The sequence below is a fragment of the Polypterus senegalus genome, chromosome 7 (assembly GCF_016835505.1).
Source record: "Polypterus senegalus isolate Bchr_013 chromosome 7, ASM1683550v1, whole genome shotgun sequence".
Classification (NCBI taxonomy): domain Eukaryota; kingdom Metazoa; phylum Chordata; class Cladistia; order Polypteriformes; family Polypteridae; genus Polypterus; species Polypterus senegalus.
The window spans coordinates 112,026,269-112,087,798 of record NC_053160.1 but is presented as its reverse complement, the minus strand read 5'-3'; the positions used below and the strand labels follow the sequence as shown (position 1 = coordinate 112,087,798).

The 61,530-nt window shown below is 38.4% G+C and overlaps 2 protein-coding genes across 2 annotated transcripts; one reads left to right on the top strand and one right to left on the bottom strand.

The window, feature by feature from the left end:
- Nucleotides 1-15,039: 15,039 nt before the first annotated feature.
- On the top strand, nucleotides 15,040-16,245 carry LOC120532179. The gene is made up of 2 exons (XM_039758050.1): nucleotides 15,040-15,102; nucleotides 15,435-16,245. Exons 1-2 carry the CDS (start codon nucleotides 15,089-15,091, stop codon nucleotides 16,186-16,188), a joined length of 768 nt encoding a protein of 255 aa, XP_039613984.1. The 5' UTR covers nucleotides 15,040-15,088; the 3' UTR covers nucleotides 16,189-16,245.
- Nucleotides 16,246-17,762: 1,517 nt separating this feature from the next.
- Nucleotides 17,763-20,872, bottom strand: LOC120532058. The gene is made up of 7 exons (XM_039757967.1): nucleotides 20,818-20,872; nucleotides 20,492-20,575; nucleotides 20,174-20,248; nucleotides 19,087-19,149; nucleotides 18,866-18,952; nucleotides 18,658-18,709; nucleotides 17,763-18,226 (listed from the first exon to the last, which is right to left on the bottom strand). Exons 2-7 carry the CDS (start codon nucleotides 20,573-20,575, stop codon nucleotides 17,763-17,765), a joined length of 825 nt encoding a protein of 274 aa, XP_039613901.1. The 5' UTR covers nucleotides 20,818-20,872.
- Between the last annotated feature and the right edge of the window lie 40,658 nt (nucleotides 20,873-61,530).

Genomic DNA, 61,530 nt, shown 5'->3' with positions numbered 1-61,530 from the left:
GATATTAATCTGGTCAGTTAAGTAGCAGAGGGGGTTGTTAATCAGTTTCAGCTGCTGTGGTGTTAATGAAATTAACAACAGATGCACTAGAGGGGCAACAATGAGATGACCCCCAAAACAGGAATGGTTTAACAGGTATATACATATATATATACATATACATATACACATACATATACACATACACATACATATACACATACATACATATATATATATATATATATATACATATATATATACACATATATATATATATATACATACATACAATTTGTGTATATACACACATACACACATACATATACTTGTGTGTATAGCTTTTATATATGTGTGTGTATAGCTTTGGTCACTGAGTGCAAGGGAGAAATAATAAAATATAGTCTATAAGTTATTAAACAGTAAAACATTAACGTTTTAAGAAGTGCAGGTACATTGAGCACTACTGGAGTGGTTATGGTAAACTACATTTTAAAGACTGTGTAACACAACAGGTAAGTAACTAACAGCAGCTAAAATGTATATGGATCATCTCTCGGTAGTAGATCCCTTTTGAAAGGCGCTACACGACGGCTGTGGTATAGAAATTACATTTTCTAAGTGAACGTTCAAATTTGTGCCTCTGGTAATGTGCCTTACCGGCATTTAAAGAAAATTTGTTTTGTGTCCTCTGCAGTGTTAAGCGAGAAAGGCTTTGGTTTGGGATCAAAGGAAAAAAGGTGTAAAGAAAGGAAAGTTGCCTTTTTCTTTTATATAGTATAGAGAGATGTGTTCGCTGACGTTATGATCGGCTTTTGGGGACAGTCGCGGTGGGTCTTGTGTAGACTGGTGAGACGTCCCTGCCATTAATCGGCTGTGATGGCACGTGCAAAAGAAAGTGTGAATTGCCTTAATATTAATTTGCCGTGGTGTAGAAAAGGGGTCCCGTGTTTGCACTTGTCTGGGCTATAGCGCAGGGGGAGGATGAAAAAAATTAAAAGTGCTTACTTTGACTTCAGGCAGAAGCGCAGTCAGCGCCTCAAAGGCGGCACACCTATGCGCGCGCTGGCTGCTCGACTTTTGCTGGGCAGGAGACCACAGTTTTTGCAGACTCGTTCATGATATCAAAAGTCTCAGCGATCTTTGGAGGTCATTCATATATTATATGATATATATATATATATATATATATATATATATAAAAATACCGCCACGCAGCGGAGAAGTAGTGTGTTAAAGAAGTAATGAAAAAGAAAAGGAAACATTTTAATAATAACGTACCATGATTGACATTGTCATGAGTGTTGCTTTCATATATATGCCTGCCTAAATAAGTCACCCTCGCTTTGCTCTTACTTTTTTACCGCTCATTTAATCATGGCTAGTGGCGGAAAAATTATAAAATGGAAGGAGGATGGCTTTACCAAAACAATTATTGATGGCTTAATCGATTATTTATAAAGCTTGAATTGGTGATCTGTTTTTCTGTGTTAACCTCATATTTTTTCATACTTCTTCTCAAACTAAGGTGGTGCGAGGGTAAAATGAATTGGGATGCGCTGATCAATGTAATCTGCTTGTAATGCAAAGTGTGATTAAATGCATTATTTTTTAACGTGTTATGGAGCACATGCATCAAAGCTTCTCAGCTGTGCTTGTGCTAAGAAAAGGAAAGTTTTTAAAAATAACGTAACACGATTGTCAATGTGACCTTTTGTAAGTAGTGCCTGGAGGATTCAGTGTGTAGAAACTCTAGAGACAGCGTGTGTATTAACTTGTGGATTTTTCTGTGAGTATTTGGTGGCAGTCTGACAAAGTTGCTTCGGAAGACGGCGTTAGCCACCGAGCTCAGCTCAGAGCGAAATTAGATGAAAGGGAGGGGATATGATGACGTGACTCCCCCACCCGCCTTAACTGTCAATCCCCCACAAACACAGTCTCTCGGAATTTGCATTAGCACACCCCTTCAACTACAATTTTAACTTAGTTACAAAGTGATCAAAACTCTCGTTTATATCCTGCGTCCTCTCATTAAACTTGTATCCCGCATTACCTGTGGGCATGTGAAACGCCAGCGGTAGCCTGTCTATGAACTTAATTTAAAGTTTAGGTTTACACCTTGCTTTTTTCGAGGTAGTATCACTCATGTATATGGTAGTATATGTCACTGCCGCTTCTTATTGTTTGCTGCCTTCTCAATTATATAATGCATGTTTTCTTAAGCGCTTTTGGAGGTCTTCCTGGTTTTCACGCACGCGCTGACAGTCAGTTCACGGATTACGTGGGAGGCGTGATGATGTCACATGAAACTCCGCCCCCCCAAATCATTCCAGCTCAACTCCATTACAGATAATGGAGAAAAATACCTTCCAATTATGACCATTAGGCGTAGAATTTCGAAATGAAACCTGTCCAACTTTTGAAGTTGGAGAATTAGTGATGAGTGAGTGAGTGAGTGAGGGCTTTGCCTTTTATTAGTATAGATGTGTGTGTGTGTATCTATACTAATAAAAGGCAAAGCCCTCACTCACTCACTCACTCATCACTAATTCTCCAAGTTCCCGTGTGGGTGGAAGGCTGAAATTTGGCAGGTTCATTCCTTACAGCTTCCTTACAAAAGTTGGGCAGGTTTTATATCGAAATTCTACGCGTAATGGTCATAACTGGAAGCAGTTTTCTCCATTTACTGTAATGGAGATGAGCTTCAACGCCGTGGGGCGGAGTTTCGTGTGACATCATCACGCCTCCCACGTAATCAAGCAGTACATAGAAAACCAGGAAGACCTCAAAAAAGCACTGAAGAAAACATGCATTATATAATTGAGAAGGCAGCGAAACAATAAGAAGCGAAGCGAAAGTGACATATACAACCATATTCATGAGTTCTGCTACTGAAACAAAGCACGATGTAAACCTACACTTTAAATTAAGTTCATAGACAGGCTACCGCTGGCGTTTGTAATTTAGTGCCTGCCCATATAAGGCCGTCCGTCAGCGGCAATCCAATAGCAAACTGCCACGGGTAAATATTCACGGGTGAAGGACTGTGCTTATGGAGAGGAAGATGAGATGGTCAGGGTGGTGTTTGACACAAACTCAGCTGAAACTGCGAGAGAAAGTTTTAAGTGCCAGGACTAAGGTAACATTAAATACAGCCATGGACATAGCACGAGATGGCACCAGCACAGCTGGGAACCTTCGATGCATGTACACCGAGTGGCTCACGTGAACTGACGCAGTGCACAGATAAAAGGCAACAGTTCCAAAGAGCTGAACAAAACCGAATTACACAATTGAAAAGGCAGCAAAAATATGAAGCGCCTCATACATACAAGCATATTCATAAATCCAACTACTGCGGAAACAAAGCACACGTTGGAAAAAGTCAATGTCCCGCTAAAGGAAGACAGTGTAAAAAAACCCGTGCATGCAGTGTGTCAGGTCTCAGATAAAGAAGAAGACAAGCTGTTTATTGATGCAGTAAGAAACGAATCGATGAATGAAACCTCTTATCTTTACAACGATTGACAAACACGGAATGTAACTTGAACACAACACATCCTACAAATACGAACCTGATTGAAAGAAATAATGATAATCAAATCCTTGATGACAGCAACACTCACAAAACAAATACTGTATATTGACAGTCATGTTACGTTATTTTTAAAATGTTCCCTTTTCTTTTTCTAGCTTTTTAACACACTACTTCTCTGCTGCGACGCAGGTATATATATATGTATATATATATATAACCCGATCTACATACTCGAATAATGGATACTTTATTCGCCATCAGTGATTGTTTTGGTAAAGCCATACTCAGTGTATTCATTAGATGAACGGTAAAAATGTAAGGGCAAGGGAGGATGACTTATTGAGGCATGCAGGCTGTAGTGCGCCAACTCTATCTGAATTGCGCGATCACATTTGAAAAATATATCTTTTCAAGTTCTATTTAGTCCATATGTGTCAAACTCAAGGGCCACGGGCCACATCCGCCCGGCGTAATTATATCCGCCCGAGATCATTTTATATACTGTATTATTGTTATTAAAGCCCGGGTATATGAAGCGCTGGTAACACAATAAACTACAGATCCCATAATGCAGCGCTTCAGCTGCCTTGCCAAACAGTTACCGCGTTAATCAAGTCTACCTTAAGATGCTGCAAGTTATTGCGAAGCTAGCTCACACGATGCTGAAGAGAAAAGTTGATTCTGAAAATAGAGCCTTTAAAAACCGATGGGAGGCTGAGTATATGTTTACTGAACCCGTGTGTCTCATTTGTGGAGCTAATGTGGCTGTAATTACAGAATTTAATCTAAGACGGCACTATAAAACAAAACATCAGGGTAACCTGAAAGACCTGAATGCAATGCAGAAGATACAGAAAGCAGAAGAATTAAATAAGAATCTGACACTTCAGCGGACGTTTTTACCCGTGCACAATCACAAAGTGATTTCAATTGAGGCTTTTATGGGAGACACAACCACTTGCCCCACTTTCCCTATTACCAAGTAATGTTAAACCAAGTCGTCACTACGGTGTTCCCAAATACGCACTTTGCTGATAAACTGAGCGCACTGAGTTTGCACGGCGCTTTGGTGACTTTGAAGAACAAAAAAAGTCCGTCTACATGCGGCTCGAACCTTGTGCATGTTTGGTAGCACATATCTGTGTGAGAAGCTCTTCTCAGTGATAAAGACTAACAAAACAGCACACAGGAGTCGCCTCACTGATGAGCACCTGCAATCCATCCTGAGAATCTCCACAACACAGAACCTCACACCAAACAGAAACAAACTTGTTGCCAAAAAAAGATGCCAGGCGTCCAGCTCTAAAATGACATAAGAGCAAAGACAACTGAATGATTTGATTTGTTATTGCTGAAAGGAACACATTTTATTTATATTTCTAGGTTTTGTTATGCAGCATGTTCATATTTGAATTTGTATAATTTTGACAGGATATATTTTTATGGAGAGCAAAATCTTTTGGGATATTTAAAATCTAAGTTTATTTTTTACAAAATATAAAATTACATAAGAGTAAAGAAATTTGAATGTTTGTTCTTTTGACGTTTACTTTATTTCTAACTTGTATAATTTAGACAGGATATATTTTTATGGAGAGCAAAATATTATAAGTTGTTTAAGGTTTGAGTTGATTTATTCAGGAATAATATTCCTGTCTGTTTTACCATTCCTACCAAAGATATTTCTGTCGACTAAATAAAAATTCCTTCTATTTAAAATTTAAATAGAACTTGAACAAATACGATAGTTCATAATATCCACGCAGACTTGCACGTAAGAGCTGGTGTCATCCGTTTTAACAAACAGCGTATTGCACTGATACGAAATAGCTGTGTGTGTATATATGTAGATATGTATGTATGTAGATATATATATATATATATATATATATATGACAACAACACTCATCACTCACAACAGTGACAAAACAATAACATTGACAATCATGTTACGTTATTTTCAAAATGTTTCCTTTTCTTTTCATTGCTTCTTTAACACACTACTTCTCGCCAAGGCTGGTATTTTGCTAGTATATATATATATATATATATCCCGATCTACATACTCGAATAATGGATACTTTATTCGCCATCAATGATTGTTTTGGTAAAGCCATACTCGGTGTATTCATTAGATGAACGGTAAAAAAGTAAGAGCGAGGGGAGGATGACTTATTGAGCATGCAGGCTGTAGTGCGCTCAACTCTATTTGAATTGCGCGATCACATTTGAAAAATATATCTTTTAAGTTCTATTTAGTCCATATGTGTCAAACTCAAGGGCGGGCCACATCCGCCCGTGTGTAATTATATCCGCCCGAGATCATTTTATATACTGTATTATTGTTATTAAAGCCCGGGTATATGAAGCGCTGGTAACACAATAAACTACAGATCCCATAATGCAGCGCTTCAGCTGCCTTGCCGAACACTTACCGCGTTAATCAAGTCTACCTTATGATGCTGCAAGTTATTGCGAAGCTAGCTCACACGATGCTGAAGAGAAAAGTTGATTCTGAAAATAGAGCCTTTAAAAACCGATGGGAGGCTGAGTATATGTTTACTGAACCCGTGTGTCTCATTTGTGGAGCTAATGTGGCTGTAATTACAGAATTTAATCTAAGACGACACTATGAGACAAAACATCAGGGTAACCTGAATGCAATGCAGAAGATACTGAAAGCAGCATAATTAAATAAGAATCTGACACTTCAGCGGACGTTTTAACCCGTGCACAATCACAAAGTGATTTCAAGTGAAGCTGCTTTTATGGGAGACACAAATGCACCAAGTGCACCTTGCCCCACTTTCCCTGTTGCCAAGTAATGTTAAACCAAGTCGTCACTACGGTGTTCCCAAATACGCACTTTGCTGATAAACTGAGCGCACTGCGCACTGAGTTTGCACGGCGCTTTGGTGACTTTGAAGAACAAAAAAAAGTCAGTCTACATGCGGCTCGAACCTTGTACATGTTTGGTAGCACATATCTGTGTGAGAAGCTCTTCTCAGTGATATAGACTAACAAAACAGCACACAGGAGTCGCCTCACTGATGAGCACCTTCAATCCATCCTGAGAATCTCCACAACACAGAACCTCACACCAAACAGAAACAAACCTGTGGCCAAAAAAAGATGCCAGGCGTCCAGCTCTAAAATGACATATGAGCAAAGACAACTGAATGATTTGATTTGTTATTGCTGAAAGGAACATATTTTATTTATATTTCTAGGTTTTGTTTTGCAGCATGTTCATATTTGAATTTGTATAATTTTGACAGGATATATTTTTATGGAGAGCAAAATCTTTTGGGATATTTAAAATCTAAGTTTATTTTTTATATAAAATTACATAAGAGTAAAGAAATTTGAATGTTTGTTCTTTTAACGTTTACTTTATTTCTAACTTGTATAATTTAGACAGGATATATTTTTATGGAGAGCAAAATATTATAAGTTGTTTAAGGTTTGAGTTGATTTATTCAGGAATAATATTCCTGTCTGTTTTTACCATTCCTACCAAAGATATTTCTGTCGACTAAATAAAAATTCCTTCTATTTAAAATTTAAATAGAACTTGAACAAATCTGATAGTTCATAATATCCACGAGACTTGCACGTAAGAGCGGGTGTCATCTGTTTTAACAAACAGCGTATTGCACTGATACGAAATAGCTGTGTGTGTATATATATATATATACATTTGTGTGTATGTATGTATGTGTGTGTGTATGTATGTGTATATATGTAGATATATGTGTGTGTGTGTGTGTATGTGTATATATGTAGATATATGTGTGTGTGTGATATATATATATATATATATATATATATATATATATATATATATATATATATATATATATATATGACAGCAACACTCATCACTCACAACAGTGACAAAACAATTACATTGACAATCATGTTACGTTATTTTCAAAATGTTTCCTTTTTTTTAGCACTACAAGGACAACAATGAGACAACCCCCAAAACAGGAATGGTTTAACAGGTGTAGGCCACTGACATTTTTCCCTCCTCATCTTTTCTTAGTATATTTTCACTATTTTTGGATTTGGCTACAGTCAGTGTCACTACTGGTAGCATGAGGCGATACCTGGACCATACAGAGGTTGCACAGGTAGTCCAACTTCTCCAGGATGGCACATCAATATGTGCCATTGCCAGAAGGTTTGCTGTGTCTTCCAGTACAGTCTCAAGGGCATGAAGGTGATTCCAGGAGACAGGCAGTTATTCTAGGAGAGCTGGACAGGGCCGTATAAAGTCCTTAACCCTTCAGCAGGACTGGTATCTGTTCCTTTGAGCAAGGAGGAACAGGATGAGCACTGCCAGAGCCCTACAAAATAACCTCCAGCAGGCCACTGGTGTGAAAGTTTCTGACCAAACAATCAGAAACAGACTTCATGAGGGTGGCCTGAGGGCCCGACGTCCTCTAGTGGACCCTGTGCTCACTGCCCGGCACCATGGAGCTCGATTGGCATTTGCCATAGAATACCAGAATTGGCAGGTCCTCCACTGGCGCCCTGTACTTTTCACAGATGAGCTCAGATTCACCCTGATCACATGTGACAGACATGAAAGGGTCTGGAGAAGCTGTGGATAATGTTATGCTGCCTGTAACATCATTCAGCATGATTGGTTTGGTGGTGGGTCAATGATGGTTTGGGGAGGCATATACATGGAGAGATGCACTGACCTCTGCATGCTAGACAATGGCACCTTGACTGCCATTAGGTATTGAGATTAAATCCTTGGACCCATTGTCAGACCCTATACTGGTGCAGTGGGTCCTGGGCTCCCCCTGGTGCACGACAATGCTGGCAGTTCCTGGAGGATGAAGGAATTGATACCATTGACTGGCCCCCATGCTCTCCTGACCTAAATCCAATAGAACACCTCTGGGACATTATGTTTCAGTCCATCCAACACCGCCAGGTTGCACCTCAAACTATCCAGGAGCAGTGATGCTCTGGTCCAGATCTGGGAGGAGATCCCCCAGGACACCATCCATCACCTTATTAGGAGCATGCCCTGACATTGTCAGGCATGTATACTTGCACGTGGGGGCCATAAAAACTACTGAGTACGATTTTGAGCTGCTGCAATGAAATTTTAGCAAATTGGACTAGCCTGCCAGATCATTTTTTCAGTTTGATTTTTGGGGTGTCTTTGAATTCAACCCTCTGTAGGTTGATATATTTCATTTCCATCAAACGATATGGCATCCTTTCATTCCTAACACATATCAGTATAGATATCCAGCATGATTTTTCCCATTGAGATCTAATGTGTTTTTCAAGTGTTCCTTTAATTTTATTGAACAGTTTATTTAGAGATATCTCAAAATGAATTTTGGATATCTTAAAATGTAATTTACTTTTTAAGATATCTGAAACTCGCTTTGAGATATCTTAAAATAATTTCCTTTACATTTTAAGATATCTGCAATACATTTTGAGATATCTCAAATGTATTTCAAGATATCTCAAATACAGTTTCAGATATCTCAAAATAATTGTGTCTGCATTTCAAGATATCTAAAATGAATTTTCAGATATCTTAAATTGACCTTTCATGCATTTTAAGATATCTTAAATGCATTTCAAGATATCTCAAAATCATTTCCTGTAAAATTGCCTATTATTTCAATGGGACTACTTGTTTATTATAAGATATCTTAAAATGTATTTGAGATATCTTGAAATGTGCAGGAAGTCATTTTAAGATATCTTGAAATGTATTTGAGATATCTGAAAATGGACAGGAAGCTGTTTTAAGATATCTGGAAATGTATTTGAGATATCTTAAATTGTATTGTAGATATCTTAAAATGCTATTGAGATATCTTGAAATAATTGAGTGTCCTTTTAAAGATATCTTAAAATGCATTTTAGATATCTTGAAATACAATTTGAGATATCTTGAAATACATTGTTAGATATCTGAAATGGAGCAGAGACCCATTTTAAGATATCATGAAATTAATTTTAGATATCTAAAAATGTATTTCAGATATCTGAAAAAAAATGAATTTCAAGATATCTTAAATGCTTTTTAAGATATCTAAATTATATTTCGAGATATCTCAAAATAACTTCCTTCTCATTTTAAGATATCCCAAATTCATTTTGAGATATCTGAAATGCATTTTCAGATATCTTAAAATGACTTCCTGCACATTTCAAGATATCTCAAATACATTTCAAGATATCTTAAAATAACTTCCTGCACATTTCAAGATATCTCAAATACATTTTCAAAAACTTCCTGTTAAGGTTCACTGCCTGTTCAGATTCCCATGGCGCAGGCAGAGACTTCTGAAGTTCTTAGGACTATTAGAACTGTGTTCACTGCAATAGAAAGAAATATTCTGGAAGGGTCTGTGATTGATTCTGATACTAAGAATTTATTGCAAAATGCAAAACACAACTTTGATAGAATTTCATCGGCATTACCAGAAAATATTAGAGTACAATTGAGAGACTGTTTTGAGGATTTGATACCACGAATTGAAAGATATGATGCCAGAAACTCTCCACCAGTTATCAACAACTTTCTTGCTACGCGCATTAAAGAAGGTAAGCATCGCAAAAGTATGAATGCCATTTTAAATTAATGTTAAATAAGAAAGTAAACTGATCAATAGGGCAAACATGTTTTGTGCAGTTGAATAATATTTATGTTGCTTTATTGGTATAGTTTAGAGAAACTGAACTTTGACAAGGAATGTCAAAACGTATTGATGAAATTTTTTAATCATAATTTATTAAAACAATTCTCCTTGTGGATAATGCACGCATAGACTTTCTTTCTGATAAATCATTTAACGATATGCACATATAACTGCATTCAATTGTATTTTCTTTTGAACTGAATCACCTAGGGTTGACTTAAATTTAACACTGCGTCTTGTGACATTTTTAAAAATGTTATTTTCATATTAATAACATAATGAAGACGATTTAAAATGCAGTATATTACAGTGGCGTTATTCTTCCTAAATTCAGTAGTTTCATTAAACTCCTATGTTACATTATGTTGGGCCAGTTAGTTCTTGATACTTGACTCCTGAGGTAATTGTTTAATCTAAGCTGGAATCTAAAATAAATGTGAATATGCACTGCATGCCGCACCCCATCCACAGACGCTTTCTTGTCCGTTACCCATACTGTTTTCGTTATAATAGTAGCCCCATGCTGGAAAGATCATGTTCATAAACTGCATTAATGAGTCGGATGTATTGAAGAAAAATGCAATTAGTTCAACTTTAAGGGGTGTTACATTTTATTTTTTTTTATTTCGATACCAACAATAAAACAGCAATTTAACCTGTGCGATTTTGAAAGTGTTGTCACTTTAAATAAATACATTCACGACACTTTGCTACACTTCTTAAAATATCGTAAAAGCAAAAATGCTTAAAAGATGCTCAACAATTTCTAACAGAGATTTTTCTCCACCACAGCAATGAATTAAACTTAAATAGTATTTTAACGCCTATGGTTAATTGACTGAGATATATGGACTATGATTTCCTAGTTGTTTTCTTATAATAAGTTGCATTAAATACATATGTAAATAAATACATTTAGAGAATATTCTTAGACCAATTTTATAGTTGTGAGAGTTCTAGCCTGTCTCGACAGCACCAGGCGAGTGTAGGAGAATTCTGAATGAGGCATAACTGATCACATGATGGAATCACCTACTGTGCACCCACACTGCAAAGGCCATAATAAAATGATCCATTTTTTTTGCATCAGCATCTCTTGCAAGTGGCAGAATGCAAGAATACCTACAGGAACTCTCACATATATCACTGTTTATCTGCAATATTTCAGAGAGCTGCATCTTTTGTGTAACCGTTTTTAATTCGTTCTGCAGTTAGGAGTAAATTAATTTTTATTACAACACATACTCATTGTAATTATTGCGCACACTGAATTTCTGGCTATTTAACTAGAATATGCCACTTTTTTCAATTGTCCTGTCTTTCAATTTTTGTTCAGCAGTACTGGGCACAAAATATGAATGGAACAGCATGCAGTTTTGGTTCTCATTCAAACCCTGCTGTATGACAACTCTACCAGTTAAGACTGACCAGGTGACTTAATACCATGTTCATGACATTGAAAGGAACCACAGTTCTAGGGAAAAAAAAGAAATGTGGGGACAACATGCTACTCCACTGTAAAAGCACCTCAACTTGTTATCATCCTTAAGCCCAAGTCCAACGGGCTTGTTCAACAACACTATGTCATCAGTTTAAATTAATCTTAATTTCATACATTTATTTTCAATGAATACAGTATTTCAAAGCGCTTCACTTATGCAGAATATTACGATATTGGAGGACAGTGTGGTGACAGGAGAGAATAGAAGTTTGTGCATCTGCCTAACAGATCTAGCATCCAGAATTCCAATCATACTCCTGGACGATGTCCATGTTTTCATGTTGCTCGTTCTCTTCAGTTCCACTCCCAGAAATCCAAAAGCATGCACTTAGCTAGACTGGCTGTCCCAAATTCTCCTTCTGTTAGAGTCAGTGTGTGTGTGTCCATGCATGCAGCAGTTTCTTGTGCCCAACTCTTCTGGAATCAGTCCCAGCCTCACCTAACCTGAATTTCATTAAGCAGCCTTCACAATGGTATGTTGTACTGCAGTGCTGACTTGAACAGGAAGATACAGTGAGAAGTTTGGAATTTAAACCTGTTAGGATTTGTTATTAGATTTACACCAAATATTTCCTTATAATTTTTATATTCATTTTTCTTTTTGCAGTTTTCTTTTATCCAGTAATTTAATGTATATGTCAAGCTTTCTTGTTTAGTCCATCTTAAGTCATTCATACACAATCCATCAGTAAACACTAAAAAATGTTTATTATAGCTGAAGTTAACACATCATGACACAAATAACTAATAAACACAAACACAGCAGCAGAAAAGTATTTTCAACCTGGTTTTATACATAATGAAAATTAACTTTTTCCCTGGTATATAAATTATTAGTAAATGCTGGTATTGCTGCATAACCATTTAACATTTTCAAAATGAATTCTTATTCTTTGAAATTAGACTGTTTTAGTAAATTGTTCATAAATAATGTTAGTACACATTTATTGTTAATTGACATAAAGTAGGATGTTTTATTATTATTCTTTTAAATTGTTTCATAATAGGTCAGTTTGGTATGCCAAAAGTTGAAATCTCAAAAGAACAACTGAAGCTTTTAATTTCACAAGGATACACTGGGAAAAGAATTGCAGAACACATAGGATGTTCTGCATCTTATATTTATAAACGCCTGAAAACTGAGGGTCTGTCACCAAGACAGAAATTCAGCAGTATAACAGATAATGAACTGGATGAAGAATGCAAAAGACTACAAGCAAGTTGTCCAAATGCCGGTTCTGAGGTATACTAATTTGTTTTGTATTTTATGCACTCCATGGTTACACTCTGATGTGAAACAAAAATATATTATTAAATTGGAACACAAAATATTAAAATATCTGTTGGTAAATATTTCTGCAAGATGCTTCAGTACAGCATATAAAACATACAATTTTTAAAGTCAGTTCTACCACATGCAGTTTGCATGTTCTCCCTATGTCTGCATGGATTTCATCTGGTTGTGGCTCCAGTTCTCTCTCCCACTGCCCAAAGACATGCAGGTTTGGTGAACTGGCAACACTAAATTAGCCCTGATGTGTGTTTATGGGTCGCCCTGAGATGGACTGGCACCCAGTCCAGGGTTTGTTCCTGCCTTGTGCCAATTGCTTGCCCCCCTGTGACCCAGGTCTGGATTGAGCAGGTTAGAAAATGACACTATGTAAAGTGGAAGAAAAGGAACTTTAAATGCAGAATTGATATCCACACAAAACTTCTATAACAATTTAACATAATGATAATGGTAATAATATACAGTATGAATAGAACAGTAAAAAAAAAGTGTACTTTTGATCTTTTCAAAATCAATGCAATAAACTCTGCATATAGCTATGAGTGGATTTACACAGGAAAGCAAAGGGCACACAAATTTTTTAAAACAAAAATAACTTTCAATTAAAATGTATTATGATCAATCCATCGTTCATTCACTTATTGAGTATTACTTTTTTGCCCATTCATTCACTTTCTGACCTTCTTACTCCAATTTAGAATAATCTAGGACCAAAGAATTCCCTTGTAGCATTGTCAGCAAGGCAAGAACCTCTACCCCATTCTGGAGGACATGTTAATCACAAATTCTGCTTGTGTTCACACTCATCAATTTAGAGTGTATTTTTATCCTAACCTGTATATCTACTTGGATATGGAAGAAAACCTATATAGACAGAGATGGAATTTGCAAAATCCACAGACAGTGAGCAAGTTCACAAAACATAAGTAATTGTTAAGCTGTGAAACAACACTATTATTTATTTCTACACTACCCAGTAGAAATGAAAAAAAAAAAAACACATAAAAATCTAATATGTTAAAGCAGTTAAAAAACTAGGGGACATAGTTTTATTTAAGATATGTAGAAGTACTAAACAGCTCTTTTTTATCATCTTAAGTAACAGCCCTGTGATAGACTGGCTCCTTGTCTCGGGTTGTTAATGCCCACAGCTGTCAGGGCCAGCTTGGATTAAGTAAGATTGGGAATGACTGACTGACTGACTGACCTTAAATCATTTGTTGTGTCTCTTGACATAGAATATCATATATGAAATTGAAAAAAATCTTTTCTCACAACAAATCAGTCAGCTTTCAAGAATAATTGTGAACTATATTCTAAGTTTTGCAGTATTTCACATAATGTCATAGCACCAACAACTGCTGTGACACAATGCTGTCCATCCCAATCCATCTATTCATTTTGTAAATCCACTTCATCCTAAGGGTCACAGGGTAACTGGAGCCTATTCCAGTAAGCATCAGGTGCAAGGCAGGAACAATCCATGGATGGGCCATCAGTCCATCACAGGGTGATCATACACATACACATACATATCTGAGGCCGATTTAACATCACCATTTACACTAACCTGCACATCTTTTGACTGTGGGAGGAAATCCAGATGGCCACAGGGAGAACATTCAAACTTTACACGGAGAGGACTGGGATGTGAACAAAGCAGCACTACCACTGTACCACCATGTCACACTCCCTTCCATTTCATTAATTCTTATTGAATATATCACTTATCAACAATCTTTTTAAAATAAAATATGTTCCTTGCCAAGACCTTACAAGTTTATGTAGCTGTAATGATCACAAAACAAAGATTTAATTTTCTTACAAGATAGTTACCTATAATTACAAACCCTGTACAATCAGCTTTAATGTTTTAAAATTATCAGTTAATTTAAAATGTTCAAATTATGTTTTTAACAGATGATGTCAGGAATGCTAAGGGCAAGGGGAATACATGTACAAAGGGACAGACTTGACGCACATTGGCTAGACTTGACCCAATTGGCACTGCTCAGAGATGGTCACAAACTGTTCAAAGAAGGTCATACCATGCCGTCTCACCTAACAGTATATGGCACATTGACAGTCACATGAAGCTTATAAGGTAAAAGACTTGTAGGATTTATTTCTTAATTTAATGAATATCACTTTCAGCTTCATTATTGTCTTAAGTAGACCAAATTAATATGTGACACTTCTTTGTTTATACAGCTATATGTTTTGCATAAAATAAGTGATATTATTTTTTCAAGTAATAGAAAATAGAATAGGTAATTATGTGTAATTCTAAACATTTTCATTATCCAGAAAACAGTTTCCATATCTGTATGCATAAACATGTGCATTATTTGTGTTTTCCTTCTGGAACCTAATCTATAATTAAATTTTTTTCACTAAACTGCACATGTGCTTAACATTTTTTCTTTTGATGGATAGGTGGGGCTTTGTTGTACATGGTGCTATCGATGGCTTCTCCCGTCTAATACCTTATTTAAGTTGTGCTACAAACAATTCTTCATCCACGGTGCTACAGACTTTCTGCAGGGGTGCTCTACAGTATGGATTACCATTAAGAGTGAGGTCTGACCAAGGCACAGAAAATGTTCAGGTAGCACTGCTTATGAATGCCATCAGAGGATTACACCGTGGCAGCCATATAACTGGACTTTCTGTCCATAACCAGAGAATTGAAAGGCTGTGGAGAGATGTATTTCAACAGGTTCTCTTCCCCATCTACAAAGAATTTTATGAAATGGAAGATAATGGTATACTTGAAGAAGGCAATAGTTTACACAAAGGGTGTCTACAATATGTTTACTACTCAACAATTAATCAAAGATTGGAAATGTTCAGAGAAGGCTGGAATAAGCATAGAATTAGAACTGAACATAACAGAACACCGGAACAAATATGGTTCGATAGCTTGTCCACTACATCTCACCAAACAAGTCTATCTGACATGAATACACAACAGTTTAGAGAAAGTTTAATAGAAAATTTACAAAGAATAGGTGTATCATTTTCAGATGATGCATATATGGAGCCTCAGGAGACATTCAACCCACTTGAAATGTCTGTCCAGAATCTACAGATACTACAAGATGCTATTCAGCTTGAAACAAATTTAAAAGATAAATATGCATGTTGTGTTCAAAAGGCCAATGACTTATTAACAGATACCCAAACATAATGTCCACTCCATTTTGCATGTAGTATTAAAAAATTGTTCATGAGTACATTGGCAAGGTCCAGCATCAACAGTAATGCATACTACATGGTAAATAGCTTGCTATAACCAACCTAAATTCATTTTTACTTTTTTGTAAAATGGTCTTAACAGTTATGTATGGTAATGATTGTTGTGTGCAGAACTGAATTCTGTAAACTTTGACAATAAAAAGACATGATTAAGCATTAAGTTGTACATTTATTTTACAGTGTTATTCATTTAACAAATGCCAAACATTTTGTTTTAATAATTTTTAAAAGAAAAATAAACTCTCTCTTTTTACTGTTTCCTTCACAATTATACCAAATTGCCTTGACATGTGACACATAATCCACCAACTCAAAACATATGAAGAAAATGATATTTTTTTAATGAAGTTGAATAAACACAGATGTACAATTTGTTTATACATAAACTACACCACATTTGAATTAATTTAACAACTTATTTTAAATCAACAACTTGTACTGAAAACAATATACATTCACATATTATCATTAACAGCGAGTATTTTAAATTACAATATCAGAAACATTTAAATGGTGAAAGTAAACAGGTTTCCAAATATAAACTGAGAAAACATTTATGTGCCACCTTTTGGATGCTATCAAAAAGTACATTTTTAGCATAATACTGTTGTAGTTGGTGCTATTATTTGTTCAGTTTTAATTTTGAAGCATTTGTTTAAATGCAGATTATAATGTTACACCTGTAAGTATCTGTAAACAAATATACGAGCTCTGGATAAACCTTAAAGGAAAATTAAACTTCTGAAAAAAGTATGTACTGAATATATGAAATTTGCATGAAAATATCAGCTATACCCAAATGAATTAGCTCTCACTCAAAAAGACATATTATCTATTGTGTCAACCTGAATTTCAGTTACTCAGTAAAAAGATATCTAAAGTTTCATTCAAAGACATTTCAAGTGTTATTTTTGTTTTGCAATTTCATAATATGGTCATTCCAAATGCATACTCAGAATTAAGTATAATTTTAAATTCTCTTTTAAATTCTTGAACTGATGTATAGCCAACTGGAATTTCCAAAGTGTTACTGCAAGTATGTGCAATGGGTCGCGCAAGCTACCGCATAACCGATTGAATGTAATATTGATTTCAGCAGGCTGTAAAGGTGAACCTGTGACAAAATGCAAAAATTTGGACAGTTCCTCAGGATCTATTGACTTAATGAAATCACACAAATAATAATATGCAACTTCTTCCTCTGGCCTGAGATCTGTTTCTGTTTTAAAGCATGTCAAAACGCGTTCTGTAGTTGGCATTTCTTGCCAGTATAGGTAGGAAATTGAGTCAATATCTAACTGTGACCAAAAAACTGTGAAATGGGCATCTGGAATTGACTCTCTTATAAAATTATTGAGGAACCCTGGTTTAATTATTAGTTCATTCTGTGCAATAAGAATGAGCTGATCCTTAAGATTTATAGGTGTTGGAATACTATGCATGCCATTTACAGAAAAAAATGTTAAGAGCTCTTGTTTTTCAAAGTCTCTTAATGTTTCAAAGTGGTTAATTGCTTTTTAGGAGGATTCTTTCTGAAGCAGTTACATGAAGCAGAAAGTCATCTATAAGAATGTTATTGTGAATGGTGGAGGTATTAAATACAATAGAAAGCAATGTTGACCTACAGAATCTTGGAGGTATACATCTATTTAGCTGACACATATGAGACAATACTCTTCCCACAACTGTAAAGATTTCTTGTGCTTTATGATAATGATAGAGAGGTATACAAGGTACAAGTGCATCCTCACCCTTAAACCACTCAGTGAAGGCACAGTTCCAAAAACAAGAAAAAAGATCTTTAGTTAATCCGCCAAAATCATGCCCTTCTTCTCCAATAAAACATACTTTAAGCTTTTTGTTGAGGAGTTCTGTTGTTCCATAAATTCGCTGCATATCATTCAATATTGTTTCCCTGTTTATTTCGATAATGATTTCTTCCTCTATTAATCCTTCAAGCTCTGAAAAACCTCATAAAATACAACATGATTTTATAAAGAAAGTGAAAAAAATGAACTGTAGAATATATACAGTAGTATGAAATGTAAGGGGCTAATCAAAATGTGAGAGCGACAGACATTTCTGAGTCTATAGGAAGGACATAAAAAGAGGATATCTGGCTGGAAAATACAAACGTGACACCTTGAATTTTCAATGGACTTATTCTTAAGAGAAAGTGTTGGAGCAAGAGTAAGGACATTCAAACATCACAATTATGTGAAGGGTTGTTTTTACCAAATTTGAGGCTTAACTGATTGTCGACTGTAATTTCTTGAAATCAAAGAGATGCATTTCCTTTTCTAAAAATGTAGTCCAATGGATAGTACTCAATTTGTAAATTATAATAGTTTTGGCTAGATTTGTGCATGAAGGTGACTGAATTACCCTGAGTAAAACTTACTTCTGTCAAGATGGAATCGTTTTTCATCCAACTGAGATACTTTAATCTGAACCTAACAAAAACAAAAATAAAAATGATAAAATCTGTAAGGATAACAAATTAGGTTCACAAGCACCTTCCTGTTTCTCTATACATTCACACATTTCTCCTCTCCTCCTATCAAATAATCTGCTCTTAATTCTGAATGTTTAAAACATTAAATATTTACCGTGGGAGTATCAGCATTTATATAAGCAAAAGGAGATTCTGGAGGACTTGGTACATTTGCCTCTTCATGCAGTCTGGATAATCTCAACTGCAAAAGCAAGTGATTGGAAAAAGTTAATTTATTTTAAGTTTAAATAAAACTAATTGAAGATAAAATAATACATGCATAAGTAAGAGTCCATGAATATTATACACTTAAAATATGTTTAAAATGATATTTACCTCTGATGTGCTATTTTCATATTCTGCACTTCCAAGAAAGTTCTCAATATCACCAATCAAAATCTATAAAATGAACAGCAGAAGAGAATATGGAGAGCATAAAAACACTATTGAGCCAAGTTTAAGTGATGCACAGAACACATAAGTGACCAGATAAATCTGGCCTAAGCAAAATTGACAAAATATAGCAATTTGGTTAATTATATGTAAAATATCAAATAAAAACACTGAAATAAACAAGTGCCCTATTCAGAGTTTTCTGTCTTGATCCACTGCTTCTCGGATAGGCTATATGGCTCCACCACTACAATATGAATTGAGCAGGTGTGTCTGCATTTCAACTGATTAAGTTTTAAGAACAACTTAAAAAAACGTAGGTGGTGTTCTAAAACCTTTGGCCAATAGTGTGTACATATATATATATATATATATATATATAGTGTACAGCTATGAACAGTAATAATGCATGTATATAAACACTGATACTGTATTTTATGCTTCAGAACTAAGTTAAAGCATTATTTATCATGTGACATAGCCATTGCCTATCCCAGCAGTAATGAAAACAATGCAGAAAACAGACGTCGATGAGATGCCAGTCCATTACAGAAACATTTACTCAGGCATTCTAATACAAAACCAATTTAATTGATTGATTTAACAGACTGTCTATAGACTGTGAGAGGAAAACATGCATCCACACAGGGGACTAACAATGTTTGCAGGCAATGCAACTTGCCATAACTAAATAATTTAAATTATTGTAACAGATCTCTTTAAAGACTGAAGAACAGTGTGGTGCAGAGGTTTGTGTGCTTCCTCAACACTGGGCTCAAAAGCCCATTACCGGACCTGCCCAAATTGTTTGTATTTACATTTTTTCAATAAGCTCCTGTTTCCTTTGACATCTCAAGTGCCTCATTTTTAGTTTTATCAGAAACTCTAAATTGGATTGTTATTTGTGACTGTGGGAGTATCTGATTGGCATACTGATTAGGGTTTGCTCCTTCTTGTACCTCATGCTGCCATAAGCAGTTTCAATAAATGGATAGATTAATGTAGTAAAGAATTTTACAAAATTACACACCTGGGTATTTACTTCTGGTTGAGGTTCTCTTGTGTTTTCCAGCCTATCTACCTGTGGCTCCTGTGACAATGTTGCCTGCGCTCCATATGAAATAAATCAGGTAAAACAATAGTCTATAAAACTGAATAAATAATTACAAAAAAAAAAAACATACTAATTTTTAACACTAAAATATCAATGTTATTTCTTTTATAAAGGATTTATCTTTATACTGAATATAATCAATAGTGGTGTCCATAATAAGTAATGAACCTTATTTACTAACATTTAATAAAATGTTTTAATATAACAGTATCACAAACAATAAGAAATAAATACCTGATAACTTATTTCTGCATGCACTTGACCTGGAATTTCTGCTCTAAATTCTGATTCTTGTTGTGCCGTGTGTATCTCCTCCATCTTGAAAAGGAAATGTAGAAAGGAAGGTGGTGTTTAAATATACAGTCATACATAAAAACAAATGTGTGGATTCAGTTGAGTGACAGAGTGTTATTAACATGCAATGAAGCACAACTGCACACTGTACTTTATAAATGCTCACTTAATATTTTGCATAATGACAGGTTCTTCTTTCTTCACAGAGAGTATCATATTAATCAATGCACAATTTGACATATTGTAAAAATTAGTGAGATTTCTACCTGAATCGGTAGTGGTATGTCACGGTGAGGAATTATGAATATTTTGCCTTTCCCAATTTTTCCTGTAATTGAGCAGCAGTTTCAGTTTGCAAGCAATGCAAACGTCTCCCTTTCTCGGCTTTGGCAAAACTAAATCCTGTTAAGTGTAAAGGAACGTTTGGGTAGCTTTCAATAATAAACTTCTCTAACTGAGGAATTGTCCAGTTCCTATTAATGGATGATTTGCTTCCATATCTGTCTTGAGTCCCAGGCTGCTCATGTTTTGGAGGACCTGAAATCAGAGAGATAATTATTGTACAAGTACGTAATGAAATTCCATAAATGATCTGCATACTGGATGAATACATAATTAGTGCAATAATTTTAAACTGCTATGAAAACTGCATTGTGATGTCCTATTATGCACTGCTTACACAACAACTCATTTTACTTAACTGGAAGAATCTTATTCAAACTTTTATATCTCATTAGGAAGATAATGCTCTATAATGCCTCAAATTGGAAAATCTTAGTTTGTTAACAAGAATTTCCTTTCCTTTAAGTGTTTTTTCAGTGAGCCTCCATATTCAATTAACACACATCAGACATTTTCTGCATGGCCAGATCTACACACACACACTGACACACACACATACATACATACATTTATACTGTCTATATAAGGTATATTTGCTCAACATTAGTTTTACAGGGATATGCAAATATGTAAGAAGTTAAAAGTAAGAGTTTTTGGGAGGGGGTAGGAACAAATCCACATTTGAAAGCAACTAGGTTGTCTGAAGAAATTCCTTAAATGACGAGTACAAACCTAAGCCATTTCTTGTAAGACGGAAAGTTCTGAGGGAGGTGGAACATACTCTTCATTATGTTTCTGAAGAAGGAAAAAATTAAGTTTCCATATATCGCATTTTGATCTTCCTTTTTTTCTTGTTGTAGTATCTGGGGAAAACAAAATTGAAATAAATATAATCTGTGAAATATCTTTTTAGGAAAATAAATAATACTCTTGTACCTATCTGGAAATATACATTCTCTAACTGCAATTATTACTATTTAAATAGGACTGGCATCCACACATTGTATACATTGATTTATAGTTTAATTTAGAGTTTTTTGTGCATATGTATTCAAGATTATACTTCAATACAAGTCCTGTAGCATTGCAATAGCAATAATGATGTACAGTATATGATTTCTGAACAGCCTTTTGATAGTTGCAGCAGTGATATGTGAAAGAAATAAGAAGAAAGTCAGACATTACTTCAGTGATTATATTCTACAACAAGCATTATCTCAAGATATTACTGAACATACACGATATGTATTATTGCTTCTAATTTATGATAAATGCATGTGTCATTAGAGAAAATATTTATTTTAAACTTGGTAAAAGAAAAAACATAACAATGAAAAAACAGAAGGAAAAAAATATATATATGTGTTACTTCTGGTTTTACTGCCTTCACTCATAAACGTTTCTTTAAATGTAAAAAATACATGACTTATAATGTTGTTGACTAACTTTCGTTAGAAGTTATCATGAGTTATAAATCAATAAAACAGTCAGCTTTTATCAAGGAAAAGTAAACGGGTGAACATTTTAATGGCCTTCGCCAGCGGTGTCCATTTAAGCGCAAGTAAGGAACTTTGCCAGGTGAACACGTTTTCTTTCTCTCTCGAATATTCTCCTAACAGTGCATGAATGTTCGTTAGGCTTAATAATCAAAACCAGTGAAAACATTTTATCAAGGTATACAACCAGCGCTGTATACGTGGGAGTAACCTGCATACTGTATATTTAAAAATACTAAAATAATACAAACCCCCTGATAAAGGTGGTCTCCGTGCACTTCTTCTAAATAAAGCTCTAGTTTGTCTCACACATGAAGCTGCAAAGTCATCTGCTTCTGCTACTTCTTCAGCTTCTCGAACACACGACATGGCCCGGGTTAAAACACCCTGTAACTGTTCTCTTTCCGCTGACATCAGGTTAAATAATCACTGGTACAATTTTCTTTTGAAAGCAGAACATAAAACACGTAACACATAATAACTGGTTTCACGTCATAACATAACAAGGTAAAAGATTTAAAACAGTTAATATTTGTCTTAACTGAGCATATGCCTCATATGTCAAATAAGCAATGGAAGAAATCAGAGCATTGTACGAGTAAATTACAAAAAACCTATCACAAGAAAGGGGATTTAATGATACTTTTTGTTGCTATTCATTAATAGTGTAACCTTCAAAAGTATGTCTTACCGTTCGAGATGCGGCGTTAGGAAGCAATGTTTCAGGCTGCTTCATATGTACATTTATGTTTCGATTAAAACGTAAATACACGTGCCACATTATTTTAAGAAAACAGAGACAATTTTTGGTATTAGACGCGCACCAAATCGTAAAAACTTACCTTGTATTTTATGACGATCCCGTAATTGCAAACTTGCGGTTTTGTACTATCAATAATATAAACGTGGGTTTCCTTTTCTGAACAGAATACTGCAGTAATCACGATCACCGACAATTTGTGTAAACTTTCTTTTTACATTTTGTAATGCCAATACTTTACATAAACTCTGAATAAGACGATAGAAACTGAGGCCTAGATATTTTAAGCTTTATTACGAATATTCAAACACAGAACGCTAACTAAATAAAACATGCACCGTACAGCACCCTCTGTCAACTTTAATGGGCGGAGGTATTATTAAAAAGAAAGTCATTTTATTATATTTTAAGATATCTCAAAATATCTTCCTGTCTGTTCGCAGATATCTGAAATACATTTCATGATATCTTAAAATCACTTCCTGTGCATTTCGAGATATCTTAAATGCATTTCGAGATATCTTAAAATAGGCAGGAAGTTCCATTGAAAGTATAAGAAATTTTACAGGAAGTGATTTTGAGATATCTCTAAGGTTATTTAAGATATCTCGAAATGCGCAGGAAGTTATTTTAAGATATCTGAAAATGTATTTGAGATATCTTGAAATACACAGGAAGTTATTTTAAGATATCTGAAAATGTATTTGAGATATCTTGAAATACACAGGAAGTTATTTTAAGATATCTGAAAATGTATTTGAGATATCTTGAAATACCTGCAGATGTATTTTAAGATATCTTGAAATGTATTTGAGATATCTCAAAATGCACATGAACATATTTCAAGATATCTCGAATTGCATTTAAGATATCTTTAAATACATTTCAGATATCTCAAAATGTACAGTGTATCATTTCAAGATATCTTGAAATCTATTTAAGATATCATAAAATGCTTTTTAGATATCTTAAAATAGATGCATTTTTAGATATCTGTAAGTCAATTTAAGATATCTAAAATGCATTTCCAGATATCTTAAAATCCATTTTGAGATATCTCTAAATGTTAATTCGGCTTGCCATACCACTGGACATCTGTGAGGAAAATCCCTGAGAACAGACTTTTTAATTTGACAATCTGATTAGAGCCAAATGTTGTAATTTTGTTTACAGATCACACAGAAATGTCCAGTGGGAGAAGCAATATCAATAGAAGGAGAAGGCAGAATGGCAAGAAGGTTATTAGTCTAAGATCCATGCTCTGTGGAAGTGTCAATAGAGTTAAGAAAAGTAAAAACTTTTACTCTAAATTACTTATTTATTTAGTTATCTATATTTTTCCAGTATTTCCCATAATTTCTGAAAATGAGGAGTGCACATTGGCACTCTGACAGCACAGAATCTAAGAGTTATTATATCAATAGAGTTGTCCAGAGAACATCTCTCATTTAGCAAACATGGGTTAAGGAAAAGTCACTGTACCAATATATTTCAATTTAACTGTTAGAAAATATAAAATAGGCAAAAACATTTAGGAGCCACATTGCCAGCTTCAATTTTCCAAATACTGTTCAAGTATAAATACACATTTTCTACCTTGTATGTTTAATCATATGATTTAAACCATTTGCAGAAGTGATATTTACAGTATTTTTTTATGTATGTATTTATTTTTATGTTACAATATATTTTATTAGAATATCAGTTTATTGGGAACATAAGAAAAACCTTCCATTATCCATTGTAGCTGTATAAAGTTAACATTCTATTCTGCACTCTAACTATGCAAACACTCTTTAAAGATTTTATAATATTAATTATGCGGCCTGGCTGTTACAAGCAGAGGATTATTTATTTTGCATTAGAAATTCATGTTTTCTATTGACATAAAGCAGGGATAAAAAAAAGAAATCAATTTTATGTATATGCAGTATATCTTTTATAATTTTCAGTTTGTCTTCATGCCAAATCTGTCTGAGCAAGTGGTGGGTCATATTCTAATTCAAAGAAAAACAGTTTTGTAAATAATATCAGTTTATTTATGCAAGGATACATTTGATTTCTTTTTATCCATAATGTCCTGATAAAGCTAATTAGTAAAAATTGTGTTGCAGAAGTCCAATATCTTCACTGATATCTTCAAGAAAGGAATCCTAAAAATGCTGAGTGTGTGGAAAAGACACAATCTAAACTTCTGTTCTTTAAATCCTCATTATCTGCTCACATTCACTGCATTATGTTCACAAAGAATAATCACAATGTAAATTTACAAGCTCAAGTATATCTTGTATAATAGGTTTCTAATTAATTTATGTGTATATGTCACATTTAGAGCTGGGTGGTTTAGAAGTTATTGTACACCAAGGTCACAACTAAGAGGCATACACAGAAACAATCTCCCCTCTTCCCTCTTGGTAAAAAAGGGACCCATGGCAATTAAAAATATCAGGCTTCACAAGGTCATGCTACACTTTATGTTAAATTTAATTACAACCTTTTCTTTTTTCCTTGTTCTTAAGGAGAACACATACACATCTGTATAAGTGCAGCACAGGCACAGCACAGGCACGCACATGTTCAAGTACACACAAAGAGCAAAGCATACATGCACAAACCATAACCTAAGTGTCAGGTTGCACCAGGCTTCTGTTAGAACAAAAACAAACACCTCATAGTTCAGGTACACAGACAAAAGCTGCAAAGTTGATTTCTGTCATTTTAACCACACACAAGCACACCTCAAATCCAACAAAAGTTGCTCTTTTTAGACAAGCAAAATTAAAATCAGTGCACTTAAAAATTTCTTGCCGGCTTTGTTACACCAATACATTTCTAAAAAAATCTAACGAACAATACATATATTGTAAGTTGCAGCTGGGCAAATATTAACTTCTTCCCAGGAGGAACTTTTAACTCCTGTATTTACTGGAGGACCACTTGATATATAACCACCTAGTGTTTTTCTCTGTGATTTCTGTCTCAGTTCTCATACTTCTCCTCTTTGTAGCACCCATTAAACCTAATCAAGATAACATTCTGCAAAGCCCAAACAGTCCGCCTTGATCAGCTCACAAAAAGTCTACCAGCCACTAATCCAGCACTTCTCCACAAGCACATAGTATGTTCTTTCTTTCTTCCACATGTTCTTCATAGGGCATAAGCATTGAACCATAAGCATTGGCCAGGTCCAACCAACCAGATCTCCTGTGTTTTTGTGGGTTTCTCTAATTAGTTGAGTAACTTACCCCTGTGTGTTTCAGACACCCATGCACTCCAGGTATCCCACTCTTTTGCACTGAGGTGTCAATATAGTTGTTCTTTTGAATGTCAGATGTTGGGAAACAATACTTAATATCATCTTCCCCATCATGCTTAGTAGTGAGATGATTTAAAACTGGCCCATATTCTTCAAGGGATTCTTCATTACATATCCAAACACCCTCAGCACATCACCACTGGTTGGCAATTCTTCCCCTGCGCTATATCACTTTCAACCTTTTCCACAGGTTCAGCCGGAGTTGTGGACACTGCTTTTAGAAGATGTAGAGTACTCTGCTGGGTCCTGGGGAAGAGGCCGAGCGGGCTGCTCTTGCTACATCTTGGACCTCCTTCCAGTTGGTCTCCTTGTGAACTGTGAGGTTGATGGAACCAGAAGAGCTGGATGAGGTTCACGCACATGCTCTCCCACTATGTCGTTCAAAGTTGAAGGCAGAACACCCGTCTCACGTATCCCCTATCAGTTGTTTGGTAATACCAAAGAGATTAGCTATGATGGCATCTCACTTCCTTGCCATTTCCTGTTTCTCATCTGTGCAACTCAGCTCTGTGGAGAGTCATCAGCTTCTTCCTCAAGATACTATTTTCTGAGTGGCTGCTTTTCCTCTTTGCTAGCAGTTATAAGCTGCTTAATGAAGGTTTGTAAAATGATTTTGTATTTGGTGTATCCTGGTGGCTGTACAATTCATTGCGTAGGATGGCCTGGTGTTCCATTCTGAAAAACTCTGTCATGCATACAGTTAGCTGATGATGGTGGTCATCATTGCTTGAAGCTGGATATCCATTGTCAAAGCTAGGAGGTGCCACTGAGCCCCAAACCACAAACATGAGCACACAACACATTCCCAGTCTCAAATAAAAGGGTAGTTTATTACAAAAATACCCTTTTGTAGAACAATTCAATGAGTGTGTCATCCTCTTTCTCTCTCAACGCACTGCTGCTCCTCCAAGGCGAATGTTGCCTGTCTTTGCTCCCAGCTCCGACTTGCCTGGACAAGACAGTGTGGTCTCTTTTATCTGAGTCTCTGGAGTACTTCTGGTACCAGGGCTTCACCAATTTGAAGTATGTCTGGGCCATACAGAAGTCACCAAGATATGGAGTATACCTCCCTGCAGGACCCCCTAGCAGCACCCACAGACCCTAGCAGGGCTATGCCCCCAGACTACAATTCTTGGCATTCCCTATAGGTATCTGAATGGGTTCCACAGGAATGCTGCCACCTAGTGTATGGGGGAAGATAATCAGGTGAATATACTGCTTTCCCTGTCCTTCCATAATATTGGTATCTTGTCTGAGTAAGGATCCCTGTATGTTGTCCTTCACACTCTCTACCCCTTTGCTGTGGATTCTATGATGTTACTCACATCCCTGTCAAACTATTCCATTACTTCTGTTGGATAGCTGGGATCTATTTAATCTTCTGACAATATAATTCTTAATGGACTTAAATGGACAATGGACTGATTGGCTGTTGTGCATGGAAGGAGTAGGCTCTGTAGGGGAATTCCAGGCTGTCTACTCCTGTTCTTCACCAGGATCACATCCTGTACATTGCACCTCATTGTTTCAAACCAAGCACTTCATTCTGGGTAATGAATTTGGAGGACTCTCTGATTCTTAGATTTTCCTGCAAGTACATAATGTATTTTTCAATGTTAAGCCATTTGCATGAGTCGATCCCCTAGTGGTATATTTCTGAAAGACATTCCATAACTTTTTTGGGTTTATTCCTTATGCAAGACAAAGACTATTGTGCTAACATGGGCTGTCCTGAATACTGCCATTCTGTGTTCTCAACTAATGACGAATAACTTAAATATATCTGGAACAAGATTGAAGTCGTACATGCTGGTCATATGTTTTAGGAATTGTCTTCATCAAACCATATGGGGTGTGATAATAATACGTCAAAGACATCATAAAGGTTTGGGGCAGCCACCCATATATTGTTTTTTCCCAGCTGCGAAAGGGTTTGTTGTATCATAAACGTCAAGTGCATTTCACAGAGTCCAAACTAGAACTGGCTATAGTAGCCTAAGATGGAGGCTTTAAAGGCCTGGGGCCTCATGTATAACGCTGTGTGTAGAATTCGAACTATAACATGGCAGAAGCACAAAAGCTGAAATGTGCTTACACACAGAAAAATCCAGATGCAGGAATCTGTGCGTACTCCAACTTCCATGTTCTTCCACTACATAAATCCCGATCAGCGTGAAAAGTAACGCTCGTGCACGCGCTTTATGTAACACCCCAACTCCTTCCAGAATTATGCCTCTTTGAATATGCAAATCAATATAAATCGCCCTTAAGCTCAGCCTTCAAAAGACAATGGGAAAAGGAAAATACAGTATAAGAATTTCAGCGAATACCAAGAGGAGGCAAAGGAAAAACATACTATTTGTTTATTTAAACAGTGGTGTAATCAACAAAAGGAAGTTGATCAAGTGACATAGCATGTTGGAGAAACTTGAAAGCTCACGTTCACAAAATCGCACAGTGCCGGAAATAAAAAAGAAGTCACATATCAAAGTCGCCGTGAAAAGGCGAGTTGTAGCCCACTGTCTGAGTGTCATATGAAAGCTTATTAGGGTACAGAGATAAAAAAGGCACACAGTGGGGAAAAAGCAGGAAATGTCACCTTCAATCTTGAAATTTCCACTTTAATCATGTAGTTTATTTTGTCATTAAAGTAGAACATCATAAACTTCATCTTAAAATCGTTTAATTAACCAGTTTCTCAAATCACATCATAATTGAAGTAGCACATTAAATGCTTTGTTTTGTATGTGATCTTCTGTGTGCTCTATGCGTGTGAATCACTACTTGCTTCTTAAACTGGCTCTCTCCCTCCAACAGGACGCAGAATCCATTACATTCATGATATTACAGCTCTCTGAATAACTAAAATACTGAGATGTATAAGTGATACCATTTTCACGATGATAGGAGTTAAAGCACATTATTAAACATGGGTTTCACAGCGCAGTGATTGTGTGCGACCTTCGATGAAATAATTTATTGCAGCAGTACTCAGGGGTGGCTCTAGGCTTGTGGCGGCCCTGGGCAGAGGAAGAATCGGTAGCCCCTTCACCCACCGATGTCAATATGGTATCTTATGCACGGTGGATGGCCACGTCCGTTGCAGACACTGCATAGCTGCCTCGTGCTTATGACACAAGCATTTACCTTTTGCTGAAATTTGTTGCTGCGTTTCTAGCCGTGTTGTTATTTTCACTTTCTGTTTTATCTACACTAATAAAAGGCAAAGCCCTCACTGACTCACTCACTCACTCACTCACTCACTCACTCACTCACTCACTCACTCACTCACTCACTCACTCTCCAACTTCCCGTGTAGGTAGAAGGCTGAAATTTGGCAGGCTCATTCCTTACAGCTTACTTACAAAAGTTGGGCAGGTTTCATTTCGAAATTCTACGCATAATGGTCATAACTGGAACCTATTTTTACGTCCATATACTATAATAGACTTCTGCTCGATGCCCGTGGGAGGCGTAACTTATTAGTAATTTAGTGCCTGCCCATATAAGGCCGTTAAATATTCACGGGTGAAGGACTGTGCTTATGCAGAGGAAGATGAGATGGTCAGGGTGGTGTTTGGCACAAACTCAGCGAAACTGCGAGAGAAACTTTTAAGTGCCAGGTCTTAGCTAACATTAAATACAGCCGCGGACATCGCACGAGATGGCACCAGCACAGCTGGGAACCTTCGATGCATGTACACTGAGCAACTCACGTGAACTGATGCAGTGCACAGACAAAAAGCAACAGTTCCAAAGAGTGCTGGACAAAAACCGAATTACACAATTGAGAAGGCAGCAAAAAAATATGAAGCGTGTGATACATACAAGCATATTCATAAGTGCAGCTACTGCGGAAACAAAGCACACGGTGGAAAAAGTCAATGTCCTGCTAAAGGAAGACAGTGTAAAAAAAACCCGTGCATGCAGTGTGTCACGTCTCAGATAAAGAGGAAGACGAGCTGTTTATTGATGCAGTAAGAAACAAATCGATGAATGAAACCTGTTATCTTTAAAAACATGGGATGCATGGGATAAGCATCGAACAGGGAGACCTGGTTAAGCCGACGGAAGTCATTGCAAAACCTCCAACTACCGTCAGGCTTACTAACCTAGACAATTGGGCTGGACCAGGAACTATAACTTTCCTCAATCACTCCTAGTTCCAGTATCTGCTTGATTTCCAGCTCCACTTCTGCTTTCTTTGCCTCAGGAAGTCTATAAGATTGCTCCTGGACTATAACCCCTGGTTCAGTCACTATGTCGTGCGCAATCAGAGAGGTCCTTCCAGGTTTTTCACTCACCACCTCTGAGACAGACAGGATAGCTGATTTCAGCTCCCGTCTTTGTCTATAAGTTAATTCTTTGCTGAAATTAAGGGTGTCTATGTGAGCAAAGAATGAGCAAGGCTGAGCGGAGGAGGGATCTGGTTCCCTCTCCTTCCACGGCTTCAGCAAGTTCACATGATAAACCGCTCACTTGGTCTACGATTGGGTTGTTTCACAAAATAGTCGACCAATCCTTTTCTCTCCTTAATTTCATAAGGGCCTTGCAATTTAGAATGGGAGGTGGGAACTAATACTATGACACAATCCCCCGGATGGAATTCTCAGAGTGTCGTGCCACGGTCATAATAATGTGCCTGTGGTGCTTGTGCCTCTTCCATATGACTTTTTAAAATATGTCGAATTTTCCCAAATCTATCGCGTAATTGTGCGATATATTCCAAAATATTTGTAGAGGGAAGAGCCTCTCCTTCCCAACCTTCTTTCAAAATATCCAATATACCTCGGGGCTGTCGTCCATATAACAGTTCAAAAGGAGAGAACCCCGTAGAGGCTTGTGGGACTTCCCGATAGGCAAAGAGAATGAGGGGGAGGAGTTGATCCCAATTCCTCCCATCCCCGCTGACCACCTTGCGAAGCATCTGCTTGAGAGTCTGATTAAACGTCTCCACTAGACCGTCGGTTTGATGATGATACACTGCGGTCTTTAAGTGCTTTATTTTCAGTAACTTGACCGTTTCCCTGAACGTGTCAAAGGTAAAAGTGTTCCTTGGTCTGTTAGGACTTCTTTAGGAATACCGACACACGCAAATACTCCTACTAGTTCCCGTGTGATTGCTTTAGATGTAGCTGAACGCAAGGAAACAGCTTCCGGATATCGGGTCGCATAATCCACGAGGACTAATATATATTTATGTCCTCGGGCTGAGGGCTCTAAGGGTCCTACAATATCGACCCCAATTCGTTCAAAAGGGACATCAACTAAGGGAAGGGGAACGAGAGAAGCCCGGTCCCTCCTAGGAATTTGCCGTAATTGACATTCTGGACAAGAAATACAAGAACGGCGAACCTCCTCGTTAATTCCCGGCCAATAAAATCTGAGCTTAATCCGCTCTAAAGTTTTTTCGGAGCCTAAATGGCCTCCAAGGAGGTGGGCATGAGCTAATTCACAAACCTGCCGCCGGTAGGTTCATGGGATTAACAACAATTTCCGAACCTTAGCCCCATGTTCCATGACCCGATATAATAGATCATTTTCTATTACAAATTGAGGTCCTTGTGGCCTGGGCTGGTGTGTGCATTGGCCGTTGACAAGGACTACTGCATTTTTTGCAAATTTTTGGGAGTCATCATTCCACTGCTCCCTTTTAAAAGAAGCCGGTGATTGTCTAAACTGAAAGTGAATGTCAGAGAGAGGATCCAGGTTCCTCCCGACTCATCGAGGCGCGGGTTGATGACGTATTTGCCTGCGACGATCCAGGAATCTCACCGTCCCCCTCGTGGGCTTCCGTATCTTTCTCCGCCGGCTGAGTACACGGCGTGAAGACAGCTTGAGATGAGCTATCCTCCTCTATAACTAGGCCTATGTTTTTATCGGGAGTAGTCAATAGTTTACTGCTTTTATTTTCCAACCAGTCCCGCCCTAGAAACGCTGGAAAGGGAGGATTGGGGTGAACCGCCATGGGAATTCTTTTTAGCCATCCTCCCTGACTTACGAAACACGGCGGTATTGTACATCCGAGTGTCTCCATGAATACATTTAATACTGGTCTTTTCTTTAATTCTTTGTCGCGGTAAGACATAACGGCAATCAACAATGGAAATGTTCCAGCCGGAAACAAACAAGGCATTGACTTTGTAACCATTAATAACTACGGGTTGGCAAGAGCACACAAACCCTCTCTCCCCTTCCACCTACATCCCGCCTCGTTCCCAGGTAGATTGCATGCCCGGCGGCCCGGGAACTCAGAAACAGGCTCCGATTTATGTGGAAGAGACTTATTTTGTAGGACGTAATTTTTAGAAAATCCACTAGAGGACGGTTCTACTCTCCCAGATTTCGAGACTGGCATGGATAATTTTACAAGCTTTATAAGTTCTTCCATAGAATGGAAATCTCCCCAGTCCGGCTGGGCAAAGTTTTTTGGGAGGCTCTTTAAAAAAAATAAAGCAGGCTACCTGCTGTACTATTTGGCAGGTGAATAGTTCAAATGGCCTTAGCCATAAGGCCACCTGCTCCCAGAGGGTCATAGCCTGTGTCTGGATTGATTGATGATTTTAGGAAAGACTATCTCAAATCTAACTGAAAGATATTTTTTAAATCTCAAAATATGGCAAAATTACCCAGATGACTGATCAAAGCATTTTTTCTATCCAGCTGTTTCAATGTTATCATTATTGGAACCATTCCTTACTATACATTATAAGAAGTTTTTTATTTCTTATTTAGTGATTGCATTTACTCTTTTGTTCTTTGATGGGCCTCATTGCAATATTAGTGTTTTTTTTCTTTCATTTTGCAGTTACTGCAGTCACTTGTACTATTGTTACTATTATTTAAAACTACTAATTAGGTGACTGTGTAAAAGTAGGATGATAAAAGGTATTTGGAAATAGAAACCTTAAATATTAGGAACACTTGGAGTCAGATTTACAAAACCTCCTATTGCACAAAAAGAAATATTTCTATACACAACTTCCCATGCAAAAGTTGTAATTTATAAAAGAAATGTAGCAATGCAGAGACTTCACTCGAGCTCCATATGCGCAAAGCATACAATTATTCAACTCAAAATTATATATCGAGTACATCTGTCTCGCCTAAAACTGTCCAAAATGTTTCCAGGGCAAGATCCAACCTGTGAACGCTGCAATCAAGCCCCAGCCTCACTGGGTCACATATTTTGGGCCTGCACCAAATTAACATCACTTTGGACCAAAATTTTTAAGTGCCTTTCAGACAGCATTGGTGTCACAATCTCTCCTAACCCATTAACAGCTGTGTTTGGTGTTCTTCCAGATGGGTTTAAAGTGGAGAAGGACAAACAAACTGTGATTGCATCCACTACACTTTTGACTGCAGACTTATTTTGCTAAACTGGAAGAATCCTAACTCTCCTCTCTCCAAAACCAATGTTTTATACTATTTGAAATTGGAAAAAATCAGATGTTCAGTTAGAGGATCTATACAGAATTATTTCAAAACCTGACAGGATCTAATCAATAATATTTTGGAATAAGCTCTTAAAGCACAGAGGAAGCAATTATCTCTGCATTTCTTTTTCTTTTCCATTCATCTCTATTGGCCTATTAAACTCATCAATTTAGGTATGTTTAAAAGCCTTAAGTTTTACCCCGTTGGGCATGCTCTCTCTCTCAAGGGTGGGGGTCCTATTTTTAGAAAAAAAATGATCGATTTGTATGGAATGATTACAATAAAATTAATAAAATAAAAAAAGAAAATTTGATGGAAGAACTTGCATACAATATATTTGTTGGGAAATGACAGCACCCTCGATCAAGTAGGGTATTGCAGCCAAAACAGTGAAATGAGGCGCACAATATTTCATATCACCAAGCCATTATTATAATGTGCATTGACATGATAAACATATTAAACCTTAAAAATGATGAATGTTATGTATAGACTATTTTAGTAGGAGGGCTAGTGCTGCATATTAGCACTGAGTAACTTTTTTGGTTTTTGATCAATTTAAATAGGCTACCTGTTGTTACTTCTCATAGAATTGGCCGACTGATCAGCAATATCTCAGCCACGCTTCACTCCATCATGCTTGCTGTGCTGGAAGCCATTAACTGACTAATGAGGCACTACATTAAGCTTTTGTACAGTATAGGTGGACATTCATAAAACAACATGTTTTTGCCAAAATAAAAAGGAAGCTAGCAGCAGTGTATGGTTTTCCTAACGTAATCAGATACTTTACTTGCGTTTACTGCTCCTAGCAAGACTAAAGCTGCTTTTGTTAATTTTAAGCTGTGACATACCATTAATGCACAAATCATCTGTGATGCCAAGATGAGACTAGCAAAACATTGTGGCTTGGTGGCCTGGGTCAACCTTTGATTCATTTATTTTTAGGTAAGGTAGCTTTGCCAAATGTGGCAGTACTGTATGTGATGACTGGCTTGTTGGTAAGGTGTTTGACTGACCCCTCATTGTTTCATATGGCTTATACTACTTAATTTAAAAGCAAACATGTGCCATGTAATAGTGGCTACTTGCTCAGCACTTTAAACCTTTCCCTGACCCTGCACTTCAATGGGGTGAATTTGAGGTTCATTCATGTACACACATTTATAAGATGATTGCGATATATAAGCGTAAATTTCAAATAAATTTTCATATGAATTTCTTGGTTTTTGGAGTATGTTTATTTAATTACACTCAAATCCTGGCTAAATTATAAATAAACCCCCTGGACTGCTACTCTACTTAGTGTACAAGTAATACTATATGAAATCACCAAGGGCCTCATGTATAAATTGAACATATGTTGCATGCTCATGTTGAGATGTATAAAATCTAAACTTGGTGTAATGCAACACACATTTTCATGGCAGGCTAACACCATGCGTATGCACGTTTCTGTTCAATTTTGTAAATGGACAGCACCCAGCATCAATGCAGTGCTATTGTTTCTATGTGGCTTCCATTTCTTTCTTAGACTTGCATCCATGATGTGGGCTTTATCAAATACACCAAAATTAATTGCAAGTCATTTACAAATTTAAGGCACTTGATTGTAGTGATGGTTTCTTCCATTTTTCCCTACAAGGTTTTTTTTTGGGAGCTTTTTCTTGTCTTCTTAGAGAGTCAAGGCTGGGGGGCTGTCAAGAGGCAGGGCCTGTTAAAGCCCATTGCGGCACTTCCTGTGTGATTTTGGGTTATACAAAAAATAAAAAATAAATAATAAATACAATAATCCACTGACTGAACAAGAATGACATTATGTTGACCTCCAGTCTTGAGCTCGGGCAGTGGTACAACTTACAATTTGGTGCAGCTTAACGGATGTTGGCGCTGCCTGGATAAGACTTGTGGAGAGCTGCTCTATAGTCAACAGAAAGTGTGTCATGTTGTGCAAGCTTGTAGCGTGCTGCATAATGTGGCACACAATCATGTCTTGCACTTACCTGAAGATATTCAATATGATGAAATGGACCCTGACCCACCAAATGATCAGCCAAATCGGATAGTGTGACAACTTAGTTTGAATTAATTAGCAGAATGTAAAAACAGGTAATCAGATACTTCATTTATTTTCTAACCAATTCATTTAATTTGTGGTCAATATCACATAGTACAGCATTTATATTCCTTAATAACTTTCTCCTCATCTATTATAGTATCCACTATTGCATTTTGTGACTTCAAAACATCATCAGTCAGCACACAAGTAGTTGGTTGCCAGTGACTTCTGAGGCAGCGCCCAGACAGGTAGTCATCTTCCAGGATGTAAACTTCTGTCCCCCAGGGTGTCTCATGTAAGCAGAACCTCATGGGAACCCTGCCCTTTGCCCCGTGCGCCCTTCCATCCGCAAGAAAGATTTTTTCTTTGGCACTTTCCCTTAACTGCTCATGAGGCACGTTAAGCTTTTCCCACAAGCTGTATTTCATAAGGGTATAAGTGCTCCCTGTATCTACGACCGCCTCTCCAGTGACACCCCGCACTTGTACGGGCACCACTAAGAGGGGCAAGGTGGCTTGCACCAGGGTGAGATCGGCCCGGGGATCCACTGGAGCTTTCCCTCGTGGTTTCGGACAGGGGACATCTTGAGATGTGGGACCCTTGCGAGACCCACTAAGCCCGATAGCCGCCCAATCCTTTTCCACTCGGGACCCCACCTTCACCAACTCATCGACCGATTTCACGACCCCCCTCAGAGTAGCATCTACACGAGGGTCACATGCATTAAGGACACGTCGCAATATCTCTTCCTCACGCATGTCAGATCGCCACTTCAGACACAACGCACGGAATTCAAAGACAAAGTCCCGGAGACTCTGCAATGGTTTTTGCACAAAGGTCCGGAGCTTTTCTTCCAACAGCGCCTGGTATTTGTCAGAGAGGAACGCATTCAGGAAAGCAGCACGAAACTCCGCCCAGGTGTTGTACTTGTGCCACTCAGCAAATCATCAAGAGTGTGCCGGCCCGCTGAGTGCCGTGTTCAGGAATCCCCGCAGCTCGGCTCCACTTAGAGGATGCAGCTCCACGAACATGTCAACCTCCTCTACAAAGTCGACAATGCCCGTGGGTGCACACTGAGGGGCCAGCTTTGGAAACTCCATTCGCGGTACCGCAACGGATAAGGCCGACTGCCCCCAGTCGTTCCTCACTCCCGCTACAGGAGTCAACTGCCCCAGTGGCTGCGTGACGGCACGCCAGCTCTCTTGCACCTGCCTCCTGATCTCCTCTCTCATATTGGTTTCCAGGCGCTGCACCCTCACAACCGCCTCTCCCAAAACTTGGGCGGCTGTGGCATCGATCAGGTCATGGACAGTTTCATCACGATTGAAAAAACTGCGGGCGATGTAATCAACACGCGTCTCTAGCTGTTCTAAGCGCAGCATCAGGTCTTGCAGAAGCTGTCCCTCGCCGATCTCGGGCTGCTCCGGACTGGAGACACACAGGGTATCCAGCAGGCTCAACTCATCCTCGAGAGGGGCTCTGACCGTAACATGACGCGGCCTAGGCAGCGGACGCACATCAACCAGCGGTTCACCAAGTTCAAGTTCCTCGCCCTGCACTGCGCTTAAAACAGACATGCTTCTGAAAGAGTGTAGTGAAGTCACACTAGAAGGTGTCGTAAATAACCCTGGCTCCTACAAGGCTCGCCAAAATCTGTAGCGGTCAGAAGCCGCTAAGATTCACACCGTCGTGAGAGACAGTGATTTATTTATTTTATATGAGGATTACCAGGGACAACCCCAGCCTTGGCACGACACACACACACACTACAGAGACAAAGAAAACGCACTGGGAACTTAAACGATAAAAAAGTATAATGAAATTAAATTAACTAAATGAAAACAATAATACCACCCCTGATCCCTTCGGCGATATTACAATTAACAAATAAACACGACAAACACGTAGTAAAGTCCATGTATGAAATGATCAGCGGTGAAGTTATGTCCAGTGATTTGTATGAAGCGAGGGAAATGGAAAAACACAGTCCTACCGGTAATTGCTGAAGTATGATGACCGATGAATGGTTCAGGAGCGCTCCTTCTTCCGTGAAACCCAATGAATCCAGACAATGTCCTCAGTAACAGTAAACAGGTAGACAAATGATTCCAGACCCCAACAAACAATACAATCCAGGACACAAAGATGCAAAACAGGAAAACGACAGGCAGTTCAACAGATAGTACCAGCACCAAACAAACAAGAAAAAAAACTTTTTCTCTCTTCGACCCGTGCCCTCTTTTTAAACCCCTCTGGCCACCTTTGCCCCCAACAGCCCCTGCAAGGACTGCTGGGAGATGCAGTTCTAACCAATGGTAGCACTGCTACAACTGTCTTTATTTTTTAATTCCCCTTTACTATTCCTGATGCATGTCACCTCCTCCTTGACTGTTCTTTTTCTACTAAAATACTCAAAGAATCTCTTTGGGTCATCTTCTGCCTTACCTGCTATATTTCTGCCTTTAAGATTCCCTAATGTCCTTAATGTTGGTTATTCTCATGTTCTCATACACCCTGTGATTCACATTGGAGTTATTAGTCTTATACACCTGACACAGCTGTTTTTTTCCTTTGTGGCTTCTTTTTCAATTTTTTATTGACTCACAGCAGATTTTTTAAAATTTTCCTAATATTTTCCAAAATACAAAAAGTACAAAAGTACTTTTCCTGCATTACTGTATATACAAAACATTTTTAAACCTATTCTACTGTTCCTTGACAGTCTCTGAACTTAAAAGCTTATCCCAGTTCATCTTCCTTATACTTTTGCTGCATCTGCTCAAAATTTGCCATACCAAAGTTAAACTTGACAGTTTTAGTCTTTGCATCCACACTCTCCCAAAATACTGACAATTGTATTATATTATGGTCACTTGACCCTAGTGGTTCTACACTCTCAATTCTATCTTGATTACTACAAAATACTAAATCAAGACAGGCTTCCCCCTTAGTTAGTGCTTTAACATACTGTGTTAAAAAATAGTCATGATGCAATACAATACAATACAAATTATTTGTGTATAACCCAAAATCATACAAGAAGTGAACGCAATGGGCTTTAACAGGCCCTGCCTCTTGACAGCCCCCAAGCCTTTAGTCTCTAAGAAGACAAGGAAAAACTCCCTAAAAACCCTTGTAGGGAAAAAATGGAAGAAACCTTGGGAAAGGTAGTTCAAAAAGAGACCCCTTTCCATGGAGGTTGGGCATGCAGTGGGTGTCAAAAAGAAGGGGGTCAATACAATACAATGCACAGAACAGAACAAATCCTCAAAATAGTATAAAAATAAAAAATGTACAAGTATGGAGCAGAAATCAACAGTAGATGATATCACAAAATATGATTTGGATTTTTTAGAGTCCTGGAGACCTCAGTCATCAAGATCACTTCTAAAAACTCCTACTACTAGTGCTCCACTATTGCCAAGGTTAGCCCAGTTAATATTTAAGTAGTTAGAGGCAAAATGACTATAATATTCCCCTGTAAACTTGCTTTTTTAATATTACCAAAAAGATGTGCATAGAAATTACTGTCTACATTTGGAGGTCTGTAACGCACTTCAAAAAGTAGGCATTTTTCCCTAATGCTTACCAGACAAAGTCAGTTGAAAATGACCTGTGTTCAAATTCTGTTTAACATAAACAGCAACTCTGTCCTCCTTTTTTGTTCTATCTGTCCTTCCTAAATATGTTTACCACTCTGTTATGTGTACCTCCTGTTATTCACCCAGGTTTCTGTTATTTCTATAATATCATAATTATGCTCAGCTACATACAAATCCAACACACTTGCTTTATTTTTAATTTTTTACCTTTAAGGAAAGCTATTGTTAATGTGTTACACATTTCACGTTCACAATTAAACTTTACACTATTGTATATTCCTTCATGTACAGTTCTAAACCTAGTCTGTCCTAAACTCACTGCACTTCCATTCCCTATTTTAAACAATCCTTGATTAACATACTCTTATGCCTCTGAACATTGGTGCCCCTCCAGTTCAGATGTAACCCATTGTGGCAGAACAGCTCCCATGTGTTTCAAAAGGAATCCCAATACCACATAAAACTATACCCTTCTACCCTACACCAAGATCTGAGCAACAAGTTAAACCTATTCTCCTCAATCTTACCTGGACTGGCACTTGGCACAGGCAGAACTTCCTAACCCTATCTCTTTAAATTTGGATTGCAGAACTGAAAGACTACCCTCATGTACAGTATGTCATTTGTTCCAACATGGACAATGACGTCTAGATCCATGCACCCAGAAGGTAACACACCATGGAAAACTCTCTATCTCAGGAGAAACTCTACACTTCAATCCACCTCAAATATCACTACCCCTCTCTTTCTGGGAACTGGTTTTGAGTTGGCCTGTTGGGACTCCTTATGCCTGCCTACTATCTCAGAATCTTCAGGGCCACAATCCAGCTCCACAAGGAGCACAGTATGACACTTCAAATTCCGGGGTGGAGGCCTCCAGAGATGTGTACCCACTTTTCCTTGCACTTTGTAACCGTGACACACCCATCTCTACCTTTCTGGTGTGAAATCTCTTCCTATGCCACCTTCGGGTTGCACACTTACTCTCTAAAGAACACCACCTCAACCAGGTCTGACAATTGTTTACTAAAATGCAGGCCAGTTTACTACTCCTCTAGTTAATTGATCCTGATCGTGAGGTGTTGGATCAGCTGGCATCTCCTATAGACATAACCCTCAGGGAAGACTGGCTCCTCCAAGCCATCTTCGAAAAAGTCCCACATTCAGCAGGACTTGCATTGCACTGGCCTTAAAATTAAAATTTGACTTGGATTACTAAAATTACTCAACATCTTTAATTAAAACTACTTGATTTAACTTAAATGGTACAACTAAAAATGAAAGCTAAAAAAATATTCTTTCTGTGAAACGGGAGAAGTTTGGAGCCACAAGGACTCTTCCTAGAGTTAGCCCATCCATACCTTGAAACCAGTTAAAAAGGGCATTCGTTAGGGAGGTGACTAAGAACTCAACAGTCACTCGAACAGATCTTAGGAAGTCCTTTACTGAGATGGTAGAATCTGTTAGAATTATGACCATCTCAACAGCACTCTAACAATCAGAGGTTTATTGTAGACTGGCCAGATATAGAAGCTACAGTATTTTTGAATAAAACACATATGACAATTTAAAAGTCTCTTAGAGTAGGAGGAAAATAAATCTCTGGTCGAATGAGGCAAAAAGTGAACTCTTTGGGCCGAGCTTCAAGCACTATGTCTTGAAAGGACTAAACTGCTCATCACCTGCCTAATACCATTCCTACGGTGAAATATTGTGGTGACAGGATGGATGAAGTTTGGACTCTTCCTATGTTGTCCATCCAGTCACACTAACTAATCTGGCACAAAATGCCTTGGCCAGAGCGGTGACCAAGAACTCAGTGGTCACTCTATAGATTCATAAGACATGCCCTAGATGGGAAAACTTGTTGAAAGGATGACTGTCTCAACAGCACTCCTCCATTAATCAGGCATTTATGGTAGAGTGATTAGACTATAAATACTCTTAAGAAAATCCACATAACCACCTGCTTAATGTTTGCCAAATAGCATTTAAATGGCTCTCAGAGCATGAGGAAAAAGATTTTCTGTTCTGATGAGGCAAAAATTTGAACTCCTTGGAGACGTATCCAAGCACTATGTCTGGCGATGACCAAGAACTGCTCATCACCTGCATAATAGGGACAGGAAGACAATCTGTCGAGAGACCTAAGATGACAATTTAAAACTGCTCACCAATCTAATGAATTTTGAGAGAATTTCTTTGAAGAATGGAATAAACTGGCTAAATCCAGATGTGCAAAACTTGTAGAGACTTACCCAAGGAGACCTGAAGTTGTAATTGCTTGACAAAGGGATTTTTTACAAAGTACTGAATAAAGGGGTCTGAATACTTTTATGAACAAGAGACCTTAGTTTTTTTATTTTTAATAAATTTATAAACCTTACTGAAAACACATTTTCAGTTTGTCATTATAGGTTTTCGAGTGAAGATTGATGGACAAAAATGGCAAATATAAAATTTAAAATTAGACATACTGACATGCTAAAGTCAATCAAAGTTTAAAAATTATACTGTGAAATGTCCAGAAAATACACTCAAAATGACCCAGAAGGCAGGGGATCACCTTCAAACCCTGGCTTGTACAGAGCAAGGCAACAAACAAAAAAAATATTGGAGGAACTGGAATAATACAACAAAATACAACAGAAAAACAAACATGTCCTAATACAAAATTCACAAGGAAATCCAAGTAAGAAAATAAACAAAAAGTCTAGTGCCAGAGATCAAAATCAAAGAAAATACAATAATCACAAATCCTATCAAAATCCACCACTGAATATTCAGAATTTCAACTGCCAGCCTTCCTTTACAGGCTGGGTACAGTCCATTAACAGGGAGTCCACCCACAAAATACACGGAACACAAGAGAGATTTCCAAACACATATACAGTAAATACTTTGTACTACATAATAGCTAAAGAGAATAAATTTAACACATAATACATATTTAAACTACAAATAAATGAACATAACAATATCACAAAAATAATGGAAAAAAAAAAAGAATAAAAAATGAAATTTAAACCAAATCCAAAGTCAGCCACTCTAGTGGAAGTGGAAGGGTGTCCTTCCCTTACCATTAATACGTGCTCGCACACTCGCGTTCTCTCTCACTCACGTGCTCGCGCACTCGCGTTCTCTCTCGCTCGCTTGCTTGCGCACTCGTGCTTTCTCTCTTGCTCGCTTGCTAGCCCACTTGCACTCTCTCTCGCTCACTTGCTCGCACTCTCTCTCTCTCGCTCGCATGCTCACGCTCTCGCTCGACAGTGGTCACTCTCTCTCTAAATGCTTCCTATACAATCACAACGCGCGTCGTACACAGGGTAAAACTTTTTTTGCGATTTTCTTTGTAAAAATTAGGGTGCGTGTCATACACGAGGGCGTGTGGTACACGAGTAAATACTGTATGCAATCACCTCCCCCACCTTGTCTATTTGAGGCTTGAGCAAACCCTTCCCCATGGAATATACCAGATAGTGGGTTTCTGACATACTCAGCTTGCACTTTTTAGGGTTGGCAATCAACCCCGCCAACTCTAAATTGTCAAGCACCGCTAGAAGGCAGACAAGATTCACAATCATTACTGAAAATGACCACATCATCAAGATAGGCCCATGCGTACATGGAATGGGGACACAGGATCTGGTCCATCTTTCTCTGAAAGGTCAGTGGTGTGCCATGGAGACCAAAAGAGAGTGCCATAAATTCAAACAAACCACCCTGAGTGGTAAACGTGGTTTTCTCCCAACTAGACGTCTCCAAGGGGACCTTTCAATAACCCTTCGTGAGATCAAGGGTGGAGATATATGAAGCCTGCATGAGCTTTTCTAACAAGTCGTCCACACAAGTCATCGGGTATGCATCAAACTTGGAAATCTTATTCAAACACCTAAAATCAATACAGAACTGAACCATCGGACTTTGAGACAAGTACAGTTCGGCTCTGCCATTTGCTTTTGCTTGGCCGAATAATGTCTAATTGGATCCTCTGTTGGACTTCCTTGTGTATCACTTTTCTTAGTGCCTTTGGTTGGCAATATGGGGGCACGTGTATAGTAATACCTGGTGGAGTGACAATCCTGTGTTCTGCAGTTGTCATCCGGCCAAGTGTGGCCGAGAAGATGTTACTGTTCCCCTCAATCAGCGATAGCAATTCCACTTCCTGGGTGTCAATTAAATCATTCCTAATAGGGACAGTCTATAGTGGGTGTTCTGTAGCTGTGACCAGGACTTTGTAATGTTCATGCCACTCCTTTTAAATATTAACATTTAAAATTTGTGTGGGATTCCGTCACCCAGGAATTCTGACTTTATAATCCACAGGGGATATACGCTCTTCTACCACTGTTGGCCCTGGCCATTCGGCCCGAAATTTATGTGGGTCGGAAGGAATCAGCAATCAGCACGTGATCACCATTCTTAAACTTGTGAAGTTTACTTGTCTTGTCACAATGACGTTTTTGTGGTGCCTGCTCGCACTGCTGATGCTACACTGTAATAGAGGATAATCTGGCAACCTGTTCTTGCAGCGAAAGGACACTGTTGACAAACCTCCTCCCAGTGGACATCTCGCAAGTTCCCATTCATTCATCCCAAAAAATGTCCAACATCCCGCATGGTTGCTGGCCAAATCATAGCTCGAAAGGACTCATTCTGATTGACGCTTGTGGGGCCTCCCGGGCAGCAAATAAGAGGAAACGTATAACTTTCTCCCAAGAAGTTGGATCACCAATGGCTACCTGCTGAATCATCTGCTTTAAGGTTTTATTAAATTGTTCAGTCAGGCCATTCGTCTGCGGATGACAGACCATGGAGTTTAAATGCTTAATTCCGAAACTTTCGCATAGTTGCTTCATGATGCGAAACATAAAGCATGTGCCCAGATCAGTGAGACTCTCGCAAGGGATACCAATACGTGTGAACATATCTGAGAATGCTTTTTCAATAGCTTGGGGTCCACCTGTCGCAGCACTGCTTTTGGCACTTTTACTCCTGGGAAGCAGGTCAACAATATCTAATCTCACCCTCTCAAAGGGGACGTCTAAAATAGGCAGTGGTACAAGGGGTGCCCTAGCGGGTCTGTGAGTGGAAACTACTTGACAGTTGGGTTAGGGCTTATAAAATTGCTCCACATCTCGCCCCATATTCACCCAATAAAAGTTTTCCGAAATGTGTTCCCTCAACTTTTTTGTGCCTAGGTGACCCCCCAAAATGTGACTGTGACCATTTTTTTAAACATTTTAGTAATTTGATTTTAATAAAATTACTAACATTCCATACAAGCAAGTCAAGTTTAACAAAACTAGGTTTGAAACAAATCGACCCCCACCCATGAGAAACTAGGATAAATACATTAAAAAAGTGGGAAGAGAGCCTGCTTCCTCAATGTTTTAAATTCTTATTCTAAAATTTTATTGATCAGATCCTGCCAGGTTTTGAAAAAGTTTTGCACAGATTCTTTAAGTGAAAATTAGATTTTTTTCCGATTTTAGATACTATATAATATCAGTCACCCACTGACTAAAAACAGGTGAGTTAGAATTCTTCAAGTTGAGCAAAATAAGCCTACATGCCAATAGTGAAGCAAAGGCAATTACAGTTTGTTTGTCCTTCTACACTTTAAGCCCATCTGGAAGAACAGCAAATACAGATGTTAGTGGAATAGGAGGAATTGTGACTCCAAGGGTGTCTGAAAGGCATTTAAAAATTTTTGTCCAAAATGATGTTAATTTGGTGCATGCCCAAAACATGTGGCCCAGTGAGGCTGGAACTTGATTGCAAAGTTCGCAGGTTGGATCTTGCCCTGGAAACATTTTGGACAATTTTAAATGAGACAGATGCACTCGATATATAATTTTAAGTTGAATAATAGTATGCTTTGTGCATATGGAGCTCAAGTGAATTCTGAGCATTGTTGCATTCCATTCCTTTTCTAAGATGTTGAGTGAGAGATCCTTTTCCCACTGTACTCTAGGATCTTTGAAAGGGAGGAGCCTCAAGACTGATCAATATTTCTTCCGGAATAGAGGTAGGTGGGAGGTGAGGGAAATTGGGTAGGCTTTGTTTGACAAAGTTTCTAATTTGAAAGTAGTGAAAGAAATGTTGCTAAAAATGAAATTTAGAGTGTAATTGTTTGTAGGATTTAAAGACTTTGTCTATATACAGATGTCTAAGTGATTTAATCCCAAATGTTTTCCAAAACATTAAAAACTGTTGTGAGACTTGCCCGGACACCACCAGTCGGAGACCACATCTTTATAAAAATCACACGTTTATTTTTCATTAATAAACACAGTCCCACCATCACACACAATGCACTCAGCAATAATCACCAGTATTAGACTTCTCTTCCTCAGTCCTTGGCCACCAATCTCCTCCTGGGAGCTTCGTCCTGCTCCCTCTCCCGACTCTAGCTCCCAGATTGCTGGGAGGCGGCGCCTTTTATTCCTGCCCGGATGTGCTCCAGGTGGCTGATGACGATCTTCTGGTAGCACTTCCTGGTGTGGCGGAAGTGCTGCCCTTTGCCCCGGAAGCACTCCAGGCGTCCCTGGTAGGTTCCTCCGCCATCTTGACAAGTGTGGCGGAAGTAATGTTCTCTCAGGTTCTAGGAGACTTAAGATGCCCCCTGGCGGTGGCCACGCGTCCCAACGAGTTGGAAAGTCTCTCCTCCTCTCCCGTGGTCCTCTCCTGCTCCAGGACGGTTGTGTCCTCCTGACCCGGAAGCTTTTACTGCCACCTTCCGGACATTCTAGGCGCCCCGGCCGGGTAAGAACCCCAGCCGTCTGTGACACTGCCCCACCGCCAGCGAAGAACAGTCCTTCGTAGCGGCCATTCCCGCGAGTGTACACTGTAGCCGAAGCGGGCATAAGTTGTCGTCTCCCAGGTCCTGGTCCTATAAAAATAAGAATAAATACAGGGGCGGAGTCGTTGCCCTTATGCCACTGTCTGGCGTTTTTATCTCTGACAGAGGGCCAACACTCCCCCCTTTTACCAGCACACTGGTTGCCGAAACCTCGGCACCCGCTCCAGTGTAATCCACTCCCCTTCATCGGGGTACATACTGGATTCGCCCTTGCCGACTTTGGAGCTTCCTTCTGCACGCGCAGAGGATGACCTATCACGCTCTGTGAGCTCACGGGCTAATGTCTCCCTTTGTAGGAAGAAACGGCTTTCCCCTTTCGATTCTTCCTGCTTCTCTGGGGCATTCTGACAGCCTGGGTCTTCCTACTGAAAAGGAAAAGACCCCTTGCTGTCTGCGCCCTTGTAGAAAGATGCAAGACTGATGCTGGCTCTGGCGGTTGAGCACTAAGACCCACGGCACTTGTCAGCCGGCGTCTTCGCTCCACCCCTTCCAAGCGATCAGCACCTTGCTTCGTTTCCACTGTCGGAGATGCAGCTACTAAGCCCCCGGAACCACGCGATCCTGGGATGGGTTCGCTCACGCCTCCCTTTTCCTTTACGGTAGCGATTTTACTTGCCTCTACCGCCACGATCCTCCGGCCAAAGATTCCAGTGTCGCGCCTCTCTTCCTCATGACGTAAGGTCTGATGTGACGCGACCACCTTCCCCTCCAGCTTGTCTATACAGACACGGAGGTCGTGTTCCACCTGCTGCACCATCTGCCTTAACCGAAGCATCCTCTCCGATTCCTTTGGAGCTGCAGGTAAAAATACAGTATCAGCCAGTGGAGGACTTACCTTTAAATCGGTCCTACTCACCGGCTGTACATACTGGAGCTTTCTTCCGGGTTCCACCGGACCCTCCCCTTGCTCAGGATGGATGTTTGCCGGTCCCGTCTTTAACCAATCACTGGCGGGAACACGGCACACACCGTCCAATCCCTCGCCTGTCACGGGGCGGAACTTCTGGTCTTCAGCCATCTTGCCTCTCCCAAGGGAACTGCAACTCTCACTGCCGTCCCTCTGCCTCGGCTCCTGGAGACGTGGCGGATCCTCCCCTTCCTCTAGCGATGCCGTCCCGGCTTTGCGGACCAGATATGCACACCCCAACCAGTGACGCGATTCCAGGCAATCTCCTCCGGACCCGTCAGTGGGTGTTGCTACTGCAGTCCCTCCGGTGACGACAAACGCTGGGGAATCCCCTTCTCCTTTGCCTTGGCTGGCATTCCTCAGTCCCCTCGGGTGGAAGACAGCCCTCTGGAGAATCTCCGACGACCACTGGGCGATTCGCGGGACGTCCGTGGTGCGTGTGCGGACCGTCTCCCTGCAGGACGTGTGTGGTTGACTGGGGTACCGGGCAGCTCACAAAAAATTTATTTTTGGGGTCCCCTGCCTTGGAACAGGCAGAAGGTCCCTGTTCGGGCGCCATTGTGAGACTTGCCCGGACACCACCAGTCGGAGACCACATCTTTATAAAAATCACACGTTTATTTTTCATTAATAAACACAGTCCCACCATCACATACAATGCACTCAGCAATAATCACCAGTATTAGACTTCTCTTCCTCAGTCCTTGGCCACCAATCTCCTCCTGGGAGCTTCGTCCTGCTCCCTCTCCCGACTCTAGCTCCCAGATTGCTGGGAGGCGGCGCCTTTTATTCCTGCCCGGATGTGCTCCAGGTGGCTGATGACGATCTTCTGGCAGCACTTCCTGGTGTGGCGGAAGTGCTGCCCTTTGCCCCGGAAGTACTCCAGGCGTCCCTGGTAGGTTCCTCCGCCATCTTGACAAGTGTGGCGGAAGTAATGTTAAGATGCCCCCTGGCGGTGGCCACGGGTCCCAACGAGTTGGAAAGTCTCTCCTCCTCTCCCGTGGTCCTCTCCTGCTCTAGGACGGTTGTGTCCTCCTGACCCGGAAGCTTTTACTGCCACCTTCCGGACATTCTAGGCGTTCCGGCCGGGTAAGAACCCCAGCCGTCTGTGACACTGTGTACATTTGAGAGGGTGGAAAAAGGTGGCTCTCATGCAGAGATGCCACAGATAAAAGCCTCTCTATCTTAAAATACATACATTGGTTTCATATTCTGAGTGAGTGAAACACTATGGGGTTGTTAGTATATTGGTGATGACTTGTACTTATTGGGGTACAAAGCAAGGAATATAAAGACGTACTGTAGGATTTTATTTCTATTGTGGACCAAGCCTGTGTCTGTTCATCTATTTGTGTCAATGTCCAAGTTTTTATAGATTGTATAATTGCCGCCCAGTAATAAAATTGAAAGTTAGGTAAAGCCATGCCACCTTCTTCCTTAGGTCTTTGTAGGGTCACCCTTTGGATACATGGATTTCAATTCCAAATAAATGAGGTTATGGTTGAATCTGATTTCTTAAAAAATGATTTATTGATGTATATTAGAATGTTTTGAAATAGAAAGAGAAGCTTAGGAAGGATAATCATCTTGACAATATTAATTCTTCCACGAAGTGAAATGGAAGTCAGAACATCTATGCAAGTCTTGCTTAATTTTTTCCATGCAGACAGCAAAATTTTGTTGTTGAAGAGCTTTATGTTTATTTGTGATGTTTACCCCTAGGTATTTAAACTGATCTGTGATGATAAAAGGGAAGGTGTCCATTCTATAGGGTGGTCCAGATCTAATATGCAGTTTTCATTACGCTATAACTTTTTTACATAGAAAATCACCCGAAAAATCCAGGACCATCGAGAAGTGTGCGAACGGAGGACATGAAGAATCGTCTTCGCGCCAAGCTGGAATCCTCCCTGCATAAATCAAAGTCATCCAGACGATCTGGATATGCATAATTAGATCTGGACCACCCTGTAATATTCTGCACTGGAAAGAGTGCAAATTTGTTCAAATTCTGAGATCAGAAATCTTTTAGTGAAATTCTGTTAGTGCTGTTAGGATGCGGGTACAGTATTTTGTGGTTCAGATATATACAGTGCCATATTATCTGCATATACAGACATTTTCTGTTCAAGTCCTTCTCTGACAATCCCCTTTATCTCATAAGCATTTCAACAGTGGTCACAAGAAATGGACCAGAAGTGGTCACACGGGACATCCTTGTTTAATACCACATTCTAGTTGGAAGTAGTCTGTTTTAATGTTGTTAATATAAACTGAAGCTTCTGGACTGGTATACAGTAGTTTGATCTATGCACAAATGTTTGGGCCAAACCAAAATTTCTCCAATACGGTGAAAAAGGTAGTTCCATTCAACCATATCAAATGCTTTTTCTACATCCAGTGATAATAATATCTCCGGAGTGTTTGACTTTGTGGGTGAGAATATCGCATTAAACAGACGTCGAAGATTAGAATCTAAGTGTCTGCCTTTAATAAATCCAGGTTGGTCTTGTGATATTAACGAAGGAAGCAATTTCTGAATGTTTCTAGCTAGGACTTTAGAGAGTATTTTAACATCATTATTCAGAAGTGAGATTGGTCTGTATAATGCACATTGTAATAAGTCCTTACTTTGCAAAGGAAGCTTGATGAAAAGTTTGAGGTAGAATTTTATTGTCTCTAGCTTATGTAAATGGTATTAATAAAAGGGGAACTAGCTTAATTGAGAATTTTTTATAAAATTTGGCAGGGTAGCCACTAGGGCCTGCTGCTTTCCCACTCTGATGTTAGTTTATAGCATCTAGTAATTCTGATACTGCCAGGGATTTATCCAGTTCCTCTGCACTGAGAGCATCTAGTTATGGTATCTGTAATGCATCCAGAAATACATTAGGATGTGTCTTGTCTTCTTTAAACTCAGTAGAATATAAGGAATTATAGTAGTCTCTAAATGTGTGCATTATATTTTTATGATCAGTGATTTTGTCTCCATCTGTGTTGGCAATTGCTGGGATTGCACTGCAAGCTTTCTGCTTGTGGATTTGTTGAGCTAAAATCTTATTAGCTTTTTTCTGCGTGTTCATAGTAATGGTGCCTTGATTTAAAAAATGAATTGAAATTGTTCTGTTTCTTTAGTTGTCAAGAGGTTGAGATCTGAATGAAGAGCCTGTCTTTTCCTATGAAGTGCTTAATTTGGACACCTGGGGCCTCATGTATACGGCCGTGCGTAGAACTCACACTATAACATGGTGTAAGCACAAAAACGGGAATGAGCGTACGGCCAGAAAAATCCAGATGCAGGAATCTGTGCGTACGCAAACTTCCGCTGCATAAATCCCGATCAGCGTAAAAAGTAGCGCACATGCAAGCACCTGCTGTCCCGCCCCAACTCCTCCTAGAATTACGCCTCTTTGAATATGTAAATCAATATAAATTGCCCTTAAGCTCAGCGTTCTATGAAATGACAATGGCAAAAGCAAGAGGGAAAATAGAAGAATTTTAGCGAATACCAAGTGGAGACAAGGAAAAACTTACTATTTGTTGGTTTAAACAGTGGTATAAACAAGAAAGGGAAGCTGATCGAGTGACATAGCATGTCGGAGAAACTCGAAAGCTCAAGTTCACAAAGTTGCACAGTGCCCGAAATAAAAAAGAAGTCACATATCAAAGTCGCCGTGAAAAGGCGAGTCGTAGCCCACCGTCTGAGTGTCATAGGAAAGCTTATTAGGGTACAAAGAAAAAGCACAAAATGTCAACTTTAATCTTGAAATTTCCACTTTAATCATGTAGTTTATTTTGTCATTAAAGTAGAACATCATAAACTTAATCTTAAAATCGTTTAATTTCACTAGTTTCTCAAATCCCATCGTAACTAAAATAGTACATTAAATGCTTTGTTTTATATTTGATCTTCTATGTGCTCTATGTGTGTGAATCACTACGTGCTTCTTAAAGCGGCTTTCTCTACCTCCGACAGACACAGAATCCATTACATTCATGATATTACAGCTCTCTGAATAACTAAAATACTGAGATGTATACGTGATATCATTTTCATGATGATAGGAGTTAAAGAATGTTATTAAACATGGGAACACGATGGCGCAGTGATTGTGTGCGACCTTCAATAAAATAATTTATTGCAGCAGTACTGTCTCTTTCAAACGTACTAACCTCCAATTCTTGTCCTTCCTTTTCTTTCTCCAAATACCCAATCGTCACACAATCAGCTCTGTAATAGACGTTAAGCCACCTGTAAGCTTATAACGGCGATTCTTCAAAACTTTTAAGGAACACTGAAATATGTTTTTAGTACATGTTTAATTATTCTATCCTTCACGCCATTCCCAATGAAGCATACAGTACGAGGCAGGAACAACCCGTGAATGGAGCACCAGATCCTTGCTAGCATAGCGACACTGTGTCCTTTAATTATTAACAATATAGATTATTTAAATAAAGTTAAAGTTTTATCTGTATAATATAATAAACATATTTGGCTGCATTTCATCTTAAAAATTATATTGTCATCATATGTACTATAAATATGCGCTTTATAAAGTGGTTCAGGTTGTGCAATATTATGACTATTGCAAGTTTACAGTGAGGTGATTGTACAAATAAGTACAACAGTTCTACAAGGAGCAGCTGATGGAGTGACTGATTGCATTTAGAGCTCTTGGGATGAAACTGTTTCTGAACCTTGAGTCCGTACAGTAAAGGTTTTGAAGCGTTTGCCATGTGAGAAGCAGTTCAAATAGAAAGCATGGCTGAGGCAGCGTGTGCTTGATGCTGTATACCGATAACTCTCTTTCCGATCAGCTGCTCTGAGTAGTGCAGTGAGAGTAATATGGAAAAAGATGGTCTGGTGTGGCAATCCCTAACGGGAGCAGCTGTAAAAAGAAAAAGAAGGTGCAGTGAGAGTAACAACGCTAAAATAGCTATGGTATTTAGAATAGTTTGACCATTCTGTGGACCATTATATTGTTACAGGTTAATTACAATCAGATGCATTAAACTAATAACAATATGCAGTGTAGCAGTAGGGGGCACTATCGCTCCCTTGAACCCTCAGGTACCACGCCAAACACCAGGTAAAAGTGCTACAACTAATATTTTTATTATAATAATGTGCACTAAGCACCCTCCACTCTACACTATTCATTAACCAAACACAATACTCCAATAATAAATCACAATCCTCCACTCCCAGACGCGTCGCCTCCTACCATTCAGCTCAGCTTATTGTCTGGGAGTTCCCATGGTCCTTTTATAGTACCCAACCCGGAAGTGTTCTCATCCTTTAGTCCATAATTCCTTATCACTTCCGGGTCAGATAAAACTCCTTTTGTCTCACCCTGGAAGTATATCATTCCTTCCATTCATATGACTTAGAAGTACTTCCGGGGCATAGGGCAAATAACACTCCCCAAGCTTCCCTATAGCGGCTCCTGGTGGCCCCGATGGTATCCAGCAGGGCTGTCCATAAAAACTACAATGTCAATGAGGCTCCACTGGAATTCGGAGACCTTCCATACCGCTGTGACGGCTCCCTCTGGCGGCCTGGGGGTATTGGCCGGGATATAAAGCCGGCCATGGACCACAGCAGTTAATTTCAGTGTATTTATAAAGCCGCATCAGGGATGTGGATATGAAAAAGAAAGATAAACCACACAGGAACAGTATCATTGCTTTGACGCTGGGTACCGCCAGTCTGCAAAACTGAGTGGAAAATTTGCGTACGACAGGGTATGAGGTACTGCGGAAATATGCATGGCTTTATGCCAAGTTTAGGTTTTATACATCGTGATTTGAATGTGGAAATGTTCGTACGCAACATTTCTGTGTGTACTCTTCGTTTATACATGAGGCCCCTGGCCTCTTCTTGATCTACTCTGGTAATTTCACTGATTAGCTCTGATACCTTCTTGGTTACCAATGTATTTTTGTGTTTTTGCAGTGTTTGACATCATTACCCATGTGGCAGGAGACCTACCTACAGTAAGTCTGGATTTAAAACACAATTAAAGAATCTAGCCATTATAATTTTATGAGTGTTCACATTGAGAATGGATGCAAATATGTTTTGGTTGAAATCCCTATCATCTACATTGGGTGCACAAATATTTATCAGAATCACTTTACAGTTAAATAAATTACCCATGACAATCACATATCTCCCTTCAGGATCAGATACTACATCTGTTACTACAAATGTTGTTGTTCTACGTGCAATAATTCCCACAGCTCTAGTTTCCTTTGTAAAGCTGGAATAGAATATTTGGCCAGTCCAGTCTCTGTGCAACCAAATCTTATCTCCTGTAAAAATACTATTTTAGCTTTTAGATCTGTTAGGTGAAAGAATACTTTCTTTCTCTTTAATTCGTGATTTAGCCGTTTAACATTCAAAGCTCACAAAGTTACATGTTTGATCATGAAGGTATTGCTTTTGAACTTTTGTTGTCATTTTGTACTCTGAACTGAAAATAAGACAGCTTTGACCTTAATTTCCAGTTTTTCCCAGGAGTTATTGCCATGAAGCTTAATATTACATTGGCATTTATAATTATAAGGATTAAAGGGACAGATTAGAAATAGCTTGCTCTCTTTCTCTCCCCCTCTAGTCCCCCCACCCCTCCATTTTGCCTCTCCACATGTGGCTAGACCACACTTCATAAAGTCCCAGTCCTCTGACATACCTAGAGACAGAACATGTCCAAAACAAAACAAGTCCCCCTGCAACAAAGTCTAAGGATCAAAATAGAGATATCTATTGACAATAAAGTCCAAATACTATAAGTATAAGCATAAAATATAATCTTAAACAGTCTTGAGAGAGTAAACCCAGGGAATAATGTTAAACATTAGCCCTGGATAAGTATAGTAAGCCCAAATGCAATAAACCAAGGGTATGATGTTAAACATCCACCTTAAAAGAAAAAAAAAATATATACAGTATATACATATATGCATATAATTGTAATTACAACATAAAACATAAACAAAAATTGACCAAGAAGTAAATAGGATGTATAAATATGATACAAATATCATTACAGGTGGATCAAACAGCCAGTAAGATCTTCTTTGCCATGCCATAACAGGATGCGACTCACAATCGTATTTCAAAAAAGTATCGATCAGTTTTTTTAGCTTGTTTTCTACCTCCTCTGAAGTAAAAAAATAGAGATTGCATTGAATATCCACTTGCAGTCTGGCAGGATACAAGATGCTGTAACTGATCTCGGCTTTCCGTAAGCGCTGTTTAATGTTGTAAAATGTGGCAAGTTTAACAGCTGGGTGAGAAATCCGGGAAATTTGTAATGTGGTTTTTTTTTTTCAAATATAATTTCATGTTTCTGCCTGAGAAGTAACATTAAATGTAGTTTAAATTGTAATTTTTCAAATTGCACGATGAGAGTCCTAGGTTTAAAGGAATTTGACCCCTGTGATCCCTGTATGCGGTAAGCTGCTGCTATCTTGGTATCTGATTTGAAGTCCTCTCCAAATATTTTAGAGAATAGTTCAGCTATGAATTTCACTGGGTTTGGACTTTCACAATGCTCAGGGAGACCTTGATTTTAATATTATTCCTTCTGCATCCATCTTCCAGTACAGCTAGTCTGTCTCTAAGTGCTTTGAATTCGGAATTTGCAGCCGTTGCGTTTCTGTCAATGGTAGATGTTGAGCTGTTTCAATACTAGTCGTGTTTACTTAATGTCTTCCAACTGAGCGCCAAGTGCTTTAAGTTTATTCTCAAACTTAGATGCATTTCCTGTATTTGTTCCTCAATTTTTTCTAACATACCTTTAAAGGCTGCCTCAAAGCAATTATTAAAATGTTTCTCTTGGTCTTTAATATCCTGAAGCAGCTTCTCGTTTGTCTTGTGTGTGTCCTTTATGTCTTTGGCCATTACAACGATCATTACATTCAACTTGTTTCGATCCTCTCTGTGCTCCGCGGAAGACGTGGATGAAGTGTTTGGTCTGTGGAGACTGTGGAGGATTTGTCCCCCAGCTTGCTGGATAACTCCATTTCAATTTCAAACCTGTTTCCTTCACTGACATTGTCTGTGGCAAGCACCTCTCTATCCACTTTGGGGGTAGGCGCTCTGCAGGTCGCCAAGACTTGTGGGAAGGGGGCATTCCTTTTTCTTATTAGGAATGGCCAGGGTGAAGTGTCGGATATGGCCATTCAGATCTTAAAGTTTTAAATTTCAGAGGGAGTATTAATATAGTCTAGTATGTTTTATTTTCCCCATGGATGCAGCCCTAGTTTTCTTTGTCTGTATATAAGGAGTCTGCAAATCACAGTGGACTACACAGAGGTCGCTACCAGAGTCCAACAGTGCTGAGCATTTCTGTCTAACCAACGTAATAGAGACCTTAAAATTGTTCTCCTTCTCGGGAGACACTTGCGAGCTGCATATCTGGGCCAGACCGATAGCCATTGTTTGTGCAGGTGGGGGTGACACTCCCGAGCCAGATGTCCCAGCTGATCACAGTCAAAGCAGCTGCATTTAGTCCGCACTATGGCGTTTACACTCTGGAATCTTCTACCCATGGCACTGGCAACCCTGAAGGTCTGTGCTGGTTGGATCAAAATCGGGGTAAGGCCTGGGTAGCCCCGTTGTTAGCAGGTGGCTTGTGCACCCTCTAGTCGGTGTGTCAGATCCAGCAGCGAATGGACATCATTCCATAGCATTTCCTTACAAAGGAAATCCCTGATAGGACTGCATCAATAGCAAGCTTCTCCACAATGCTCTCGAAAGGGTCTCCGCGGATCCAGCTTTGAATCAGGTCCACTAAGCCCTGCATCTGTCCTATTACAGGGCGATCTGGATCAATACCCCTTGACCACGTAGCTCACAGTTGTGCGGAGGAGGATCTGTTGTTTCATGTAGTCATAATCATCAAGCCTTTCAGAAGGGAGATTCTGTACGGCTTGGAAGGCTTCTCCAGTTAAAAATGGGGCTAAAACAGCTGTCCAGGCTACCCTGTCCCAGCGCATCAATGTTGCCATATGTTCAAAGCAGAAAAGGAAACACTTAGGGTTGTTTGAAGGAGCTATCTTTGGCAGCATGTCTCATGGCCACACCAAGGCAGCGGTGGCAACCGGAGCTTTGTCTTGCTCTGGGTTTTGTTGTATTTCTTGGGGATCCATCGGTGCAAGGACTCCATGTGACATGTGAACCCTTGCCTTGCACCCCAAAAACACGAGTTTCAGTACTTTAGCAAAGCCAGCTTTATTCAGCTTGAAACAGGAACAGCACAGTTATTTATTGTAGCGGGATCTAACAGCACAGTTATTTATTGTAGCGGGATCTATCATTCTCCTATACACAGAAACAATAATCAGGCAGGGCTGTGGTCAGGTTAGTGGCCAAGTAATCCTGTTCCCTGCATTGATGGCAAGCGCTCATAGCATGACAGTGATTAACTCGGATCTGCTTTAGCTGCAAGCTGCTTTGGGAGCCTGCGGTTGCCTGCGGTTGGGAGCCTGGCAACTGATAAACTGTGTTCCCCAGTGCGATTGCACTTCGGGATGTTCTTTGGCGTGTTGTCCCATTGGGGGGAGTCCCAAAAGAGTTTAGAAACCTTACAATATATACATATCAGTGATGCAATTCTTGGATTAATTTCAGACTTAATTTTAGACTTAATAAGATTTGGAAAAAATGACACTTACCAAAGTCCTGAAAACAATCAGTAATAATTCCTATAGAAAAACCTAGTAAATATGTGATACCTCTTTCTTCATATAGGCCAATAGCACCCACTTCCAATTTCAGTTGACTGATGGACAGGAAGGCCAATAGGAGATTACAATTTTATTTAGAAAAATATCATTGATTACAATTTTTCAAAGTGGATTTACAGAACATAGAAGTACTTTGGATCAAATTCTAAGAATGGAATTAGAAATAAAAAAATATATATTTTGTATTAATGAACAGGAGAGTGTTGATTTGTTTGTTTTTCTTTAGTATTTTGTTATTTTTATTTTTAGCCATAATTTTAGATTTACAGAAGGCCTAACATAACATAACATTGCTGATTAAAATATATAAATTAAGATTAAGAGGGAAATTATATTGGTATATCAGGGACATTTTAACCCAAAGAATATTTAGAGTAAGCGTGGGTAATGAAATATTGTTTGAAATGGTAGTAGAAAATGGAACTCCACTGTGAAGTGTTATTAGTCTGGTTTTATTCAATATAATAGTAAATAATCTTCCAGAGGCAGTAGCATATGTGGGTATAGCTCTATTTGCTGATAATGGAGCAATTTGGAAAAAAGGGAAGAACAATGAACTTCTCCTAGAAAAATGTAAATTGCTTTTTCTAATATAGAAATGTGGGTTAAAAGATTTGGAGTCAATATATTAACCTCTAAAACACTAGGAGTTTATTTTTTATCTAAGAAAATCGCATGACTAAATTCTTTACATTCATTATATGTATAATTCGAAGACAGAACAAACTCCATGTAGGGAGGACCCAGGATGACAACAATAGACTGGAGACATAAATTTAAATTTCTTGGTAAATTTCTTCAAATTACACAGTTTATTCAAGTATGCAATATTGTTTCAAATACATTTAACTTGAAAAAAATTTGTCAATCCACTATTTTTAAACATACACTATATCAGTGCTTCCCCAGCTTGGTCCTGTGGCCCCTCCGTGGCTGCAGGTTTTTGTTCTAACCAGCTTCTGTTTTTCATTGGACTCCTGGGTTAATTAAGTGAAGTGTTATTTCCCAAGTTTTGTGTTTTAGGAACAATACAGAAATTTAAAAAACTAAGCTTAGTAAATATATATAGAAAAATTTACCAAGCAGTTATATGGGAATAATGTATTTTTTTCTTTTTAACAATATTTTCATCTTGATTTTCATTCTACTTTTCTAGGTGTTCTAATTCTTTAATTAATCCATTATTTACTAATAAGTGGGTCTGATGCTAAAGTAGTTGCAACCTTTGATTATTCAGTGTTGTTTGCCAGCGTGTCTGCTCTGCTCATTTTTGCCATTAATAAGAAACAATGAAGGGAGAAAAACTGCACAGAAAAAGGACAAAATGTAACGAAATCAACAAAAGAGAGTTAAGCATTTAAATATATTGCAAAAGTAGAAATATTTATAAAATGTCTTATAAATGTAAAATCAGGCTGCTGTGCTTTTCTGAATATAGAATAAGAGAAAAAAATACCAAATAATTAAATGAGATCAGTGTTCTCAGGTGTTGTCACTGATTATGAATCTGGTTGAAACAAAAAACGTGAAGTCACAGTGATCCCTCAGGACTGAGTTTGGGAAGCACTACTCTTTATGAAAAAAATGAATACATATTCATAGACTTACATATAACTTTTCTAGTTTTTCTCTCTTCTTAGTTGTTTTGATCCAAAACTTAGTTTGGTTGCCCATCATTTGTACACTTTTTCTTCTGTGTCCCTATAAATCATCCAGCAGTAGTCTGCCATTTTTATTCTTGACCATTCTGTCCTTGTCCTTAATATCTTGGTAGCATTTTCACTCTGCTCTTTACTTACCACTCCAAGGTATTCAGGAGAGAATTTCAAATCGCAAATCCAAAAAGTGACTTTTGACACTCATGTTGCATCCCCATTCCATACAATTAACTAATTAATGTTTCACAATTTCTTTATAATTGAGATCTTTATTGCTACATTGAAACCTTTTTCTTTTAATAATGCTTATAAATCATTTTTTTAATATCAGCTCTGGTAAAAATGCCCTCTTTCTATTTACCCTCAGAAAACCTGGAACTTTCAGCACAAGTACATAAAACAGGCTTCACCTTTTCATAGGACTTTAAGAAATAGCTTAATTAAACCAACCTAAATATCCATTGGTGGTAGGTTAGGAGCACACACTGATACAGCACATTGCTGCACCCACCATGCAACAAACCAACTCAGGATCCAGATTAGGACCCAAATACAGCCATGCAATTGGTGACACCTCAGCACCAGACTAGTTCAGATGGAGTGGAACAGTGTGAGGTTTTTTATGGTGGCTGAAGTGTCAATTCAGCCTCCAACCCCCAAGTTTTTCAGATGCAGATTAACGTCATATCCAGGACGGAGCAATTGCAGATTAAGGGCCTTGCTCAAGGTAGCAGCACTTCATTTAGATCCACCAAGCTAGATCTGATGATGTTTTTGGCAACAAGTTTTTTTTAGTTGGCCTTTACTTCTGAACCCCAATGTACTGTAAATTATTGCCTCTGTTGTCCACGTCACATTATCATTTTAAATAAAATAATGATATTTAATTAATTGTAGAGCAAAAACAATTAGAAAAAATATATAATTGAGAGCTAAAAAATGTATCTGTGATGCTATGTGATGGAGTCAAATGGTTTTCATTTTTGAATTAAGCAGCCAAAACATTATAAACAATCAGACAAAATAATTAAAAACAATTTTTAATGTATACCTGAGAATTGATTAAGGTTGTCAAGCTTATACAATCAGCAGCTTCATCCATATTAGCAGTTTTAGACTGAATCCAGTTTAGGGCAATATAATTTTGTCTGAGAGCCTTTCCAACTACACAAACAAATTTAATGTTAGTAGAGATGGTTGAACTACCATTAAGTTTTAGAAGGATTAGGTTAGACTTTAAGTATTAAGCATATTTAAAGCAAAAAGAGTCATCTTAGTTTTTCATGTTGTTCCCTCTATTGAACCCCTATTTATGATGAAACTTGTGAAACTTCGTAAATTTGTTATATTAAGTTGGGTTAAATGTAATAATCATACAAAAATTCATGAGTATGAGTATCCACTCTGCTGTTTTCAAGTAATGCATGGTTTTTGTAGTGTTTGGTCTCCTACTGTATTAGTGCTTCCCAATTATATTCTTAAAGCTCCTTGAAGCCTGTATTTTAAATTGCATGAACAATAATGTAAATTCAAAATTTTCCTGAAACCAGGCATATAGTTTTTTTAAGTGATTGTATTATTGTAGTATTTTCCTCTACTTACCCTTTACCTGTTTCCTCAAGAGTAAGTGTTCATGTCAAGTTCGTTATCGGGTTGGTCTACTGTTGCATTTTAAGATGAACATGCACATACACAGCTATACGCATACTCACAGACCCTAACCACAACAGTGCCCCATGAATGACACACACACACTGATTAACCTTTAGCACTTTAAACCACACAAGTGCTTTAGGTATAACACAGCCTGTCACTCAGCACTTCAAGAGACTTACTTATTATCGGCACGAGCAACTTACAATGTTTTAATAATATCTCAGACCTAAATATTACTCTTGGTCTACAAGAATACATTTAAACATACAAAGACTCAGCACTCTTGACTATAGGTCATTTATCAGCCAAGAATACCTTCTTTTCATGCTGTTCCAGCTGTTGAGTGGAGCTCCTCACTCACAGCCAAAATAAACATCACAGCACAGAAGTAATGGCAAAAAATCTGGCTGCACAACGTTTTCCCAAACAATAAAACCTTTAATGTTCTCTGAGGTGTTGGTAGATCTTCCTTTCCCAGGCTGTAAAATAATTAGGAATGGCTTAGTCTTCCTTTCCTAGGTTATAAAGTAATTGATCCACCAGTATGTCTTCCTTTTAATGTTGAAACAGGTGTTTTAAAAGTGAGGTGTAAGAATAGAAAAACCTACTTTGATTTGTCTTAAATGTAGTTCAGCTGTTGTCTTGTCTTGAACAAAATATATTGGAAAATTAAACCAAGCTGTACAGATTTTACACACCATAACAGTGATGCATGTGTTTTTTTGTTGGTACCATCACACTTCTGTTGACTTACTATTATGAAATGAAGTCTTCACAAACATAAACAACATGGCAAATTCATTTTTGTGTGATAACTTTTTGCATCCACCATTACCTCCCCATTTCCCAATGAAACTTTTGAAAACCCGTAAAGTCTAGATTTTAAATTGTGTCAACAGTTATATTAACACAAAATGTATTGAACTTCAGTTTAGCCATTTAGAATAATTCAGTTTTTATCTTGCCCCCCATAGCAACCCTCCTTCTTTGAAATGCCATATGGTCTGTATTTTAGGTTGGACCAACAGTAACATGCAAAACTTTATGAAAACTGGTTCAGCCATTTATGCATGATTGGCGAACAAGCAAGATGATCTAAAAATTGAAAAGATGTCCTTA

Excerpts from the sequence above, each read along its gene's own strand:
- LOC120532058 (XM_039757967.1), bottom strand. The coding sequence starts at position 20,575 with ATGGAGGAGATACACACGGCACAACAAGAATCAGAATTTAGAGCAGAA. Across the intron at positions 18,953-19,086 it reads ATGAAAATAGCACATCAGAG|TTGAGATTATCCAGACTGCA; the intron begins GTAAATATCATT and ends TTGCTTTTGCAG. Across the intron at positions 18,227-18,657 it reads ACGATTCCATCTTGACAGAA|GTTTTTCAGAGCTTGAAGGA; the intron begins GTAAGTTTTACT and ends GTATTTTATGAG.